This window comes from Salmo trutta, chromosome 3 (genome assembly GCF_901001165.1).
Source record: "Salmo trutta chromosome 3, fSalTru1.1, whole genome shotgun sequence".
Taxonomy (NCBI): domain Eukaryota; kingdom Metazoa; phylum Chordata; class Actinopteri; order Salmoniformes; family Salmonidae; genus Salmo; species Salmo trutta.
Window position 1 is genome coordinate 25,791,296 of NC_042959.1, and position 72,089 is coordinate 25,863,384.

The 72,089-nt window shown below is 41.8% G+C and overlaps 1 protein-coding gene across 1 annotated transcript; it reads left to right on the top strand.

Annotated features, from left to right (window-relative positions):
- The first annotated feature begins 19,264 nt into the window (after positions 1-19,264).
- LOC115171140 (AP-1 complex-associated regulatory protein) lies at positions 19,265-29,405 on the top strand. Its single transcript, XM_029727678.1, has 10 exons — positions 19,265-19,669; positions 24,264-24,312; positions 24,420-24,446; positions 24,603-24,628; positions 24,740-24,836; positions 25,134-25,232; positions 26,489-26,532; positions 26,650-26,723; positions 26,932-27,048; positions 27,249-29,405. The coding sequence occupies exons 1-10, from the start codon at positions 19,599-19,601 to the stop codon at positions 27,530-27,532; spliced, it is 888 nt and encodes a 295-aa protein (XP_029583538.1). The 5' UTR covers positions 19,265-19,598; the 3' UTR covers positions 27,533-29,405.
- The last annotated feature ends 42,684 nt before the right edge of the window (positions 29,406-72,089 follow it).

Consider the following 72,089-nt stretch of genomic DNA (forward strand, 5'->3'; position numbering starts at 1 on the left):
CTTGAAAGATCCAGCTAATTTTGCTTCTCTATTGAGGCGAGCAGTACTGTATAAATAGACTAGTTCACTGGAAATAGCCCTCGGATCTCAGAAGAGGCTCTCAGGAGATGGCTGGACCCATGGCCAGATTCCCAATTGCTACCCTCAACATAGAGTTATAGAGCTTACTGTAACAGTAAGACATTCAGATGTGAGACCCCTTTTACTTCATGAAGCTGTTTTTTTAATTACATATTTGAAGTGGGTGTTGATATCTTTCAGGAATTGAGACACCCTGTTTTGAATCATGCATAGCCTATATAGGGCATCTGGAATGAAGGGTAATTTATTCTAGCCTAGTTTGATGTCTTGAAGCTGGTGACAGAAATAGCCAAATGATGCATTGTTGTCCATTTGTGAATGAGTGTCTTTGCCAACTGTAAACCAAAAGGTAAGCTACATGTGCGTTTGGGTGTACGTGACATTTACTCTTGTCCATTTTAGGTTCTATGCCACTCTTCCAGCTAACAGGCACTCCTCTCTAACTTCCTCTCTTGAATATTGTTGCTGTGAGTATGTTGAGCATTAATTGAAGGGAAACGGGAACGGACATGTTTAACGTTCTCCCTCAAGCATTTCATCGGCCGCACAATCGGTAGGTGCTAATTAATGTTTATTTTCCCACTTTTATCGCAGGACACAATTTGCAGTCTTACTTTCGCCCCCTAATTCGCAATGACCACACAACACCCAGGGATAACGCGTGAAGACTCAAATCAAGCATCTTTTGTCCGCTGTCATTCTTGTCTTCGCTCACACACAGTGGTTCAGCTCATTCATTTGAGCAGGGCACACATGAGGAATGATTGGACGTGATGTCATTGATTTGCATGTGACGTGTGAAGTTTTCCACATGACTGCTGCCCCTGCAGGGGATGTGTTCGCTGACAGAGACGGGGGCTGTTGACACTCTGGGATGGCGACGACTTGGTGCATATTGACCTCATTTGATGCTGCTGAACTGGGGATGAGGCATGAGAACACAGTGTCTGTCAGTGGTGTCCTTCATCCGCTGTGACAGGTCAGTGGCATGCAAGTGTGCCCCCTAAATATTTTTTTTACTTCATTGAAAAAAAGTGTAGCTAAGTAGTCTAAAGCCATCGGGGTGTAATTCATATCGTTCTGCCTATGATAGTGGGCTGAAGCTGCAGGAACCTGAGTCAAGCGTAATGTAAAATCCCTCCTGTGAACTGACCGTCCAGCAGATCACAGCAGAACTGGATGAGCAATGACTTCTGATAATTGCCAGCCGGATGACTGAAAGCAGAACCAATCTTTCTGGAAAGCAAGGGACCACTGACTGGGCACTGACATCAGTTCTATGTCTACTTTTGACCACTATTTGATTTAAGTGCTCAACCAAAGGGGATATTTCAAAATCTGGAAAACCTTTAGACATTTCGTGTTCGTTAAAGTTTGTCAGAAAAAAATATGACAATTCTCTAAATGCATGTACGTCGATGACTTACAAATTCAATACGTTTTCCACATGAATACAACATTGTCTCATGGAAAATGACCAACTTATTCCCAGTGGGAGAAGTGTCAACGTTGGACAAGGGGGTTAAAGCTGAGTAGTCCAGTTCACTTCCTGACATTAGCATGTAACGCTGACATAAGACTCCTCAGTACCAACCATTTCAATCCTCTACCCCCCAAACAGTCATCTTGAGTAGAATACATTACCACTATCTATAATAACTCCATTACATAAATAAGGCATCCCGATGCTGTACTTACTTAATGGTGACTCATAGCTAACATTAGCACAATGGCTTTATGTGTGGGAAAAGAAAAATCAAGGAATTCCAAAGGACTAAAATGGCTGCGGAGTAGATCCAAGCTAAATCTCCCTCATTTACGGCTGGAGGACTTTTCAGCTCCACCCCAATACATCCAGAGCGACCGACGGTACAGTACAGCGGCAAAAGCTACACCGTGAACCCTGACCCTCTGCTTCAAAGCTGTGGTTCCTATAAAGTGACGATAGAGTGAGTGTTTGGGCTGATGTTTTGATTGGAGAACAGAAAGGAAAACGCCGCACACCGCTGCTCATGCTCCCTGGTGATATTTATTAACAACGTTTCGACCCTTGGGTCTGGATCAGGCATCTTCTGATTACCCAGCTATCACCACTCTATCATAAAGAATGATACATGGTTAGTTATATTCCAAAAGTAAGCTTTATGACACCATAAATGTGAAGGAATTGTCAATAACAGGCAGAGACCATTAAAATCATGCACTGAGCTTTTCATCATTGGGAAAAATGATAATTGAGTTGGTGTCCTCGGATATAGTTTTTTGAGGCCAAGGTGAAAAAGTACATTATTTTTAGTAATTTCTCTCTGAATGGTGGATTGCACAGTACTCACAGTAAGTCTCACTGGCAATTCATTTTGCAGTGGCATAGTATATAAATAGTTTCTTTCTTTATTTTGAAACCTGTTTTCTATGCTTCACATTACATTATTTTAGAGATTTTATTAGGTATAGTACATACTATGTATAAGCCATTTTCCAGACAGAAGAACACAGCACAATCCAACAATGACATACTGTATATAGTAGCCACATACTCCACTACTTAAAACTTGGCTTTCATATACCTTAAATCAATAAGAAAGGACAATATACGTTTGACATACTATACTGCTGAAACATTGGGGCAAATTTAGGGAATTATGTGCTTCATGGCAAGCCTGGGATTCTCTCACTCCCAGCAAATGTAATAATTATTGCCTGTTAATTTACATTAGCCATGGTTCTGAATAGACTATATTTAGCCTTTCTAAAAGAAACCTACATTTACTCCAATTCTTTCTGCGAAGCAGATTGCATAGACATATACTATGTACAGTTTATATAGTGGGACGTGCCTTTCAATTACTGTCCCTGAATACTAGTTTAGCCATATATGATCCAAATGTATGATACAAGTTGGCATAGTCTAGAAAACGTATTGCTTCTGTCTGAGGACCAATATGCCTACAGTCCACACTGCTATGTGAAAGACGCAGAATTGTTCATGTGCACAGACCGACACAGTTACCCACGGCTTGTGAATTTGCCACACATGCCTCTTAAAACCCCCTAGAGTTGATGTCTGCGTCCCCGGCGGAAATGTAATTAGCATCAAAGTCAGTTTACAGTAGAGATACCTGTTCTTTTGTATGGGCTGCATCTCAATCCACCGCATCGGCCAATGGCGGCCTTCTGCATCTGTGGTGGAAGGTGACCGAGCTACAGCGGTGTTTGTTAGACCATGAGACATCCCAAAAATTGCTCTTCTCACAAAAACGTCTGTAGCAGCCGAATGGTTTGGCTTACAATGGTTAGGCCTACTCTATGGAAAGAGGAAAATCTCACGAACACAATGCAATCTCCATAGACAAACATTGGCAGTAGAATGGACTTACTGAAGAGCTCAGTGACTTTCAACGTGGCACCGTCATAGGATGCCACCTTTCCAACAAGTCAGTTCATCAAATTTCTGCCCTGCTGGAGCTGCCCTGGTCAACTGTAAGTGCTGTTATTGTGAAGTGGAAACGTCTATGAGCAACAATGGCTCAGCTGCGAAGTGGTAGGCCACTCAAGCTCTCAGAACAGGACTGCCGAGTGCTGAAGCGCATAGCACATGCAAATCATCTGACCTCGGTTGCAACGCTCACTACCGAGTTCCAAACTGCCTCTGGAAGCAACGTCAGCACAAGAACTGTTCGAGCAGGTTTCCACATATTTTTGGTCATGTAGTGTATATTATATGGTACACTACATGTATAAGTACACTACATGGCCAAAGGTATGTGGACACCTGCTCATCGAACATATCATTCCAAAATCCTTGATCCTCCCTTTGCTGCTATAACAGCCTCCACTCTTCTGGAAAGGCTTTCCCCTAGATGTTGGAACATTCCTGGGGGGACTTGCTTCCATTCAGCCACAAGAGCATTAGTGAGGTCGGACACTGATGTTGAGCGATTAGGCCTGACTCGCAGTCGGCGTTCCAATTCATCCCAAAGGTGTTCGATGGGGTTGAGGTTAGGGCTCTGTGCAGGCCAGTCAAGTTCTTTCACACCACTCTCGACAAATCATTTCTGTATGGGCCTCGCTTTGTGCACGGGGGGATTGTAATGCTGAAACAGGAAAGGGCCTTCCCCAAACTGTTGACACAAAGTTTGAAGCACAGAGTCATCTAGAATGTCATTGTATGCTGTAGCGTTAAGATTTATCTTCACTGGAACTAAGGCGTCAGCCCAAACCATGATAAACAGCCCCAGACCATTATTCCTCTTCTACCAAACTTTAGTTGGCACTATGCATTCGGGCAGGTAGTGTTCTCCTGGCAGCCGTCAAACCCAAATTCGTCCATCGGACTACCAGATGGTGAAGCGTAAATCATCACTTCAGAGAACGCACTTCCACTGCTCCAGTGTCCAATGACGGCGAGCTTTACACCACTTGAGTCAACGCTTGGCATTGCACATGGTGATCTTAGGCTTGTGTGCGGGTGCTTGGCCATGGAACCACATTTCATGAAGCTCCCAGCGAACAGTTCCTCTGCTGATGTTGCTTCCAGAGGCAGTTTGGAACTCGGTAGTGAGTGTTGCAACCGAGGACAGACCGCATTCCCGCTCTGTGAGCAACTTCGAGGCTGAGCCGTTGTTGCTCCTAGACGTTTCCTCTTCACAATAACAGCGCTTACAGTTGACCGGGGCAGCTCTAGCAGGGCAGAAATTTGACGAACTGTTGGTGCCACGTTGAAAGTCACTGAGCTCTTCAGTACAGGCCATTCTACTGCCAATGTTTGTTTATGGAGATTGCAGGCTACCCAACTTGAATAAGTCGCACCGGACTGTGCGTGCGTATGGGCGAGATGTTTCGCGGAAGAGCGCACAATCTCGCCCTCCACTCCATACGCTCCTCCATATAATCACAGGTAGCTAACTTCTGGCTCTTCCTTGGCCTAGCCAAACTACTCGTGTGCCCCCCCCAAAAAGTTATTGGTGGTGCCTCTCGTGCTTTATCGGCGCGCACAAGGCCTCGTACCTCCGCCTCTCTGCCTTGGCTGCCTCAATTTCCTCCCGTGGGCGACGGTATTCCCCAGCCTGGTGCCAAGGTCCAGCCCCGTCCAGAACTTCCTCCCAGGTCCATTTCTTCCACCAGTCCATCTCGAAATCCCCTTGGTCCTTACTCTGCTGCTTGGTCCATTTGTGGTGGGAGATTCTGTCACGGTTGTCGTTGGGAAAGGAGGACCAAAATGCAGCAGGTATGTGGTTGCTCATCTTGCTTCAATTTTATACACCTTGGTTATCATTAACATACCTTGGGAGTGTACCATCTTGCCTGTGTTGTATGGAACAACCATGTCTATCGTGGAGTGCCTTGCAATTTAAAGGGAGAACCTTGCTGTTAGCTCAATACTTTCATGTAATGACGATAGACCTGGAGTGAGACGCTATCAAAACAGTAGACATAGCATCTTGGTTAACATGATGTCAGAGGTGGAGTGGTGCCATCCCACTTCTGACACCAAAGCAGCGACCATACAGTAGCGTTCTGCATGTTTTCGAGGTGCAGGCCAAAATCATTATTTAATGTACTGAATCAACAGCTTATGGGTCCATTTTCAGTCCATTCCCTTTTTTTCTAAACATTGCAACTTATTTTAGAACACAAGTATCAACTTGCTTCAACCTTTCCCTCCTTATGCAGCTAGCCCTCCATTTTCCTGCTGTGAGAGTTGACACTCCCCCATGTATGATATACAGTACGGTTTGGAATAATTGGCATCCTTGATAAAGATGAGCAAAAAAGACTATTGAGTAAATAACACAAATACTGATCTATATTGTATGCAACAAAAAAAATGGGGGAAATGATACTACTACTACAATTTCTTAGAGATTTTTTTTTTTTAACAACTAATATATTTGTTTTTCTTCTAAAAAGAGTTCAACATTATTGGCACCCCTGTTTTCAATAACCCACCTTGTGAGGATAACTGCACTGATACTTTTTCTAAAATGTTTTATGAGAATGAAACACATCCGGTATTTTAGACCATTCCTCCATACAGAATTTTTCCAGATCCTTGATATCCTTTGTCTGCGCTTATGGACTGCCCTCTTCAATTCAAACCACAGGTTTTTATTGGGGTTGAAGTCCTGAGACTGAGAAGTCCATTGCAAAATCTTAATTTTGTGGTCAACCATTTGTTTTTGGATTTTGATGTGTGCTTGGGGTTATTGTCTCACTGGAAGATCCACTTGCGGCTAAGTTTCAGCCTCCTGACAGAGGCAACCAGGTTTTTGACAAAAATGTCCTGGTACTTGGTAAAGTTCATGTTGCCGTAAACCTTATAACAAGGGCTCCAGGACCAGTGGAAGCAAAAAAGACCCATAACATCAAAGATCCACCTCCCTATTTTATAGTAGGTATGGGGATCTTTTCTGAATATGGATCTTTCTTTCAACGCCAAACCCACCACTTGTGTGCGTGGCCAAAGAGCTCTATTTTCATGTATTTGTTGCTCATCTTTTTCAAGGGTGTCAATAATTTCGGACCTGACTGTATGTGCGTTACACGAAGGCTCTTTGACCCATTGATATTGGGATTGCTCACAAGAGAGTGTGTGTGGGCTGTCTTGAAGATTTAAGATGTGCAGGGTCATATGTGGATGGGTGGGAGGAGATACATGGTTCTGAGCATTTTCAGCCTTACACAAAATGCAAGAGAGAGTGGGTGATTCAAATCAACTTAGACCAAATCACACTTTGTTATCATGGCATTGTACACATGCAAATTGGACTGATAAAATACCAATCAATACAAATGCTTCTGTGTCTTCCCAGAAAACCTCTTCTACCATTTACGGTTAGACCACTACATTATTGGACTACTGTATCTTATTGTTTTCTTGTAGAGAGATACTGACTTAACAGAAATTTGCAGAGCGTACCCGTATCTATTCCATCTGGTGGATCACTATGGATATGTGGCTGGGAGGCATTGCTGACCTGGGTTGAAGTACCAAGTTGCTGGGGTCCGGATTTCAGCATCTGGATGTAATGAAGACAGGAGGTAACGCTGAGAAGGTATCCATTTCCAAAACGTTGACGCAATAATAACATTTGATGATACCCGGCCGGATCTACTTACTTCTTATGAACAGCAGTCCAAAGTTTACACTCGGGTTATACACAGTAGAAGGGAACATGAAATTAGATCACATGGTTTGGATTAATGACACCACCCTCCCCTCCACAAACACACAGAGAGAGAGAGCATGTCCTAGTAGCAGGAAACTGGTTTGCACCCAGCACACTCCCAGAAAGTAGTGTATAACACCATTGGGAAACCAGGGTCTTTCCACCTCCATGTCCTCTGAATTGAAATGGGGTTTTCCTGTGTAGCCCAATGAACCTATTACTGAAGGGCACAACACAGTAGTTATCATCTCTGATCAGGGATTGGCTAAAAACAGATGTTGGATCAATGAAGCCATATTGTACATATCTATTACAGAGAGTGTTGAAAATGAAGATGAAGCAATTTACACCCATCACTCCCCATGGAGCTACAGAGGAGTCTGCCCTGCATAGGAAACTTTGCTAAATGACCTATATACAGAAGGAGTGGTGTCTGTCTTTGTCAACTTAGTGTACTGGGGCTTATAGGAAGTGCTAAAACTGAACACGGTTCCACAGGGGGCCACTCACACTCTGTCCCCCCACCAGACAGCTAAGGCAAATCGCTTAATTTGGACCTGCCACTAGAAAACCCACCAGCACCAGCCCAGTGTAGGTCAGACATTAACCATGGCAACCAGATTCTACTGACATGGCTACCGTACCGCTGTATATCTGTCTGTAATAAAGCCCTTTTGTTGGGAAAAACAAATTCCGATAGGCTGGGCCTGGCTCCCCCTTGCTCTCCAAGGCCCACTCATGGCTGTGCCCCTGCCCAGTCATGTGAGATCCACAGATTAGGACCTAATGAATGTTTTTCAATTGACTTATTTCTTTATATGAAATGTAACTCAGTAAAATCTTTTAAATTGTTGCATGTTGCGTTTATATTTTTGTTCAGTATATTTTAAAGGTTACTCTACAATGTCACTCCTCTGGGCTGCAGACAGAGTAATTTCTTTATGACACTATGAAGCCCTGCAGGCTCCAGCACGCATATGGTCGAGGTGACTCCAACGTCAGTGTGAGGAAATGGGAAATTAGCAAAGTACTCTAGAGACATGTTGAAGGGGAGCATTTATTAGATGTCAATTACTGCTACTATTTGTGGTGTAAAGTCACTTCCTGTAGTGTGTGTGTGTGTGTGTGTGTGTATGTGTGTGAGTTTTATCTCATTAACTATTGCTGACAAGATGGCCTACAAACAGCAGATTTCCTTTTAACCTCAACTTCACTATTTTCCATTTTAGTAACCCTAAGATAATGAAGGTCATTTGAGATGTGCTGTATAATCACCATAGCCATTTATCATAATATGTTCTTTATTTGACTTATTTGAATGGAGAACCACTCATTGGCAGTATCTCCTCTACAGGGTACTGTGTAGAAAATTGGGACAGCAGTGATATTTGTTTTGTTAACTCACTAGCATCATGGAAAATCTGTCTTGGCTCTGCTTTCAGTTTTCCATGATGATGTCAGACACCATTGTGAGAGGAAGGAGGGAAGCTGCGGAGGTAAGTCGGTGGATGGGGAGGATACTTGAGGATGTCCATGGGATTTTCTTGGATTTTCTGCATTGCTTTGAGAATTAAAAACACACACACACAAAAAAAAAAACAATAGGCCTATGCATACTGGACTCTGAGTGACTGAGGGGACACTGCTTTGCAGCATCATTCAATACCATGAGGGAGATAAATACAAGAAATAGCTTTAAGATAGAGGGAGATAGCTGGCTTTCATAATCTGTCATATTCAGAGAGGGAATGCTATAACAAGAGTGCTTTATACTAATTCCATTATCAGTAAATACATAGGTTGAGAATATGAAGTTATGAGAAAGGTAACTTTTGATTTGTAAAGGTAGAAAGGTAACTTTTGATTTGTAAAGGTAGAAAGGTAACTTTTGATTTGTAAAGGTAGAAAGGTAACTTTTGATTTGTAAAGGTAGAAAGGTAACTTTTGATTTGTAAAGGTAGAAAGGTAACTTTTGATTTGTAAAGGTAGAAAGGTAACTTTTGATTTGTAAAGGTAGAAAGGTAACTTTTGATTTGTAAAGGTAGAAAGGTAACTTTTGATTTGTAAAGGTAGAAAGGTAACTTTTGATTTGTAAAGGTAGAAAGTTACATCCTGGATCTGGATGTCTATTCCACCTAGCCATATCTCCTTCCATCCGTTCTATAACACAGCCATTCCTAGCCAGTTAGGACAGCAACACATCTCTAAATACCTGGCAGGATAAGAAGTAGTACTACTACTATACTCTTAGCACTTACCACCCATTTTCTACTTTGAGCTTTATACTTACGACCCCTGTAAAATAAATAAACCATGCCCTCTTGAGGACAGACGTGGTGGCTGCCTTAAAAGCCTACAGTTTAGACTCTACCCAGATTGTGTAGAGAACCCACAAAGAAGAGTGGGCTATTGACTATATATACAGTACCAATCAAATGTTTGGACATACCTACTCATTCAAGGGTTTTTCTTTGTTTTTACTATTTTCTACATTGTGGAATAGTAGTGAAGACATCAAAACTATGAAATAACACATATGGAATCATGTAGTGTTAAACAAATCAAAATATATTTTATATTTGAGAATCTTTAAAGTAGCCACCCTTTGCCTTGATGACAGCTTTGCACACTCTTGGCATTCTCTCAACCAGGTTCATGAGGTAGTCACCTGGAATGCATTTCAATTAACAGGTGTGCCTTGTTTAAAGTATATTTGTGGAATTTATTTCCTTCTTAATGCTTTTGAGCCAGTTGTGTTGTGACAAGGTAGGGGTGGTATACAGAGATAGCTCTATTTGGTAAAGATCAAGTCCAGATTATGGCAAGAACAGCTCAAATAAGCAAAGAGAAACGACAGTCCATCATTACTTTAAGACATGAAGGTCAGTCAATCTGGAACATGTCAAGAACTTCTTCTTCAAGTGTAGTCGCAAAAACCATCAAGCGCTATTATGAAACTGTCTCTCATGAGGACCGCCACATGAAAGGAAGATCCAGAGTTACCTCTGCTGCAGAGGATAAGTTCATTAGAGTTACCAGCCTCAGAAATTGCAGCCCAAATAAATGCTTCACAGAGTTCAAGTAACAGACACATCTCAACATCAACTGTTCAGAGGAGACTGCGTGAATCAGGGCTTCATGGTCGAATTGCTGCTAAGAAATCACTACTAAAGGACACAAATAAAAAGAAGAGGCTTGCTTGGGCCAAGAAACATGAGCAACGGGCATTAGACTGGTGGAAATCTGTCCTTTGGTCTGATGAGTCCAAATGTGTGATTTTTGGTTTCAACCGCCGTGTCTTTGTGAGACGAACGGATGTGGTTCCCACCGTGAAGCATGGAGGAGGAGGTGTGACGGTGCTTTGCTGGTGACACTGTCAGTGATGTATTTACAATTCAAGGCACACTTAACCAGCATGTCTACCACAGCATTCTGCAGTGATATGCCATTCCATCTGGTTTGCATTTAGTGGGACTATAATTTGTTTTTCAACACACCTCCAGGCTGTGTAAGGGCTATTTGACCATCAGATGACCTGGCCTCCACAATCAGTCGGTTCTCAATCCAATTGAGATGGTTTAGGATGAGTTGGATCGTAGAGTGAAGGAAAAGCAGCCAACAAGTGCTCAGCATATGTGGGAACTCCTTCAAGACTGTTGGAAAAGCATTCCAGGTGAAGATGGTTGAGAGAATGCCAAGCCAAGCAAAGCTGTCATCAAGGCAAAGCGTGGCTACTTTTAAGAATTTCAAATATAAAATATACAGTATTTTGATTTGTTTAACACTTTTTTGGTTACAAAAATGATTCCATATGTGTTATTTCATAATTTTGATGTCTTCACTATTATTCTACAATGGTGGTGGAAAACGCTCTCGGCGCCACTCCAGAATCTCCCATAAGTGTTCAGTTGGGTTGAGATTGGTGACAGATGAACATGGCATATGGTTTACATAATTTTCATGCTCATCAAATCATTCAGTGACCACTCGTGCCCTGTGGATGGGGGCATTGTTATCCTATGGGGTCATAGCCATGGTAGCCAAAATAATGGCCTGTCCAGCATTTTTATACATAACCCTAAGCATGATGGGATGTTCATTGATTAATTAACTCAGGAACCACACTTGTGTGGATGCACCTGCTTTCAATATACTTTGGATCACTCATTCACTCAAGTGTTTCCATTATTTTGGCAGTTACCTGTACCTAAAGATTACAGTTTTTCTCAATTGCTAAAACACAATTTCTGAAACCTTGCTCCATTTCATGAAAACATTAAACACAAAACCTCATCTTCAAGCACTATTTACATAACCTCTGACTCCTCTCGCAAAATGAAACATTCGCCTCAAAACAGTTTTACCTGTGTTCAAAATCAAACACTGCTCTCAAATCATAAACAAAGTGATCAAAATGATATACACTCTCAAGCAGTCAGTAAACAATACACCAAAAAATAGAAAACACATTGTTCAAAACATACAATTCTCAGGGAGAAGTACATTTTTAATAATCCAAAAAAATATTCATATTTTTCCGTCATTGTCTTTTGATGAACGAAAACATGTTCTATCATAGTAGCTCAAAATTGATCAGAAATTACTACTCTGCTTTGCTCTTTGCAATTTAGTTTTTTGTTCTTCCTCCTCCTTGTACCCCTATATTTACAGTACTGTACCCTGCATCTCACAAACTTGTCCTTTGTCTCTGTGATACTGTAATTCTTGTTCTTTGTTGATATGAACGTGCAACCAGTCAAAATCTATTGAGCAGTCAGTACTGTTAATAAATGGAAAGCACAATGTTCAGGGCCATACAATTTGTCCATTGTACAGTATACAGCCTACAATGCACTGTACTACAGTATACAATACTAAAAGGTACAAAAATCAAAGGAGTAAACATGTGATCAATGTGCTTCTTCTTGTCTTTGGGCTGGGTCAGGCCAGAGCACTTCGTCGACATCACAAGCAATATTGTCCCTCCTGAGGCAACGGGGGAAGAAGCCTCTTGTGTGCCGTATCCAGCCCTGACATGATTCCTCACCTATATCACCACAGGCTAAATGCATGGCTTGCAGCAGATTTACTCTGGTGTAGGGTTGTCTATCATACACTTTCCATCTCCAAGAGGAGAAAAACTCCTCAATCGGATTCAGGAAAGGCGAGTATGGAGGGAGGTACAAGTTCATAAACTGCCCATTGATGTTAAACCATTCCCTTACCTGAGCAGCTCGGTGGAAACTGACATTGTCCCACACTATCACATAGGTGGGAATGGGATTCTCATTTAGCTCTTGACCCTGCTGCTCTTGAACCTGCTGCTCAAATAAAATATCTCTTAGATTGGCAATAAATCTTAGAAGGTGCTGGGTGTTATATGGCCCGAGTGTAACATGGTGATGTAGAACACCATGGTTGCTGATAGCAGCACAGATTGTGACAGTGCCACCTCGTTGACCAGGGACTTCAACAATGGCCCGCTGTCCAATCATGTTTTGGCCTCTTCTTCTCCTCTTTGTTAGATTGAAGCCTGCTTCATCCACAAAGATGAACTCATGGGGTCTGTCCAAGGATTCCAAGTCAAATATTGTCTGTGTAGAAATACAATATACTATATGTAGGATTTTGTAAGTCGTACTGTCTGTGTAGAAATACAATATACTGTATGTAGGATTTTGTAAGTCGTACAGAGACAGTGCTATACTGTAGAGTACAATTAGGCCTACTGTATGCACTTCTGATTCACATACATTGTATGTACTGAAGAGTAATGTCATTCACATAGTATGTGTTAGTACTGTAGACAATCTGGATTATAGTAAATGTTTCTGAATGTACACTTACTTGCACATACTGAGCTCGCAGTTCTTTCACCCTTGGTGAGTTGCGCTCAAAAGATACTCTGTATACTTGTTTCATTCGCATCCTGTTACGATGGAGGACAATTGTGGAAATGCTCACACTGTCGATTCCCTAGAAGTGTGTGTTGTCTTGTATCACTCGTTCCTGGATTTCTCTGAGTCGTATTGCATTATCTTGAAGGACCATGCAACTATAACGGCCTCTTGCTCCCGAGTGAATATAGCTGTCCTTCCACCTGAATGTGGCAGCCCTGCAATTCTACAAAACGTAGTTGTGCAGTTACAAAACATATTCATGCAGTACAATACATACAGTGATTAACTTTACAAATGTCTATTGAAACAGCTGCATATAGTGTAGTACAGTAAATTTGCAATTACAAAAATACAGTAGTATACTGTACCTATTCTCTTCTCTGAATGTCCTTACTATGGTGGACACAGAAAATCGGCTCAAATTGGGTTGCACTCTAAGTCCTGCTTCCCTCATTGTCAGTCCATGGACAAGAACATGGTCTATAACTGTTGCTCGAATTTCATCAGATATTTCCACTCTTTGTCTTCCTCTTCCTCTTCGTACTCCTCTTCCTCTTTCTTGCCCTCCTCCTCCTCTTCGTCGCCCACCTCACATACGCACTCGTCCTCGTCCTCTCACATTGTTTCTTCTATCCATTCTCAGACTTTCTCCTTCCCACCTTCAACAACCTGTTTGCTCTCTGAACTGGCTTATATTTGTTGTGTCGCATCATTTGAAACAGGTTAAATCAATTTTGAGTGGTTGTGTTCAATCAATGACGTGTTCTCTATTTGTATTTGATTGTTGCCACTTGTGTTTACCAGTATGGATGACATGTGCATTAGAGTGCAGAATGTGTTTTGAGAATGAGAATGTGTTTCGAGTTTTGCTGAAAAGTCTAAGTGAGATCTGCAAATTGTGTTTTACCATATGAAATGGTTTAAGGTATTGACAACAGACTGCATAATTAGCTAAATGAGTCCAGGCAACTGAGAACTTTGTTCAGCCAATGGGTTTTAGTGTTTTAGCAATTGAGAAAAACTGTAATAGTGATGGGAAGAGCTCTATGGGAGAATCTCAATTGCATACTCCTCACATCCTCTCTCCTTCTCAAAACCCATTGGATGAAAAAGTCAGAGGTCCCTCCCCTCTGACCTCCACCAATGGGTGTTGACAAGGAGGTGAGGAAAAAGGACACAAGTATGCAATTGCGATTCTCCCAATGGCATACTCCTTATGTCCTCTTTCCTTGTCTCCTTCTCAAAACCCATTGGAGGAGGTCAGAGGCGCGGGACCTCCGGCTTTCTCATCCAATGGGTTTGAGAGAGGCGAGGAGAGAGGACTTGAGGAGTATGCAATTGAGATCTTCCCCATTGCTTATGACGTGCCTGTCCAATATGGACACATGAATGTCTTTCCATCCTTCCTGCCAGATACCTGGTTGTCTACCTTACAGCGAGGCCCACCTGTGAGTGCCTATGAGTCAAAGGAACAATAGCCACAGTCTCCAGGTAAAATCAACTTTCATTAAGAACCTAGTCACCCTGCTGTCTGGAGCAGGTGTGTGTGTTTATGTTTGTATAGTAGTGAACGGTAAGAGGGGAGGGGGGGATAAAGAAGTACCTCTACCTGGATCATAGTCTGGTGCGTCATACGCTCCATAGTGTGAAATGTGATTTGCTCCCCGTGAAATAAAGTGTTGCAGTAACTCGGATTATCAGATTTTAATCCACTTGACCTTAAGGGCTCGGCATAGTGTCAAGGGAGCCGTGCCAGTGAGGACATTCTTTTGCTGTCAAACATGATGATGGGATGAAAGGCTTAGTGAGTTATGTTTTTAAAAAGGAGAACTGGTTATTATGAAAGGAGTCCTCTTTCTGCTCAAGAGGGAGGTGCTTATCGCCCTCTTGTGGCGATTGAAGATGAATGATGTTTATGAATGGCAGCATGAAAAAAAAAGAAAGTAATGTTCCACTGTTTTATGGTCTGAGAGAAAGTTCTAGATTGGTAGGCTGAAGTATAAACTGCATGCTTTTATGGCCTTTTCAGAATCTGTCAGCTGTATGCCTAGTCCCTAGTGCAATAACGGAATAGGAAAAATTGCCTCAATAAACCTGAAACCACAATTCAACATGCAATATTGTCTTTGTAATAAGGTAATATCTTGCAAGTGTTTGCAGGCCATATGTATTGGAGGTGGTAATGATGTGTAAGCACCTGTGAATTTGTTCAATACTGTTTGGCTATGTAAAAACTATCACGTGTGATGAATATCACCTAATTACTGCTGCACTAATGCTAAGTCCATAACATCTCGTAAATTTGGAAAATCCACTTGAACGCCCCTCCATCTCGTAATTACTAGTGGTTAACTTGGCTATCATTCCGCGTTCACGTGCTAGTCAGAATTAACAAACTCTTAACATTTGACTTGCTAACTTGTTGTAGAACGATGACATGGGAGTTTCCCACTTCGGAAGTATCCAATCAACCAATAGGAAGCTTTACACAAAATCCTTACGTTGATAATGGTCATGTTGCCCTGCCCAGACTTTGACTAATGTCAGATCGCACAATGCCTGGATAGGTATTTTATTTATAAGCTAACCACATGTTATAGCAATCTGGTGCCCGACAGCACAGTCAACGACATGGCACGCAACCATGTAACGTCTGAGCAGGGGAACATGACCTTTAAACTCTGGTTCCAAGTTTACCACTTGCACCTCTCTGACGTAATTTGTCAACAAAAAAAGACAGCAAGCATGGCGACATCTTCATAAGTTGTTGTTAATGGTAAGAACAAATAGAAATTGTTGATACTAAATGTATTCTGTTCAAATTCCTTTTGATTTAGAAATTGAAGCAGATCTGGATATACTTTGTAATGAGAAAAAAAACTATCACAAGCCTTCTAATGACCTCCATGTTGGATGGTATTTTCTAGTTGAATGCACCCAACACTAATTTACGACTTCACAACTGGTAATTACCACCTTACCACTTGGCTATGAACGATAGCACTAGTCTAGGAAATCTTGGCTTCTCACACACAAGGTTTGGAAGGTCATGTGAGATGAGTACTGCTGCACTGCAGGGAACAGGTAGGTCTACCTACTCTTAATTAAAATCAACTTGATTTTTCAAGCTGCTACTTAAAAAGTCCACTATTGCTCGATACTTTAAAATATTTACATTCTTTAATGCTTACCGTGTACATATGTGTGTCTCGTGCAGTCCAGGCATTGTCAGTAGGCAGGTTTACATTTGGCACGTTTCCATTGGTTGTATTCATTATGGAATCAGTTTACCGTTTAAGAACCAAACGGAAGCAAACAGAGCAAAACAAGAGTCTCTATTGGATAAATTCAGGTACGGTAGGTCCCTCTCCTACTGTTTAAGAAATGTTTTGCAAAAGTAATGAATACACCTGTCACGTCCTGACCATAGTAAGATGTTATTTTCTATGGTAGAGTAGGTCAGGACGTGACAGGGGGTGTTTTGTGTTTTTCTATGTTTTCTATATCTATGTTTAGTTCTAGTTTTCTATTTCTATGTTGTTGTTTTTGGGATGATCTCCAATTAGAGGCAGGTGGTCCTCGTTGTCTCTAATTGGAGATCATACTTAAGTAGGGTTTTTTTTTTTCCACCTGTGTTTGTGGGTAGTTCTTTTCTGTTTAGTTATCTGTTACCTGACAGAACTGTTGGCTGTTCGTTTGTTATTTTGTCTTTAGTGTTCTGAGTTTAATAAATATTCATCATGATTAATCAACACGCTGTGCTTTGGTCCCCTCTCTACGACAGCCGTAACAACGCCCCAGCGTTTGGAGTAAACTGTTTCTGTTGCAGAATCAGATTTATATATATATATATATATATATATATACAGTGGGGAGAACAAGTATTTGATACACTGCCGATTTTGCAGGTTTTCCTACTAACAAAGCATGTAGAGGTCTGTAATTTTTATCATAGGTACACTTCAACTGTGAGAGACAGAATCTAAAACAAAAATCCAGAAAATCACATTGTATGATTTTTAAGTCATTATTTTGCATTTTATTGCATGACATAAGTATTTGATCACCTACCAACCAGTAAGAATTCCGGCTCTCACAGACCTGTTAGTTTTTCTTTAAGAAGCCCTCCTGTTCTCCACTCATTACCTGTATTAACTGCACCTGTTTGAACTCGTTACCTGTATAAAAGACACCTGTCCACAGACTCCAACCTCTCCACAATGGCCAAGACCAGAGAGCTGTGTAAGGACATCAGGGATAAAATTGTAGACCTGCACAAGGTTGGGATGGGCTACAGGACAATAGGCAAGCAGCTTTGTGAGAAGGCAACAACTGTTGGCGCAATTATTAGAAAATGGAAGAAGTTCAAGATGACGGTCAATCACCCTCGGTCTGGGGCTCCATGCAAGATCTCACCTCGTGGGGCATCAATGATCATGAGGAAGGTGAGGGATCAGCCCAGAACTACACGGCAGGACCTGGTCAATGACCTGAAGAGAGCTGGGACCACAGTCTCAAAGAAAACCGTTAGTAACACTACGCCGTCATGGATTAAAATCCTGCAGCGCACGCAAGGTCCCCCTGCTCAAGCCAGCGCATGTCCAGGCCCGTCTGAAGTTTGCCAATGACCATCTGGATGATCCAGAGGAGGAATGGGAGAAGGTCATGTGGTCTGATTAGACAAAAATAGAGCTTTTTGGTCTAAACTCCACTTGCCATGTTTGGAGTAAGAAGAAGGATGAGTACAACCCCAAGAACACCATCCCAACCGTGAAGCATGGAGGTGGAAACATCATTTTTTGGGGATGCTTTTCTGCAAAGGGGACAGGACGACTGCATCGTATTGAGGGGAGGATGAATAGGGCCATGTATCGCGAGATCTTGGCCAACAACCTCCTTCCCTCAGTAAGAGCATTGAAGATGGGTCATGGCTGGGTCTTCCAGTGCAAAATACAGTGAAAAGTCCAAAAATCACGTCCTCCATTTGCAGATTGCACTTTCTCTCTGAACTTTGTCACAACGCCTGCTTTTTTCCCGATCATTGAGGGCGCACCATCTGTAGCCAGGCTGACAGCGCGGGACCAGTCCACTCCGACCCTGTCCAGCGCGCCAACGAGTGCGGTGAAAATATCAGCTGCTGTCGTTGTATCTGTCATCGGCACCAACTCCACGAACTCCTCGGTGATGTGTCATCAACTCCGCGGATGAAAATGGCCAGTTGTGCAACATCTGTAATGTCCGTGCTTTCATCAATTGCAACTGAAAACCCAATAAATGACTTTACTTTTTGCTTCAACTGGCTGTCCAAATCCACTTAAAGAACGGAAATCCTGTCTGCAACTGTGTTTCTTGTCAGGCTGATATTTGCAAAAGCCTGGCGCTTTTCAGGGCACACAATCTCCGCTGCCTTCATCATGCATGTTTTTACAAATTCACCCTCACTCAATGGTTTTGAAGCCACTGCGATTTCATTAGCAATGAGGTAGCTAGCTTTCACTGCAGCGTCACTGATGTCTCGGCTGTGAGTAAACACAGACTGCTGTTTCTTCAGACCCGCCACTCTGCACTCTGCGTCCACTTTTCTCTTTTTTGACAGAGACATATTGGGGCAATGAGGGTGCCAAAGCACATAATGTTAAAAGTAGAAGCCGTAATAAATATCGCGGGCAAAACAAAGTAGCTCATCCGGACTGGCTGCACTTGATTGACCTACTTGCTCTGCTCCGGTATAAACAGTTTGCTTGCTTAACACAATTGCTATTGCGCCATCCAGTGGACGCAATTGGAACAGCAGTTTATTTTATTGAAAAATTGCAGCTCATTTTTATACTTTACAAAATCATCTCGCGGGCCGGATTAAACCCCTTTGGGGGCCTGATCCGGCCCGCGGGCCGGACGTTTGACACCTCTGTGTTAGATGGTAGGTTATTTGTTTTTTTATGTTTTCAAGCAAAGTATAAGGGCGTTGTACTCCAGTCTAGTAGGTGGCGGTAATGCAACATGTTTTGTATGTCAACCGCAGTTAAACCTAATCGAAGAAGATGATAATGTCTATTGTGTTTTTGCATCTGTTGCGTGCCCACGTCGTTTGAGCCAGATGAGTCTCCGTAGCTAAGTAAACATGAGTCACGTGCGAGGAAATATTGAATGAGAATTCTGAAAGACACAGCTGTCGCCATCTAGCCACATTTTTTTCTGATGAATATTGGTGTTGCAACAAGCGTATGTACATATAAATATACAATGCGTCTTTAAAGTCCATACTTTGATCGCTCATTAGCTGTCATGTCACCCTGTAATTGTAAGAGCTAGCTACTACCTGAGCCTACAGGCGACGGGTCGAAGAGCGTACACCTGTGCTAGCTATCAATCTAATTTGTGAAAATATCCAGTACGCCAGTAGCTTGTTAGCACCCAACCCAAGGAAGGTATATCTTGACAGAATGCGATGGGAAACTGTTGGGCTTATTGTTCTGGAATTTTCAGAAGAGAAGCAAACATTATACAACGAGGAGGCGGGTAAGTGATACGCCCTTTAAACCAACGTTAGCTAGCAAAGGTTAGCTAGGCACAAGTATACAGTATTATCAGCGTAAAAAGCTCCACGGTGTCAAGGCTTATGCCGTGTTCAAAACAACTGGGAAATCGGAAATCTCCGAGTTTCGAATTGTGTTAAGAACAACTGGGAACTCAACCGCAATCCGACTGGAAAAAAAATCGATTTGGACGGTCATGCATCTCGGAATTTCAACTCGGGAACTGACTTCCCGACCTAAAGATCACTGACGTTATGATTTGACCTCGTATTTTTCCGAGTTCCCAGTTGTTTTGAAAGCGGAATTATAGCTACGAGTTAGTCGCATGTCAAATAACGTTACCTTTCCCTGCGAACTAGCTAGGTTTTCCATACACCGACACACGGCTTTGTAAATGCATGGTGCATTTTATGCTGTATTCAATTACAATTGACTAATATAGAAAAACATTTTGTTGACAGACTCATTGCATCCAGCTTCCTTAAAGGAAAATTACATTTCTGAGTAGGTTATAAACTATAGGCTTGATGTTACAGTTGTGATGCCAGGCTGTATCTGAGCAATTCCATGGTAAGAATTATGCTGAGACTCAGATGTTTCACATTAAAATGTATGCCAAACAAAAACCAATGATTGCAAAGCTCAACAAACCATGCAACTCTCAGCACAAGGACAACTTAACAATTTCCACTGAACATTTGACAGAAACACATTTATTTGAACAATGCAGATGCAAAGTTTGGTAACAGCATGACTGCACTAACCACCATTCCGTGTCATTTCAGCAAGCCATGACACCCACCATCTAAGATTGTAAAGAAATTGTTTCTGTAGGTAAGAAACAGATATTAGCATTCCTGAAACATTATTTTGTTGAAATATAATTTGATCATTGAGAAATTAAGCTAATTGATTGTGCCCAAATTTGACCTTTTTTTTTTATTGATAGGATTCCCAAAATATTCAACACATAGTACCCAACATCCAATTTGGTCCAAACTTCTTCCTACCATTGAGTAAGACATGAGGAACCAATAAAAGGGTCAAGTCACCCACGGACCCCCCACTCCCCACCCCAAAAACCAGTATACATTTTTCTTCAATGAGGTTTAACAGAGGATGGCATCCAATAAATGTTGCATTACAGCCACCTACTAGACTGGAGTACAACGCCCTTATACTTTGCTTGAAAAAATATAAATAAATAAACAAATACACTAACAAAAAAATGTATACAAAAATAACACCACCCTACTCCACTATTTAAATCTATTTAGTCCAACCTCAGGCCAACAACCTGAAAGGATGGGACACCACCACTTAACACCCTGTAACTCTTCTGATGTAAAGTCTCGCACACCCAAATACTGTGGTACAGTTGATAACCATTACTATGAATGCTAAAAATTCAATCTTACTAAAACATAATATCACAACATAATTTCCCTCCCCCTTGACCCATCTTTCTCTACTTTCTTCACTGCCTCAGCATTTGACAACTTCTGCACTACTCTAACCCGGTAAACCTCAACCTGCCACTCTCGCATTAGTAATTTCTAATCCCCAGCCCCATGGGCACCCCTACATTTAACACATACCACTACTTTCCCCAATACTACACATTCCTTTGTCTCATGCCCTTCTGCACACTTCTCACACCTAGGAACCTCCCTCCTACACCCTGCTGCCACATGCCCATAAGCTTGACACCTGTAACAACGTAATGTATTCGGCACAAAGCTCGTACAGCATAACTTATATATCACTTTGTCGGGCAAAGGCTCAACATCAAAACTTAAAAGAACAGACAATCACTCTTCTGTTTCACCACTCACACCACCTTGTATGCGTCGCAACAAACGACGAGCATTACAAACACTGGGAATCTTCCGCTTGGGCAAAGAATCATTGGTCAACTTTTACATTTACTGCTACCCCAGTTATCACTCCTTTCAATGGCACCCTTTTCTTGAGCGCAAAACAATTCACATTTCTTGCCCCCATTCCTTTAATGCGGAGCGCCTTCTCCCTCAGACCAGCAGAAACACAAACAATTATCACAAGACCACTTCTGGTTACCCTCACCGATTCCACAGCACCCAACTCTATTTTCATCCACGGGATGGGCCGCAAAGCTAAGGGGCATTGCACTAATAATGGAGCTGACTAGGGAAACGTTTCTCGCTGTTCTTAGTGCCAGGCTGCACGTTCAAACTAGAACTAGAACAGATTAACTAATCTTTATGCATCTTTATGCTTTTGTTAATAAAATAATTATAAAAATACTATTTCAAAATGCGGACGTTTATTTAGTTATGGATCCATAAAGAATTACTATGGGAATAAATATCAATCCTCTATGTAATTATTGGCCGAGAGTCACGTCATATTTTTCGATATACTGTAGGCCTACCGTAGGCGACATGAGTCTGGTGTCGGTCTTATTTTTTTGAAGAGCATATTGAAGTTAGAAGCAATAGGATTTGAAACAATAGCCTACAACTATTTTAGCACCATTTCACACTGCTCTGAGACAAGCATGGGGACTGGTCTAGATAAATCAATGAGATTGTTATTTTCAATGAATTTCCGTTTGTGTAGTGGTTAGACTACAATTAGGGTGTAGAAATGTTTTGCTCTTAGTGTAACATTTATTTAACTAGGCAATGCCGTTAAGAACAAATTCTTATTTACAAGGACAGCCTTCTCCTTCCTCCCCATCAGGGAATTGAACCCCGGTCTCCCTTGTGCCCGCACAATACGGTGGTTTATTTAGCTAAATAGCCCAGTACTGTAGCCTGCTCCTGAATGTCACGTTGTACAGCGCCATATTTTCCGTTCCAGCCCAACGGAAACCCAGAGGGTTTTTCATTTTTCTTGGAATAGAAACACCATAATATTAATCAAATGGATTAAGCAACATTTCTTAAAATCAGTCCCATGTACTGTCTTCTTACAAAAAAGGTTTTAAATTCTCTAGTACAGCCACTATTGAAGGCTATCAATGCTTCTCAAAGATGCCCCCTTGTGGTCAAACTAGCACTAACTAGCATCAATGGTACCAGTGGTTCACACTTAAATAACGTGCCATAGAATTCTGCGGCACCATGCAAGCTGCGCCGCAGTACGCTGCAACTTTAAAGGATGAACAATTGTAGTATGGAGCTGCAGCTTGGAGTATTCCTTCATCTTTGTAATGTATTCCCTGTGAGTCAGGTGATTTTGTTCCCCCCCTCCGTTCAGCAAAATTAGCCATTGAATTTACTTGTAATATTTATATTGGTGTGAAAGTATCAGGCTTTGCCAACTAGATGCCACTGTTCCTGCTTGTGCCAACACCCATTTATCCATTTCACTGGTCTCATTTCTTTGCAACTTTGTGTAGAAAACTAATAGCTTTTGCTCTTGATAAATAAATTGTGTGGCCAAGCCAGTCCTCGATGAATGCATTTGTTTGTCTGATATTTAGACATCCTACAAGCCCAAAACTTTGATGGAGAAATTGGTTAGTGACTAAATGTTGTCACAACCCTAATAAAATAATACAATTATAAACCATTCATGGCAGTCTTTTTTTCAATAACATGTGATAAGTGACATTTACCATTAACCACAGCCCAACCCAATACCATTACAAAACACTATGCAATGTGTGTTTGGGACTTTTACCATTGGAGACCATAACATTGAAACCATTAGAACTGCTGTATCCTAATGGTTTGCTTGTTTGCCAGTAATGGTCTAACTAATCCAGACCTTAATGGAAATAAACCACACACGGAGGGTCCGTTTCCTAGACACCAATTAAGCCTAAGAGGAGGACAAACTGAATTGCTTTCCTGGGGGACTGGTTTGAATTGTGAGGGTGACCACAATTTGTTTTCCATCGTGAGCAAAAGTTTTTTGGTTTTCTACCCAAAGTTGCAAAGAAACAGATGTGATCCATTTAATACACACAAGAGACCAGCAAAATTGATTAAAGGGTGTGGTGACAGTAGCGGTAACAGCGGCATCTAGTGGGCAGAACGTGGTACTTTAACAATGTATGGTAAATAATGCAAGCGTCTTCAATGGCTAATTTCTCTGAACGTGGAAAAAACCCCACCAGATTCACAAGGAATAAATTACATAGGAGGAAGACGCAATACTCCAAGCAGCAGCTCCATACTACTTGTACTTGTCAGACATAATGGATACTGGTTGTCCGGGGTGGGATTGTGGGTAGCTTTGATAATTATATTGGATTCCTCATGTCTTAGTCGTTGTTAGGAAGAATTATGGTCCAAATCGGATATAAGGTACTATATTCATTGAAGATTTTATTAGTCCTATTAATTCAAATGGCCAATTTGCATGCAAACAAATGGCTTCATATCTCAAATCAAATTATAATTCAACAAATTCATGTTTCAGGAATGCTAAGAAACATAAGATAACTACAGAAACTATTTTATAACAATCTGAGTCTCAGCATCAATTGCCCATCTCTTCTGTTGAAAGAACTAGCAGCTATGACATGACAGTGACCGAAAGCATCCTAAATGGATGTTAATATTGTCAAATTTCTGTCCGTACAGGTCAAAATACTTTAGAAGCAGTACAACTGGGGAACATTATACAATAGAGGTATGATACTTACATTTTTCTGGAAGTAGACCTATGTCATGTTTCATCATGCATCACTTGGTTGGAAAAACATGACGTACTTACAGTGCAATTCTGTCTCCCCACAGTTTGAAAACCTTGTTGAGAGTGATGAGGTAAGTGTGTGAACATGTAGACCATATTTGTTAGAGTGAAACAATCCGAAAGTGTGCCATTGGCTGACGATACACAGAAGACACGACGATTGTGGGCCTGTTCTGTACGATTCTTTGCCCACTTTTGGTGTTTAAGTTGTCTTATTTTAATTTCAGGCAGAGAGCCCACAAAGCTTTCACAGGTACGTTTTTGAAACTTTTTGGGGGGACAGACGAATGCATATCAGAAGAATGTTAATCAGGGCTTGAACCAAGATGAGCTTGAGGTAATGTTTGTTTCATTTTGATACCAGGCCTATCAGTGAAGATGAGATCATCCACCTCAAAGAGCACCGGTATGCTGCTATTTCCGATCAGCAGACCTTGATAGACGAGAAGTTGCAAGCAGAGGTAGGCTTATACAAGAACAGTGTCTCTGAAAGGGCTGGAGAAATCATAGTACCTTTTTTTTTTTTGCTTACAGATAATGGAAGTTTCAATTCAAAGGTCATTACACTTGCTCATTTATGAACTTTGCACTGCCTTTCATGTAGCAAGATACATCATCTAAGATAAGTTTATGCTTAGCCTATGTGCTCATAGCAGCCTTATTTTGGTTGATTTTTATTTTGTTTGCTTTTCAGAATTGTTTTGCAATTTTGGTTTTCTGTTCCCAACTTTGTTCTTTGTTTTGTCATTTCTGCTCAGTTATTAGCACAAGAGGAGAAGTTAAGGCTAGAAGAGGAGGCTAGAAATGCTGCCCAGCGTGAGGCCGCCAGGCTGGCACGCGAGCGAAAGCTAAAGGAGGTGAGGCGGCCATTATTGAGTGCGCCTGTCATCCCTTCACTACCTTGTTTCGCCTCACCCACCTTTTCCTTGGCTCAACCCCTGCTTCTTTTGATTAGTGTGGCACAGTACACAAACTTCTGTACTTTTTCCATATTACAACATATCAAACGGTTCGGTACTAGAATTGTTCGGTTGGTCGTTCTATGTGTCTCACGTTTGGAAATCAACTAAATGTATTGCATTTATTACATTATTTAATTTGCCAAAGTTTAACATAAGACCTGAACAGAACGCATCAGGGATGTGTATACCCTGCCGCTTTCTGAAGAGGCAATGAGAATGCCCGTCTGTGTGTGGTAGCCACACGTGCGGTGCGCGTGTGTAGCCATTAGTGATACTAATAATGAGCGTCTTTGTGTAGATGGAAAGGCTTTCCCAAAAACCTTTCTAAATTAAAAGTTTATGCCTACCTGGCAGAATCATGATTATTTGCATCAATCCAGTGGCCGCTTGTTTTACAAACTCTTATCACGTGAGCTACAGAAACACCGCTAACCAAACAACCTAACCAAACAACCATGCTAACTGCATGAGCACTTAAAGGTTAACTACATTCAAATCTAAACGTCTTAAAAATTTTCCCAGACCTCAAAACTGGTCCCCTAATGTGGTTTAAGCATTGTTATGGACTTAGAAAAACAAAATTGGATGTTCTATTTCAAAAACTTGTGAGCACAGTCCTCCCCGCTTTCTTTTTTTTGCCGTGGTATCGAGTATCGTGATACTTAACCTGGTATCGAGATAGAAGCCATAATTCTGGTATCGCGAAAACACTAGTCTTTATAACCACTTCAAGTACATAATATCACAAATTGGTGGCCAATCCTTTGTCAATCTAAAGAACTTGTAAATCGTACTCCCAGGCAAGTGTCCTTTTGAAGTAGTAATTTGCCTCAGTTAATTCACACAAAAAAGGGAAAGGCATTTGTCTACACTTCATTTCTTAACCTCAAATTAGCCTATGCATCCATTCAATTCCATTCTTTTGATTTTTGAGTTGTTTCTCAATGCTGTGCTTTTTTATTATTCATTCCACAGTTTTTCCCTTGGTTAATTATTTTTTTTTCCATCTGTGTTTGCCTATCTGCCACCTTAATTTTAACACAGCCGGTAATGGCAGCAATGTAACTAACAAATCTTCAAGTGATCATTATTTACATTTACATTTTAGACCAAGTGTTTTTCTGAGGTATAATTATTTTTCAATGCAACAGCTTGCACAACGGAAAAAAAGCAAGGCAGCAGTCCATCCAAGAAAGTGAGTATATCAACCAAGTAAAAATGGCTCCGTCATGGTCCATGTGTGTCAGTGATGGTATGACCATGAATTTGAGTTGTTGACCGTTTCTCCTCCACTGGTTGGACTCTGTTATAGGCATGGCTCAGGTGAAGACTTTGATGTCTACCTACAGAATGTGAAAGTCATGTCAGAAGCCTTCAGGAGCAGCAGTGAGTCCGCTATTTCAGCACAACCATTTTCTGGAGCCTATATATTATATTCCGTGTTTGAAACGGTTCCTCTCAAATTGTGCATACAACATTCTATTTTAAGATAAAACAATTTCTGTATCCCTGAAAGTTAATCGTCATGCCTCATTGAGACTTCTTGCTCTTTGAAACCATCTGTGATTTGATAAGTCAGTGTTTGTGTAATCAGGGCTGTCCTCTGAGACTAATGTGATCACTCCCAACACGGAGAGCAGCTGGGACTTCAAGACCCGCTCCACCAACGATGACGGAACCTCACTGGACCTGGAGTGGGAGGACGAGGAAGGTGGGGGCTTGTGTAATTACTCATTGTCTTTTTGTTGTCCCCTTGGATGTTTTGTCACATGTCAAAAAAGACATTCCCTGAACTTACTGTGCAGTTTCATTGAACAACAACAGGGATTGTTGAATTCAACCCTCCCAAAACCACCAGTTGAATGGTCATGTGATGTTTAACTAGACGTATCAAATTGTCCTTGTCTTCAGGGATGAACCAGGTGGTCCCAGCGTGGGAGAGGTCTAAAACCGAGGAGGACATACTCCGAGCGGCACTCCGGCCGGGCAGGAAGCAGACGACCAGCGGTACGGCCTCCGCCTCTGAGGACTCCAACGCCCTGGAGTGGGAGAACGACTTTGTGAGCGCTCACGGCGAGGAGAATGCAGAGGACTCTGAATACGAGTGCTTTGTCAACCCCGTCATGGATATGCACACCCCATCTGAGGAAACACCACCGGTAGAGATAACTGCACCAGAGACTGAGAAGAGATAGGCCCCATTGCCTTGGGAACCAGAGTCAAATCTTAATGTTATACCACATTGTGAATGTTTGATTCTACACCTCAACTTAATGTGTTTGTTTGTCCCCATTGGCTGGTGGACCAGTTTTTGATTTGACAATCTTCTCTTGTGTTAATTAAGCCTTAGTTGGCAACGTTTTCATGTCATCCAGTGCATCTTTGAATCAAGTGCAATTTCCAGATCAAGTTTGGTGTGATAGTGATTGGGTTTTTATTTGTGAGAGGGCTATAGTGTTTTCACAGTTAAAATGAACTGAAAACAACATAGGGACACGTACAATAAAAGCAACAACAACCTTCTATCAGTGCCTGAATCACTAGGAAATTAAACTTTCATAAATTGTTCATAGGATAGTTAGCTGACAAGTGTTTTGTCTGTTACCAAATGAATATTTTAATCAGTGGTTCTCCAAGGATCATAGCTTGCCAGTTCTCTGGTATGAAACATGTAGAGAACCTCTAATGGAGTGGAGTATATCATGTAGCAACTTGTCTGTACACTCAATGTGTTTTTAATTGGAAAAATGCAAGTGCTAAGATTTGCTATTTTGTTTATCCTCTCAGTTCCAATTAACAAGTGACTCATCATGGACACATAGTACTACATTTTGTTATTTGTTAGTTTGAAACAAAATGTGTTTCAGTCAAATGCTGCTCAAGTTATGGACAGGTTTGTGTGGCCAACATTTTTATTTGTATTATGTACAGTGAAGGTTGGCTACATCACATTTGTAGAATTCCTGACTCCCCTATGTACACATATTTTACAGCGTCAGACTTTTTGTTTCTTTTTTAAAAGTTTAGGATTGATTTGTCATGGTGAGTAGCTCGTGAATTGTTTATTTTACGCTCAAGACCAGCTGATTACAAGAGAACATGGATAAACGTACATCTTGTCTCCAGTACTGCTCCTAACAATGGCACTGCCAATAGCGTACAACTTGGGCTCCAGCTCTTCAATCTCGCCTTTATTTCTGTTTTAGCACAATCATTGGACAGTTTTCAAGACCTTTTAAGAATGTAACCCTGATCACTGGAATTGGACATGGTTTTATTTTATTGAAATGGTTGATGTGAAGACATGGCTAGGAATAACAAGGAACTGTTTGGGGACTACAGTATGCTCTAGGAGGTTTCTAGAGATGCATCAATATGTGTATATATAATTTCTTTGTGTGCACTAGTAAATTCGTTTTTGTCTTCTCTCACTGCAAAAGGAGACCCTCACTACACCCTTACAATGTGGAGATGATGTGCCTACTTTGGAGGCTTTTGCTTTATTGTACAGAATAGTCTCACCTTGATTTTGCGATTGTTGTGACGTTTGTGACAACAGCGATTTCACCTGTAGTGCATCCCTACTGTACCTGGGGAATCCAAAGCGCCACCATTTAGGTTGTTTCACCGTATTGAGAGGGAATTTAACTTTCCTTTGTTTGTACTGCCTATAGCTTTACCATCCTAGAAACGCAAGCCATTTGATTTGACCAATTAAAGTGTAATCATAATTGGAGTGAAGAATTACCACAGCTGCACCATTGGCCCAACTCCAAATCACACTTCCCTCTATTTGTCTGGCATCAAACTCAATTCAGAATATTTTGTCCACAGAAAGTGTTCAACTGTAATAATGGGAGGGATTGTATTGCAGCTTATCTATGCACTGTTTGACTTACGGGAACTGGTGGGTCCAAACAATGGCTCGTTTGTAGTGTTTTCTAAGGATACTGTCCTTTTTTTACCTAAGTTAGCATGGTGTTAAGGGTTGGACACCGTACGTTACGGGTGCAATCACAAGGATTGATTAAACTGCTGTGTGCTTCATATCATTCCACTCTTTAGAAATATATTTGTTACTGAGAATAATGTAAAGGGATTTCTGAAGTGAACCAGTTTTATTTGGCTACTTTTAATGGGTCATAGCACAGATTATGACAACTTACCCTTTTCAATTAATCTGCTGATAAAGGACCTGAATCCTAATTTGAGATCCAAGCATGTTTTACACAGATTGCACACACAACTCTCATTGATATCAATGTCGGATTTTTGTTTCATTGTTCACAGGTTAGGATTACACCCATAGTCATGAGCCTTTAATTATTTGAATACTATTGCAAACAGAATGTGTCAACACCTGTGCTATTCTGTTAATAACATACAATTTTTTTTGTTAAATTTGACCAACTAAAATAAGTCCTACAAACCTTAATCTGTGATATTTAAGGTAATGTGGCAAAATGCACAATGCTGTATAAACAGTGTAGTTTTAGTATATTGTATAATTGTTACTTTTATTTACATGTTTGTCTTTTACGAAATTATCTAAATATCAATTTCTGATGCAATGGAACAAAAAAATGTATGGGTGGTTAAATCTCCAGCAGGTGGCAGTATTGCTACATGCATTCTTTGAGATTAAGTATATGTGTGTATGTATGTATGTATGTGTGTATATATATATATATATATATATATATATATATATATATATATATATAGTAAGTAATCTGAATTACAGTGCCTGATTGAAAGACGACTGTAGTCCATGGATCAACAACGTCCCAGTTACTCGCTCTACAAAATGTCCCAAGTGGCTAGAAGGAAGCTATTACTTATTACTGTTTGCCAACCAGATACTGTACATGTCAGACAAAATACTGTACCCCAGAAAATCTTGTAGCTGGAAGGAATTTTGAGCACTATCTTCCAGTCAGAACATGATGAAATAAAATGGTGTGTGTGTTTTACCCAGTGTGTTAAGGCAACACCTTGCCTATGACCAAATGTTGTTTCCTAACCTCCACCATGGAAATGTGAAGGTGAGCAAAATCAAGACAAACGGCAGACTAGAAACAATCAAAGCCTTGCACCCGAAAACCTAGTTTCCCCCAAAGGATTGTGGGAGCTGGCAGGAGATAAATGAAAGAAGAGAACAGCTCAGACAATAAGAGCTTGGCTTTACTGAATTACTTTGAAAGCTTCCTTTTCCTGGATAACAAAAGTACTGTACTGTCACAGTAAATGCTTTACCTTCTTGAACTGTTAATGATCATTACTTTGAGAGATTGTTCTTTATTTCAAATGTCATCTAAAAATAGCAATACAGTTTCTAGTAGAACATTTTCTTTCTGGCCAACAGCAGACGTGACTTATTGTAAAGTCATGTATTGAGTCCATACAGCAACAGCAGTTTTTTTCTTACTCTTTCAATGTTTTTGTGACCCTACAAGGTGCCGCATATGGGACAAAAATGGCATACAACTTTTTGATTGTTAACCATGTTACACTGTTTGGAGCCTTTTTTAAATAAATACAAAAGTTGAAGACTATCATTCCTGAAATGTCATAGGTGGCTTAAAAACTTTGGGATAGCCTCCTTTTTTTCAATTTTTGTCTAAATGACATTCCCAAATCTAACTGCCTGTAGCTCAGGCCCTGAAGCAAGGATATGCATATTCTTGTTACCATTTGAAAGAAAACACTTTGAAGTTTGTGGAAATGTGAATTGAATGTAGGAGAATATAACAATAGATCTGGTAGAAGAAAATACAAAGAAAAAAAATATCGTTTTTTTCTATCACCATCTTTGAAATGCAAGAGAAAGGTCACAGTTCAAGCCATCACTCTGGTTGTTATTCTGATAGTGTTCACAAGATGGCAGCAGTGTATGTGCAGAGTTTCAAATGGATAACTTGAAGTATGAGTGAACTACAAGACTTTTAGTGTGAAGTCCCCAGGTACATTTGGGCAAATCGTGGGATACATTCGCATTCACATTACATTTTTCTGCAAGAATATCGTCAAATCTGTATACTTTGACTTTGATTTAGCTTTTCAAGTATTAGTAGCCATATTATAAGTTCAACATTTGCCAAACAACCAGTTTTCATAACTTCATAACTGAATATCCTTAACATTTTTGTCCAAAATGAAAAGGCATGCTGTTGTACAAGGTTAGTAGCTACATTTTACGACATATACATGGTTTCCGGATACTCCCGTAAAGCCCAGCTCATTGGCTATCTAGCTTGCTTTGTTTGACCTTGATTGGTGCTTATTTGACAAAGATACAGTCGTTCAAGTGATGGCCGCCCGTGTCATCAGCATGCCATGAAGGCGTCGCTCTCTGACCAAATATGGTGTCCTATAGGATATACTACACCCTTAATGATATAGTGAAGTCTTGTTACCTTCTAGGATCTCTGAGGAATACATACAAATGTGATTTGACTCGTTGAAACAACGTTTAGGGTGAGATTTTCACAGATTCCTTTCTTTGCAAATTGAACGAGTGGAAATACAAAATTGATCGTGCATGCTATATGGACTTTTTTAGGATATGAAAAAGGATTTTATCTAACAAAACGACACTTCATGTTATCTCTGGGACCCTTTGGATGATAAATCAGAGCAAGATTTCAGAATGTAAGTACACATTTCACCTTCAGAGATGAATTTATCAAACCTATCGCGGTGAATAAAGTGTTTTGTAGTTAGGAGCTCTCCTCAAACAATAGCATGGCATTTCTTCGCAGTAATAGCTACTGTAAATTGGATAGTGCGGTTATATTAACAAGAATTTAAGCTTTCAGCTGATATAAGACACTTATGTGTACCAACATTTGTTGTTTCTCTAAAATCTGCGATCTTAACATAACGCGCTGCATGATTTACAACTGTCCCGTTGACGGGACGCCGATCCTTATTAATATTTCTTTCTCCAAGTGTAAGAGTATCCCTTGTGTACACAATGGTCTTCCACTCAATGTAAACATGGACCTCCATGGGGATCCAACCCTCAACCCTGTGCAACCCTTTAACCTCTCCCTTCACCCCTTCCACGATCGCTCTCACTTCTTTTCTCTCTTGTTCTCAACGATGTGCTCTGACAGCTCTGTATTATCGAAGCTTGAGGCTGGATGTAAACATGGTCCTCAATTACAGTGCCTTCAGAAAGTATTCATACCGCTTAACTTATTTGCCATTTTGTTGTGTTACAGCCTGAATTCAAAATAAAAAATACAACAACAACAAATAATCACCCTTCTGCACACAATACCCCATAATGACAAAGTGAAAACATGTTTGTAGAAATTTTGGCATATTTATTGAAAATTAAATACAGAAATATCTAATTTACATAAGTTTTCACACCCCTGAGTCAATACAGTACATGTTAGAATCACCTTTGACAGCGATTACAGCTTAAGAGCTTTGCACACCTGGATTGAACAGTATTTGCACATTATACTTTTTACAATTCTTCAAGCTTTGTCAACCAAGTTGGTTGTTGATCATTGATGGACAGCCATTTTCAAGTCCTGCCATAAATTGTCAAGCCGATTTAAGTCGGCTTGACAGAGAACTGGAAGGGGCTTTGGTGATAAAACGGATGGCACTGTGATAGACTGCATCCCATTTGCTGAGTAGAGTGTTGGGCGCTATTTTGTAAATGACATCGCCAAAGTCAAGGATCGGTAGGATTGTCAGTTTTACGGGGGTATGTTTGGCGGCATGAGTGAAGGAGGCTTTGTTGCGAAATAGGAAGCTGATTCTAGATTTAATTTTGGATTGGAGATGCTTAATGTGAGTCTGGAAGGAGAGTTTACAGTCTAACCAGATACCTAGGTATTTGTAGTTGTCCACATATTCTAGGTCAGAACCGTCCAGAGTAGTGATGCTAGATGGGCGGGAGGGTGCGGGCAGCAATCGGTTGAAGAGCATGCACTTAGTTTTACTAGCATTTAAAAGCAGTTGGAGGCCACGGAAGGAGTGTTGTATGGCTTTGAAGCTCGTCTGGAGGTTTGTTAGCACAGTGTCCAAAGAAGGGCCAGATGTATACAGAATGGTGTCATCTGCGTAGAGGTGGATCATTGAATCACCAGCAGCAAGAGCGACATCAGTGATATATACAGAGAAAAGAGCCAGCCCGAGAATTGAACCCTGTGGCATCCCCATAGAGACTTCCAGAGGTCCGGACAACAGGCCCTCCAATTTGACACACTGAACTCCGATTTGACACACTGAATCTGAGAAGTAGTTGGTGAACCAGGCGAAGCAGTCATTTGAGAAGCCAAGGCTATTGAGTCTGCCGATAAGAATGTGGTGATTGACAGAGTCAAGAGCCTTGGCCAGGTCGATGAAGATGGCTGCACAGTACTGTCTTTTATCGATGGCGGTTATGATATCGTTTAGGACCTTGAGCGTGGCTGAGGTGCACCCATGACCAGCTCGGAAATCAGATTGTATAGTGGAGAAGGTACGGTGGGATTCGAAATGGTCGGTGATCTGTTTATTAACTTGGCTTTCTAGGATTTTAGAAAGTCAGAGTAGGATGGATATACGTCTACAACAGTTTGGGTCTAGAGTGTCTCCCCCTTTGAAGAGGGGGATGATCACGGCAGCATTCCAATCTTTGGGTATCTCAGACGATACGAAAGAGAGGGTGAATAGGTTAGTAATAGGGGTTGCAACAATTTCAGCGGATCATTTTAGAAAGAGAGGGTCCAGATTGTCTAGCTGATTTGTAGGGATCCAGATTTTTCAGCTCTTTTAGAACATCAGCTGTCTGGATTTGGGTGAAGGAGAAGCGGGGGGTTGGGCAAGTTGCTGCAGGGGGAGCTGAGATGTTAGCCGGGGTAGGGGTAGCCAAGTGGAAAGCATGGTCAGCCGTGGAAAAATGCTTATTGAAATGATCGATTATCGTAGATTTATCGGTGGTGACAGTGTTTCCTATCCTCAGTGCAGTGGGCTGCTGGGAGGAGGTGCTCTTATTCTCCATGGACTTTATAGTGTCCCAAAACCTTTTGGAATTAGTGCTACAGGAAGCAAATTTCTGTTTGAAAAAGCTAGCCTTAGCTTTCCTAACTGACTGAGTATATTGGTTCCTGACTTCCCTGAAAAGTTGCAGATCGCGGGGGCTTTTCGATGCTAATGCAGAATGCCGCACAATGTTTTTGTGCTGGTCAAGGGCAGTCAAGTCTGGGGTGAACCAAGGGCTATATCTGTTCTTAGTTCTACATTTTTTCTACATGCTTATTTAAGATGGAGAGGAAAGCACTTTTGAAGAGCAACCAGGCATCCTCTACTGACGGGATGAGGTCAATATCCTTCCAGGATACCCGGGCCAGGTCGATTAGAAAGGCCTGCTCGCTGAAGTGTTTTAGGGAGTGTTTGACAGTGATGAGGGGTGGTCGTTTGACCGCAGACCCATTACGCACAGAGGCAATGAGGCAGTGATCGCTGAGATCCTGTTTGAAGACAGCAGAGGTGTATTTAGAGGGCAAGTTGGTCAGGATGATATCTAAGAGGGTGTCCATGGTTACAGATTTAGGGTTGTACCTGGTAGGTTCCTTGATAATTTGTGTGAGATTGAGGGCATCTAGCTTAGATTGTAGGATGACCAGCGTGTTAAGCAGGTCCCAGTTTAGGTCACCTAACAGTACGAACTCTGAAGATAGATAGTGGGCGATCAATTCACATATGGTGTCCAGGGCACAGCTGGGGGCTGAAGGGGGTCTATAACAAGCGGCAACGGTGAGAGACTAGTTTCTGGAAAGGTGGATTTTTAAAAGTAGAAGCTTGAATTGTTTGGACACAGACCTGGATAGTATGACAGAACTCTGCAGGCTATCTCTGCAGTAGATTGCAACTCCGCCCCTTTTGGCAGTTCTATCTTGTCGTAAAATGTTATAGTTAGGGATGGACATTTCAGGATTTTTGGCGGCCTTCCTAAGCCAGGATTCAGACACGGCTAGGACATCTGGGTTGGCGGAGTGTGCTAAAGCAGTGAATAAAGCAAACTTAGGGAGGAGGCTTCTAATGTTAACATGCTTGAAACCAAGGCTTTTACTGTTACAGAAGTAAAAAAATGAGAGCGCCTGGGGAATTGGAGTGATGCTGGGGGCTGCAGGGCCTGGGTTAACCTCTATATCACCAGAGGGACAGAAGAGGAGTAGGATAAGAGTATGGCTAAAGGCTAAAAGCGCTGGTTGTCTAGTGCGTTCAGAACAGAAAGTAAAAGGAGCAAGTTTCTGGGCGCAGAAGGATAGATTCAAGGCATAATGTACAGACAAGGGTATGGTAAGATGTGAGTACAGTGGAGGTAAGCCTAGGCATTGAGTGACGATGAGAGAGGTTTTGTCTCTAGAGGCACCATTTAAGCCAGGTGCGGTCACCCCATGTGTGGGGGGTAGAACAAATGGGCTAGCTAAGGCATATTGAGCAGGGCTGGAGACTCTACAGTGAAATAAGACACAATTACTAACCAAAACAGCAATAGACAAGGCATATTGACATTAGAGAGAGGCACATGTAGCCGAGTGATCATAGGGTCCAGTGAGTAGCTAGGTGAGCTGGAGGCACAGCGATTCAGACAGCTAGCAGGCCGGGGATAGCAGGCTAGGAGATGGGCCTCAGGGGGACATCATATCAAAGTAAACTTGGAGTGGTCCTCCCATTAAGAATGGATTTTATTAGGCTACAGATTAAATAAATTATAATGAACTTCACTGGTGATCTTGATGCTCCTTTCCAATAACCAATAAATATTGCGGGTCTGATTCTGGTGACATGATGATCGATGCTTGACTGCCATTTGACAAATATTCTCTCTCTTATCACTAATAATCTCATCATGTAGACTAGCCTACCTGAGTTGTTGGCTAGAGTGCATGTGCCAAGACCAGAGTAGGCACATTTGATATTTAACGCAAGAGTTTTTGTGACAAAACTATCGGTAGAGTTGAAAATGGAATGGAAACACATTGGAACACATTGAGCGAAAAAGTCCATTTGGTGGAAAATGTACGTATTTTCTTAATGCAGATTTTAGAATCGTTGCATAAAAATCTGTTGCGAATTGGATGTAAACCTACTGTAGCTACTGCTCTAATTTTGTCACGTTTTTAAAGTGCTAGTTTCATCAGCTGTTGAACAATATGATATAAAACACAGGAAAAAACAGAATTTTGACTGTATTGGACCTTTAAAAAGGCGTTGTCTATTCAAGTGATCTGTGATGTTGTAGGCTACTTCTCAATGTATTCCGAAATGAAAAGGTTGTCCACCATCTGGAACCTTGTGTGCAACACCTCCACAGGGAACATACTGTATCTATCTCAGCACATTTAGGTCTATGCATTTGGCTTGTTGTAAAATCAGATATCCCAACGAAAACCTATTTGTGGAGATGGCGATCCTGGCCTTCTGGAATGAGATTGGCTTTCTGGAATGAGATATGATGTAACATAACAGAAAGGGACACCCAATATCTGCTATTGGACAAACACACAAGAGGGATGTGGGATATGAAGGGTGAATTTGATAAGTGGCGAGGGACTTGCATTGGGAATTGTCATCCATTAAGTGTGAATGGCGTCTTTAGGAATAGAATTACCCCTCGGAGCGCTGTTCCCTTCGCCACACAAGCCACCTGTTCAATATTTATGCCTGCACACAGATGCATGCTTCTGCTAAGGGTGTTTTCTTTCCCAACCCCCATCTCCAATGCCAAGATGAGCACCACCACACTCCTATTCATGTCACCTTTCTCTAACATCTAAAACCCCACCATTTTCACCTGGATTGCCATGTTATGAGAGCATTTTTTTCTCCACCTACAAGCTACGGTATAATTCCCTGTAACAACTCTCACTCTTTCCTGTTAAATTGGTGGTAGCGGTAGGATTTGTCTCATATATCTCAGGGGCATTGGGGAAGAATTGACAGGTGAAGCTCTGTGCGCAAGGATGCTTCTCGAGAGAGTAACCAGTGTATGCGAGCCTTGTGTTTATTTTCATTCGACTGGTTGAGCAATGCCAGTCAACGCATCGGCATACTTAAATAACGAGACAGTAAGATAATATATGATTTTTTTCACAGTTTTGAGAGCATAATGTAATCAAACCAAACAAAGACAGTTGATGCAACATTTCATGGACTGTAAATGGAATTGTGCTCCTTTACAGTGCTGAAGCATAAAGGATGAAGTAGGAAGCTAAGGCATGGTCAGAAGAACACTGGACGTCTGTTCTGTTAATATCAGTGTTACACAATAATGAATAGACAGTGGTGGTGGGAGGGAGGCGGCAGGCTATTTCAACTCTCTGTTCCCTCAAGAGGCCATCAAGGGTCCCTTTTTTCTCAAGCCACTCATGACAACGAAGACAACACAAAAAGAGGGTCTCTCTTTTTCTTTGCTGGTAGGGGAGAAGGGGCAGGGGGGTTGGTTAAGGATGATGTGATGCCTGTGTGTGGGGGTCTTCTAGTTGCATCTGTGCTGAGCTTGGTGCAAATGAGTACGATTCTCTAAAGTTTCCCAAGGTCAGCTTGATACCTTACAGCTGTGGGAGGAAGAAGGAGTCCTCTATGGCACAAAGAGGACGGTTTGGGAAGTCTAATGATGAACTTATTAAACCCCTTTTCAAAACACTAAACTCAAAACCATAATTCTATCAGAGCAAAGTTTGCATGTCATTTTAGAGAGAGGTGTAAAATAAAGACAGACGAGAATGAACCGACAGAAAGCTCCAATTCTGTCATTTGCAGATAATGTAATAACAGTGAATTTTAAGCAATGGCATGGTTTTGTATCAATATCTAAATTAAACATCCACAGAAAGGAACAGCTTGCGCGTTGTGACGGTTTTAATGCAGTTAATTAAATCCTTAAGAGTCTATTGACGGACCTATGCGTCAATCTAAGTAACATAATAAAAATGTCAGACCATGAGACATCCTGGAAATCGCTCTTCTCACAAAAATGTCTGTAGCATCCAAACGGTTTGAAAAGATGAGACTCTCACAAACACGATGGTATTCTCCGTTTTGCCAAGGCAGCTACTCTTCCTGGGGTCCAAACACATAACACTACCATGACATATCAAACAAAATATAAAACAGTACATCATATAACATTATTACACCACTACTGTACATATCTACAATACAAAATGTATAATACCACCATACAGCAATATTACAATGTACTGTACATGTGTGTAGAGTGTGTGTGCTAGCGCTTGTGTGCGTATGCTTGTGTCTGTACCTGTGTGTGTGTGTCTCTTCACAATCCCCGTTGTTCCATAAGGTGTATTTTTACCTGTTTTTTAAATCTGATGGTAACATGGTCCACACACACCAACACAGTCGTGAAGAAGGCCCGACAACGTCTCTTCCCCCTCAGGAGGCTGAAAAGATTTGGCATGGGTCCTCAGATCCTCAAAAAGTTCTACAGCTGCACCATTGAGAGCATCTTGACTGGCTGCATCACCGCCTGGTACGGCAACTGCAAGGCATCCGACCGCACGGCGCAACAGAGTATGACCCAGTACATCACTGGGGCTGAGCTCTCTGCCATCCAGGGCCTCTATACCAGGCTGTGTAAGAGACACTCCCCAAAAATGGTCAAACACTACAGCCACCCAAGCCATAGACTTTTCTCTCTGCTACCACATGGCAAGCGGTACCAGTTCACCAAGTCTGGAATCAATAGGACCCTGAATAGCTTCTACCCCCAGCCATTAGACTGCTAAACAAGGCTGCTAAATAGTGAATCAAATGGCTACCCACTGCTGCTACAGTCTATTATCTATCCTGTTGCCTAGTCACTTTAACCCTACCTATATGTACATAGCTACCTCAATGACCTCGCACCATGCACATCGACTCCGTACTGGTACTCCCCAGTATTTTTATTTTTACTCGTTATTGTTATTCATTATTCATTGTGTATTTTTTTCCTTGTGCCACTAATTCAATAAAAAAAAATATATAATTATCTTCTTTAACTCTGAGTTGTTAAAAAAGGACCGGTAAAGTAAGCATTTCACTTTTAGTCTAAACCTGTGTTTACGAAGCATGTGACTAATAAAATGTTTTTAATTTAACTTCACCTTCATATCTGTGTCCTGCATCACATCATGCAACTGCAAAAACAAGATGACTGTCTCTTTTAATGGCTGTCTTTCATAATGGTAGAGGATGACAATAGTGCTGGCTCTATTAAAAAACATCCCTAAAGTGCCGTCCTTTAATCTTCAGGCAGGATTTGTAGAACGCGAAGTGTTCCTATTCCAGAAAGACACAGGGAAACTGGGCCTCTCTGCAAACCAAAGGTCTTAAGAGGGCTTTCTGCTTAATGGATTTGGAGGCAGCAACTTGTCTGCCACAGGATAAAGAGACCTCCCACATAATGATTCCCATTTTAGACCTTTGGTCTGACCAAGTGTGGAGCCAAGGGATGTGGTAAAAGAAAAATGTGTTTCATTTAGAAGAATACACTTGCACACTTCCTGTGCATTATAATTGTATTAATAATGATTTAGAAGCTATGCATCATAATGAAAGGTGGGTGTTTATAACTGCTCATAAACGTCTAGTAAAACTATATCCATAAAGTCCTCTGGCCAGGTTGTATAATGCATTATGAAGCACAATTATATAGTGCCCTATAAATAGAAGAAATTACAGATTTTTTTTGCTGTGGGTCTTTATTACCTCCAATAGGTCGACACTACCTTCTCAAGTTATGGTCACATGGTCAGGGAAAACCTCCTGGTCCAATACAGAACATGTATTTGAAAGTGTAGTTCCTTTTTATACCATAGGGTGCACTGTCATGTCAGACTACTGCTGTCAATAGAAATCACATCTGGTTCCAAAACAATACTAATGTCACCTTCAACAGTTATAGAAGATAGACCCAAATACCTCCCTCACTGCCTCGGTTTGCGGTATGCTGAATGTGTATAATGAAATCAGTTGTAGGCATTGGAGAGGGAGAGCGAGAGAGAGAGAGCGCATGGGGTGACAACAATAGGATAGCTTGGACTATTTTCCCCATGAAAGGTCAATTAATTGAATTTAGATACGGATGAGGGAGTTGACAAATATTGACATTACAACAAATTTCTATTTTTGACCTTTTACATGTTATCCAAGCGCCAGCTCAGGACAATGTGGAGGGGAAAAAGGCATTCAGGGGTAATTTTCCAAATCCATTTTTAGCCAGAAGCAATTGCCTCTATCGCTGGCTAGTGTGGATCGAAGCACACAGTTTTATTAAAGGTTCAGTTGTCTGCATGATGGGTTATCACGGCCCTGTGAGGGGAAGTCCAGTGTGGATTAAAAAGTGTGTATTCATAGATCCCATTGCCTCTGTTATTAGGCAAAAGGACCAAATTACTGCAATAATAATTATTTGTATACACACACATACTTGCAGGCACAAACATACACACAGACTTATCTCTGGATTTATTGAGGGAATGTATAGTGGAAAAGACAGTTACCAGTTGCAGACTGAACTAGGCTTAATTTTCTGTCCTTGTTTGTGTAAAGAGAAAAAAAGTAATTATCTTATTTCAATGATGGTGCAATTCTTGAGGGCTGCCACGGGTGCAACGGAAAAGGTTATGGGACTGCTGCTACAGAGATTATTTCCCTGGAGTCTATTATTGCTGGAGCAACCATAGATATATGAATGCCTCGAAGCACAATAGGTACCTCATCAGCTCTGGTGGCCTCCTTGGTAGACGGAGCCCCGCAGAAATGTTTGTCATCTCAAATGGTGTAGTTCTTTTGTTTCTGACAGGCACAGCTCCAATGGGGCCATCTGTAACAAGAAGTTAAATAAAAAATCCACAGAGGATTTTTTCTGTTGCCCATGCAGCCATGTGTTTTGAGTAAAAAATAATGCAATTTCTGTTTAGTCCACTGGGATTTGTAGAAAGGATTTGCGGTACGATTGCTGTTTTGGAACTCTTCAATGTGTATCAAAGGCCTTACAATTCACCAGAACCATATTATTGACATCATTGAGTAAAAACACAATAATTGACATTTGCTGAGTGAAAACCTCTGTTCTTATGTCACACCTTTGCCTTGAGGCATGGATAAAATTAGATAAATGTATTAAACCCATAGTATATTAAGTCATCTAATTTTGATGGATAAGGACCTACATTATGTGGAGCTCATATCACTCCAGTAAACCCAAAATCCAATATTAAAGGGCAGGAATGGGAGAAGAACTCTTCTTGGGACGGACTCAGAGCGTAGGAGGCGGCACTCAACGTCTCATTGAGAGTCCATTGAGACTTAAAGGAGTATTTCTTCCCCATTCAGCTTCATTGTTTTTTTCCTCCGACTGCGTCTCCCGGGAAACTGCCACTCAAATGCACGTCTCCCTGAATGGCCACATGGATCCTGTTTTGACAGGAGAGTGTCTTTCTTCTCTGGACTGTTCTAATGCCTGGAACTTCGTGATTAATTTAGAGAGAGCCCCCTTATCTCATGTGGAGCTCAATGGACACTGTGGCGCTCAAAGGACACTGTCCATCAAAATGGTGGTGCCCATCGTGGACATACTCATAGAGAAAACACTATAGGTTCCAAAGGAGGGGACGGGTGTCACGCCCTGACCTGTGAGAGCCTTTTTATGTCTCTATTTAGGTTTGGTCAGGGTGTGATTTGGGTGGGCATTCTATGTCCTTTTTTCTATGTTTTTGTATTTCTTTGTTTTGGCCTGGTATGGCTCTCAATCAGGGACAGCTGTACATCGTTGTCGTTGATTGGGAGTCATACTTAGGCAGCCTGTTTTCCTTTGGGGTTTTGTGGGTAGTTGTTTCCTGTCTTGTGTGTTCACCTGGCAGAACTGTTGACTTTTGTTTTCTTGTGTTATTTAAAGTGATTCATTAAAGTTAATATGAGCACTTACCACGCTGCATCTTGGTCCCCTCTGTCAGACGATCGTTACAACGGGGTCCAAAGAATGGAGACATCTCAATACCATTGCTCAGAAACATTTCAGTTAATGAGATGTGGGGTAATTTATGGCCCTATCATCCAGTTTATTAGATCAGTCTTGCCAACACTACGCTTGTATTATCCTGAAAGCATAAAGTGAAAATTAAATGAAACATTTTCCTTAAAATAAATAAAATGATAAAACTAGGAAAATAATGTGTTGATGTATGTACTTGGCCAAGACTACAGTATGTTAACAGCCTATATTGTGCAGATAATTGTATATTAGGTAGTACGCCTTTAAGGCTACAGGTATTAGTCCAATCAAAGGAAAATACCGATGGGTAGATGGCGGAAGCAGAAGTGTAATTTGAAGTTGAAAGCACGTAGAGTACAGTTAGCGAGAAAGATTAGTGGACAACAGTGAATTCCAAGAATGGAAATAAAAGGGCTAAAATTGTTGTGTAAAATGAGTCTGATTGTTGCTTGTTGGAGTATGTTTTTTGGATAAGGATGTTTATTTGGGAAACCCTTTTGACGTCACAAGGATGGTGAAGAGGCATTGGAATAAGTGGACGCAGTAAAAGTAACCAGGAGTGGTATGGTGTTGATATCGTGTGTATCTAAAGAGCAAAAAGAGCGTGCATTGTGGCTCCCGAAATTATCGACGCATGAAGTGGACATCTTTGATTTTCAGAGCAGGGCACCGGTGAAAGGTGTTCTCTGCTATCCTGTTGGACATTGATGATCAATATCTTAGACAGAACATGTCCAGGAGTAGTTAATACACGTCGCATGACCCAATTGGAGACTTAGAAAAAGGAGCAAAGTGTATCTGTATTATTTATGTTTGAGTATTTACCACCCTATGTAAAGCTGGGATATATAAGATACGCTGTAAGAGCGTTCGTGCAAAACACGATGCAATGCAAGAAGTGTAAAAAGTTTGGCCATGTGTCAAGTCTTTGCAGACGGAAGGAATATGTTATTGAAGAGTATGTGAATGTAAAATGTTGCAACTGTGGTGGGGATCATATTTCTGAATTGCCTGAGTGTTTTGTCAGGGTGATAGAGGTTGAGGTGTCAAGTATCAGGGCTGTGCAAAACAATCTCCTATGTGGAGGCGGTGAAGAGAGTTGAAGGGGCAAGAGGCCACAGTTCTGAAGAAGATATGGTGGTGGATACAAATGTTATACATCAATCAAGTGATCTGGATACACTTGTTGGGAAGAAGGTGGATTTTGTAGCATTTACAGTGCATTCGGAAAGTATTCAGACCCCTCGACTCTTTCCACATTTTGTTACATTACAGCCTTATTCTAAAATTGATTAAATATATGTTTTTCCTCATCAATCTACACAAAATAACCCATAATGGCAGGCTTTTAGAAATGGTTGCAAGTTTATAATTTTTTTTAAACAGAAATACTTTATTTACATAAGTATTCAGACCCCTTGCTATGAGACTCAAAATTGAGCTCAGGTGCTTCCTGTTTCCATTGATCATCCTTGAGATGTTTCTACAACTTGATTGGAGTCCACCTGTGGTAAACTCAATTGTTTGGACATGATTTGGAAAGGCACACACCTATCTATATAAGGTCCCACAGTTGACAGTGCATGTCAGAGCAAAAACCAAGCCATGAGGTTGAGGGAATTGTCCGAAGAGCTCCGAGGCAGGATTGTGTCGAGGCACAGATCTGGGGAAAGGTACCAAAAAATGTATGCAGCATTGAAAGGTCCCCAAGAACACAGTGGCCTCCATCATTCTTAAATGGAATAAGTTTGGAACCACCAAGACTTCATAGAGCTTGCCTCCCGGCCAAACTGAACAATCGGGGGAGAAGGGCCTTGGTCAGGGAGGTGACCAAGAACACGATGGTCACTCTGACAGAGCTCCAGAGTTCTTCTGTGGAGATGGGAGAACCTTCCAGAAGGACAACCATCTCTGCAGCACTCCACCAATCACGCCTTTATGGTAGAGTGGCCAGATGGAAGCCACTCCTCAGTAAAAGGCACATGACAGCTCGGTTGGAGTTTGCCAAAAGGCATCTAAAGGACTCTGACACAGAACCCAAACCGGCTGCGCGCGTGCGTCATCGTGCATAAATGTATTTTGTCCCCCTACACCAAACGCGATCACGACACGCAGGTTAAAATATCAAAACAAACTCTGAACCAATGACATTAATTTGGGGACAGGTCGAAAAGCATTAAACGTTTATGGCAATTTAGCTAGTTAGCTTGCAGTTGCTAGCTAATTTGTCCTGTTTAGCTAGCTTGCTGTTGCTAGCTAATTGGTCGTGGGATATAAACATTAGGTTGTTATTTTACCTGAAATGCACAAGGTCCTCTACTCCGACAATTAATCCACACATAAAAACGGTCAACCGAATCGTTTCTAGTCATCTCTCCTCCTTCCAGGCTTTTTCATCGTTTAACTTTTATGGTGATTGGCATCTAAACTTTCATAGTATTACCACGACAACTGGCAACAGTTCGTCTTTCAATCACCCACGTGGGTATAACCAATGAGGAGATGGCACGTGGGTACCTGCTTCTATAAACCAATGAGGAGATGGGAGAGGCAGGACTTGCAGCGCGATCTGCATCAGAAATAGGAATTACTTCTATTTTAGCCCTTGGCAACGCTCGTTGGCACGCGCGAGCAGTGTTGGTGCAATAATTGAATAACATAGATTTCTACAATTATTTTGCAACACTCGCGCACGCGACGCGAGCAGTGTGGTCAGCCTATAAGACCATGAGAAACAAGATTCTCTGGTTTGATAAAGCCAAGATTGAACTCTCTGGCCCGAATGCCAAGCGTCATGTCTGGAAGAAACCAGGCACCAAACTACGGTGACGCATGGTGGTGGCAGCATCATGCTGTGGGGATGTTTTCCAGCAGCAAGGACTGGGAGACTAGTCAGGATTGAGGGAACAATGAACAGAACAAAGTACAGAGAGATCCTTGATGAAAACCTGCTCCAGATCACTCAGGACCTCAGACTGTGGCGAAGGTTTACCTTCCAACAGGACAACGGCTCTAAGCACAAAGCCAAGACAATGCAGGAGTGGCTTCGTGACAAGTCTCTGAATGTCTTTGAGTGGCCCAGCCAGAGCCCGGACTTGAACCCGATCGAACATCTCTGGAGAGACCTTAAAATAACTGTGCCGCTGACAGAGCTGACAGAGCTTAAGAGGATCTGCAGAAAAGAATGTGAGAAACTCCCCAAATACAGGTGTGCCAAGCTTGAAGCGTTATACACAAGAACACTCTAGGCTGTAATCGCTGCCAAACGTGCTTCAATAAAGTACTGACTAAAGGGTCTGAATAATTTTGTAAATGTGATATTTCCAGGTTTTTTTATAGCTTTGCAAACATTCTATAAACTTCTTTTTGCTTTGTCATTATGGGGTATTGTGTATAGATTGATGAGGGAAAATAACTTTTTAATCAATTTTAGAATAAGGCTGTAACTAAACAAAATGTGGAAAAAGTCAAGGGGTCTGAATACTTTCCAAGTGCACTGTATAGCCAGAGTTATTAATTGTACTGCACAAGTGTCCAAGAAGTCCAAGAAGCTGGACATCATTATATCTGCAGCCAATAAGTTTTTGATTCTCCAAGACATAAAGGCAGAAGCACTGCAAGGAAAACTGTTGCCATCACAGGATGCTTCTGAGCCTGTGTAGGGACCTGATTAAAACAGAAAATCAGGCTGATTTAGTTTATTTAACATTTCGTTATTGATAGTTTGTATGGATTTTTAATTATTTTAATTTTTTACCCCGCATTTTTTCCTTTTCGGATCTTTGTTATCCACCTGTACAGTAGGTGGCGGAATGCGCATATAATGCCATTATACCGAAGAAGAAGAAGAAGGCGGCTACAGGTATGGGTGTAGTTGGAGGTGTGTCCAACCTACAGATGCCATCTTGAATTTAGGCTGCAGGTCCATTGTTTGGGGAGAGCATTGTTTTCTACTTGTTTGGGATTTTAGGCCTCTTTTCGCCTATGTTCCACTCTGCTTTGGGGGACATTTCCTTGGATTTGGACTTGAAGTTCCTTTCAAAACTCAAAGACCCAAACTGGAGGATCTGGTATGACTAAGGTTTTGTGGATTTGTTGTTTGTACTGTTGGCTCTGACAAAAATATAATTTTTTTTATGTTTGAATCATTAGTTTGTTGCTTACGTTGAACCTCTATGATATTCATACTGTTATAGCCAATATACTCTTATTTCACTGACTACATCCCCCAGTCTTTTATTTCTGTCAAGTTTATGGTTCATGCAAGTTTCCGCCAACCTGACACTAGAGACACCATAACGGTTATCTCAAATCACAATGAGGTTATTACAGATTAATATTCGGATGTACAGTGCCTATAGAACGTCTACACCCCTTTTTGTTGCGTTACAAAGTGGGATTGAAATAGATTTAAGTGTAATTTTTGTCATTGATCAACACAACATATTCCATCATTAAATGATTATTTTTTTTTACATTTTACCTTTATTTAACTAGGCAAGTCACTTAAGAACAAATTGTTATTTTCAATGACGCCTAGGAACAGGGGGATAACTGCCTTGTTCAGGGGCAGAACGATAGATTTTTACCTTGTCAGCTCAGGGATTCGATCTTGCAACCTTTAATATTGTCAAAGTGAAAAGAAAATTGTACTTATTTTAACAAATTAATAAAAATGTAATAACTAAAATATTGTCATTGCTCAAATATTCCCCCCCTTTGTTTAGGCAAGTTTAAATTAGTTCAGAAGTAAAATTTGTCATAGCAAATCACATAAATGATATGGACTCACTCCTGTGTGAAATAATAGGGGTTGACATTTTTTTTATGAAAACCCCTTCCTCTGTCCCCTACACACACACACACACACACACACACACACACACACACACACACACACACACACACACACACACACACACACACACACACACACAGTAAGTTCTCTCAGTCAAGTATTGCATTTCAAGCACAGATTCAACTACGAAGACCAGGGAGCTTTTAGAAAGCCTCAAAGAAGGGTAGTGAATATCTCTTTATTTTGCATGGTCTAGTTAATAATTATGTTGTGGATTATGTATTAAACTACCCAGACGCATAAAAGATACAGTCATTCTTCTGAACTGAGCTGCAGGACAGGAAGGAAACTGCTTAGGGATGTCAGCTACAGATTTTAATGGCTGTGATGGGAGAAAACTGGGGATGAATCAACAACATTGTAGTGACTCCACAATAATGACCTAAATTACAGAGCGAAAAGAAGAATACAAATATTCCAAAACATGTATCTTGTATGCAACTAGGCACTAAAGTAATAATGCAAAATAAAAAATGCTAAGGAATACATGTTTTGGTTTAAATGCAAAACCTAACATTTGGGGCAAATCAACACAACACATGACTAAGTAACTGCCTCCTTATTTTCAAGCATGGTGGTGGCTGCACCATGGTATGGGTAAGCTTGACATTGGCTGGGGCGGATGAAAATAAACAGAAGGGAGCTAAGCACAGGCAAAATCCTAGAGGAAAACCTGGTTCAGTCTGCTTTCCACCAGAAACTGGGAGATGAATTCACCTTTCAGCAGGACAATAATCTACAACACAAAGCCAAATCTACACTGGAGTTGCTTACCAATGTTCATGAGTGGTCAAGTTACAGTTTTGACTTAAATCTGCTTGAAAATCTATGGCAAGACTTGAAAACTGCTGTCTAGCCATGATCCCTATAACTAACACCTTGACAGAACGTGAAGAATTTTGAACAGAATAATGGGCAAAGGAGACAGGCAAGGGCAAAGAACAAAAATGTAACTTTTTCCTTTCTTCCTAAATTGATGTACCTTTACAATAAGGGAAAGTATAACAGTCTTCAATGTAAATGTATCATAGTGATATTTGTTTTTAACTCCTAAGGCTGCGTTTACACAGGCAGCCAAATTCATACATTTTGCCAATTATTTCCATATCTGATACCCATATTTTCCGTAATGTGTAAACAGCAATAACAAAAAATTATAGAATCTGATCTTTAGACTTCAGATTTATACCACCTACATATGTGGATCTGACTCCTGATACAAACCCCATCCTCCATATACGACCTCTGTCTGGATGCTCTGATCAGATTATTTCAACTCTGAAGTCGATATTTCTTGTTGCACATTACCTGCCGTAACCATGACAACCACCCCAACAGTGACAGGAAATTAGCATTGCATCCGTGTGCTACTTCAGAGGCTACTGTACATCAGTGTGAATGCGCAAGTCTTATATGGGTCACATGTAAAACTGAGTGTGCACAGTCAAGAAAAAATATTGGAATGTTGAAAGAAAATCAGATCTGGATTCTTAGGATGGATGTGTAACCACTGCATAAGTGAGACAATGATTCAACCAGTTTTTGTGGAAGTGCCAAAATGAGGTACTTTGGTGTTTTTTTTCCTGTCAGGTCCAGATTTGACAGGCCTCAGATCAGATGTGCACTGCAGCAATTCACAGCATCATTGCTAATAGGGAATGCATTACATGGCAGATATATCTTTGACAGCTTATATAGACGGGTTGGTTGTCTTCAAAATCCTAACACATGGCCATCTGCCACATTGATGCGCATGTGATGTCTATGGTTGGGGAAATCACCTGACTCCAAGAGCTTGCTGAGAAAAGCATCATATTCTATGGTTGAACATGGCACCTTCTTGACTTGTCAGTGCCTAATGAACATGGTAGATGTGCCAACTAGTGGCTGTCTTAACCTTCTCTGTTCTCTGTTCTATGGTCTCTGGAGAATTCCTGGGCTATCTCCTTTTCTCTTAGCATTTTGCTTTTTCTTAGATTTCCTATGATATGGGAATATTTTCTCTCTCTCTCGGTTGCAGAATTTCATCAAGGGAACCAATTTTCCCCTTTCTTGAAAGTCAAATGTAATCTGCCACAGCCATTTTAAAGCTGGGTGATTTGTTTCTCCCTAGTGTTCTGTCAGTACCCCTAGGATAATTAGGTGATTTGTTTAGCTTGCCTCTTAGGTGCTCATTTGATATAGCCGGTCACACATTGAGCGGTAGTACAAAATGAGCGCTTTGGGAAATACGTTTACACACCATTAACCACACACTTATAGAATTGGAGTCTGAGGAGCTGTTGAACATTCATGCTTTGTTTGGAATTGCATAACTCCATACTATCTCTATGGTCAGAGTTGGGTAGGTTAGTTTCTAAATGTAATCCGTTACAGTTACTAGTTACCTGTCCTAAATTGTAATCAGTAACGTAATTTTTGGATTACCCAAACTCAGTAACGTAATCTGATTACATTCCGTTACTTTTAGATTATTTTCCCCTTAAGAGACATTAGAAGAAGACAAAAATCTATGTTACCAATTTAATGGCATCTATTTCAGGATTAACCAATGTTAAAGTTTACATAGCTGGCCATATATGGATGCTAAATTGTACTTTATGGGTTGGTTATGTAGGCTTCTTCTAACCCATCGCTTTCGAATACATATAATAATACGATTAAATTATATCTTTACATTAAAAACTAAAGTCTATCAGAATTCCAGTTATTCCAATAAATGTTATACCCCTTGATCTTCAAGAATAGGACTTGGAAATATGGAAGTATAGATTATCCAAATTGTTTTACCTGAGCATGACCCCAAAACTAAGGACTTATTAGCCAGCCCTACTATGCTGTCTATGATTTTGTTGTCATTGAGGACTGATTGGGCTCATTGATTCGAGTTGAAAAATAAATGCTGTGCTCATGGAATGACATGCTTTGAACACTACTGAAAAATGCTATTTACATGTGAAAAATCAATGCCATATGCTGCCTATTGTTTACCTTTTTGTTGGTGACACTTTGATATCTTGATAATATGCAGCTGTTTGAAGGGCAAATACAAAGATGAAACAATTGCAAAACGGCACCCCGTCTCTGCTTTGGTGAAAAAGCTGAGGGATGGGCCTGGAGAAATGTAAAAACTCTCAGATTACTAAACAGAGCTATGGATGCAAGGACTAACCATCAATGATATACAAATGATTGTTTTAACCATGTTATGAGGCTATACAGTCTTTGTTAAAATTGTAAATTGGAGTTAAAACAAGCTTATATTTTGGGTCCTTGTTCTCGACAGTCGAACTAAGCTCATGAGGCATTTCTAAGTTCTATTCTTCAAGAATCAATGGATATATATATATATATATCATTTATAAGTCCAAAAATAGATGTAGCAACTACAGATTGCATCTTTTAAGTCTAACAAAAGTGTGGAAGTTTGATCATGTGTCCATTAGGCCTATGGATTTTTATTTATCAGGATGAATTAGATTGACCAATAAAAGCCCCACTGTTATTCCATAGGCTTGGATCCGCACTATGCAGCTGTTGCAAGAGCGCATTTTTCACTGGCAGTCCACTGGTTTCAAAAACAATGATTGATAGGCAGCTTAAACTTCTTGAATTCAACCATTATTGGGTTCAAATGCACATTTAGATTTGTGAACAGCCATCCACAACAACCACAATCCGTAAAACACAAATAGCTAAATGAGAGAGCAGCAGTGTGATTCACAACAATGCCCTATGTAGATATCAATAATACGTGATATCTGTATCGCCATAGACTACACCACTGCTGTCATCCTTACCGCTAAACCTTTATTCAACTTGGATAATCTTTGGATGCCGACAGCAGTCGCACCATTGGAAGACATAGCTTGGACTGTAGCCAACAAAAGCCTATTCCTGCTCTTTTCCCGCGATCCATCAAACACATTTGGTGTGTCATTATAGTGGTCTCTGACATGTGGTCAGACTCGCTCAGGTGGAACACACTTAAACCTTTTTTCAATGCTGATTTGATTGAAATTGAAAAACAGAGAAGTGTCAAAGATTTTTTTCGCAAACATCCTTTCTGAATTTAAAAGTAATCCTCAAAGTAATCATCTAGTTTTTCAAAAGTATCTGTAATCTGATTACAATATTTTTAATTGGTAACGTAATGGATTACAGTTACTGTTTTTTGTAATCCCTTACATGCCTATAGTATAATGAGTATGTGGTCGTTTTAGTATGTAGAATATGCATGTGGGGTAGTATGTTCATATTAGTACGATGGAAAGACTAGGATTTCATCCTGCATCAACTGATCGACTGTTTACATGGGGGACAGTTAACTACAGGAAAACAACTACAGTAAACTACTAACACAGTAAATTACTAACACAGTAAACTACTACAGTAACCTACTACTACAGTAAACTACTAACACAGTAAACTACTACAGTAAATTACTAACACAGTAAACTACTACAGTAACCTACTACTACAGTAAACTACTAACACAGTAAACTACTACAGTAAATTACTAACACAGTAAACTACTACAGTAACCTACTACTACAGTAAACTACTAACACAGTAAACTACTACAGTAACCTACTACTACAGTAAACTACTAACACAGTAAACTACTACAGTAAATTACTAACACAGTAAACTACTACAGTAACCTACTACTACAGTAAACTACTAACACAGTAAACTACTAATGAACTACTACAGTAAACTACTAGCACAGTGAGCTACTACTCTTGACTGCCAATGCTGCACTGGGCAAAAAGTTGAGAAAAGTACTGTGGGAATTTAAGAAAAAAATTCCAGGATGTAGATTTAGCTTTTTTTTTTTTTACTAAAAGTTCTTATAGAAGGACATCTTTGCCTGACATCCTCAACACTATACCCAGGGCAGTGAATAAGGCCACTGCTAAGCAAATTATGTAATGGGGACACCCTTTAGCCTCCAGGATTCCTGCAAAGTGCCAAGTTATCAATTTTAACCGCCTAGAGCTATCAACTAAGTACATTTGAACAACCTCCTACTTGTTTTTACCTACTGCCATCATACATCTTCTTATTCAGGACCCCTATGTGGTTTTTGGGATACAATTATCCTTCAAAATGTTACCGTGATTCTGGAAGATGTGTTTGTGTGTGGGAGTAGTGGGACTCTGAATAATACATACTTAATTGCATTCTCAAGAGTAATTCAAATGTTAAAATATACACTATATATACAAAAGTATGTGGATACCCCTTTGGGTATTTCAGCCACATTCGTTGCTGACAGGTGTAATCTCCATAGACAAACATTGGCAGTAGAATGGCCTTACTGAACAGTTCACAGACTTTCAACTTGGCACTGTCATAGGATGCCACCTTTCCAACAAGTTAGTTCATCCAATTTCTGCCCTGCTAGAGCTGCCCCCGTCAACTGTAAGTGCTGTTATTGTGAAGTATAAATGTCTAGGAGAAACAACGACCCAGACGCGAAGTGGTAGGACACACAAGCTCACAGAATGGGACCACCGAGTGCTGAAGCGTGTAGCGACTAAAAATCGTCTGTCCTCGTTTGCAACACTCACTACCGAGTGCCAAACTATCTCTGGAAGCAACATCACAAGAACTGTTTGTCGGGAGCTTTGTGAAATGGGTTTCCATGGCTGAGCAGCTGCACACAATGTTAATATCACCCTGAGCAATGCCAAGCATTGCTGGAGTGGTGTAAAACTCGCCGCCATTGGACTCTTGAGCAGTGGAAACGTGTTCTCTGGAGTGAAGAATTACACTTCACCATCTGGCAGTCTGACAGATGAATCTGGGTTTGGCGGATGCTAGGAGATAGCTACCTGCCCGAATACATAAAGGTTGGGGGAGGAGAAATAATGGTTTTGGCTAGACCCCTTAGTTCCAGAGAAAGGAAAATCTAACGTTACAGCCTACAGTGACATTCTAGACGATTCTGTGCTTCCAACTTTGTAGCAACAGTTTGGGGAAGGCCCTTTCCTGTTTCAGCATGACAAGGTCCACGTGCAGAAAGCGAGGTCCATACAGAAATGGTTTGTCGAGATCGGTGTGGAAGACCTTGACTGGCCTGCACTGAGCCCAGACCTGAGCACCATCGAAAACCTTTGGGATGAATTAGAACGCAGACTGCTAGCCAGACCTAATCGCCCAACATCAGTGCCCGACCTCACTAATGCCCCTGTGGCTTAATAGAAGCAAGTCCACGCAGCAATGTTCCGACATCTAGTGGAAAGCCTTCCCAGAAGAGTGGAAGCTATTATAGCAGCAAAGGGGGGACCAACTCCATATTAATGATTTTGGAATGAGATGTTGTCCACGAGCAGGTGTCCACATACTTTGGTCATGTAGTGTATCTGCAACATTGATTTAACGTTGAAATGTCCTCTTAACATTTTATCTTGACTGGGTTAATAGCATGTAATAATAACTTGCCTTTTGAATCAGTGCCACAGAGAAGTCCACGCATAATTAACCTCAACACTTCGTTAGACATTTTGTATTAGCATATATACATCTGATTAATTATACAGTAAAGTTTGGACACACCTACTAATTCAAGGGTTTTTCTTTATTTGTACTATTTTCTACATTGTACAATAATAGTGAAAACATCAAAACTATAAAATAACACATATGGAACCATGTAGTAACCAAAAAAGTGTTAAATAAATCTAAATATATTTTATATTTGAGATTCTTTGAAGTAGCCACCCTTTGCCTTGATGACAGCTTTGCACAATCTTGGCATTCTCTCAACCAGCTTCATGTGGTAGTCACCTGGAATGCATTTCAATTAACAGGTATGCCTTGTTAAAAGTTAATTTGTGGAAATTCTTTCCATCTTTATGAGTTTGAGCCAATCAGCTGTGTTGTGATAAGGTAGGGGTGATATACAGAAGATAGCTCTATTTGGTAAAATACCAAGTCCAACTTATGGCAAGAACAGCTCAAATAAGCAAAGAGAAACAACAGTCCGTCATTACTTTAAGGTCAGTCAATCCGGAACATTTAAAGAATTTAGAAAGTTTCTTCAAGTGCAGTCGCAAAAACCATCAAGTGCTATGATGAAACTGTCTCTCATGAGGAACGCCACAGGAAAGGAAGACCGAGAGTTACCTCTGCTGCACAAGATAAGTTCATTAGAATTACCAGCCTCAGAAATTGAAGCCCTAATAAATGCTTCACAGAGTTCAAGTGACAGACACATCTCAACATCAACTGTTCAGAGGAGACTGTGTGAATCAGGCCTTCATGGTCGAATTGCTGCAAGGAAACCACTACTAAAGGACACTAATAATAAGAAGAGACTTGCTTGGGCCAAGAAACAAGAGCAATGAACTTTAGACCATGGAAAATTTGTCCTTTTGTCTGATGAGTCCAAATTGGAGATTTCTGGTTCCAACCACCGTGTTTTTGTGGGACGCAGAGTAGGGATGATCTCCGCATGTGTGGTTCCCACCGTGAAGTATGGAGGAGGAGGTGTGATGGTGTGGGCTTGCTTTGCTGGTGACACTGTCTGTGACTTATTTAGATTTCAAGGCACACTTAACCAGCATGGCTACCACAGCAATCTGCAGCGATACGCCATCCCATCTGGTTTGGGCTTAGTGGGACTATCATTTATTTTTCAACAGGACAATGACCCAACACACCTCCAGGCTGTGCAAGGGCTATTTGACCAAGAAGGAGAGTGATGGAGTGCTGCATCAGATGACCTGGCCTCAACAATCTCCTGACCTCAACCCAATTGAGATGGTTTGGGATGAGTTGGACCGCACAGTGAAGGAAAAGCATGTTGAGCTCCATTACTGTTAAAGCTGGATTAATTGTTGACTGGCACGTTTGTGTGGCAGTGAGGGGTGTTGAATGAAGAGAGAAATAGATACTGTAGGGCTGCCCACTCCCAATGAGAGGTACCAGGATGTGTTAATTCAGGATTGTTTTGACAACTTACATGTTTTCATAACTGTAGCAGATCTTATTTGTGTGGATCAACACAATATTCTTCCTCGTCCTGCCAATATACTGCATGCGATCTGAAAAGTAATTTGTGTCTCTCCAGGAGCTTTGAACAGCAACAGGAATAATTATTACATTGGAATGAGTTTGATGAAAGCAAATGTTCAATTATGAAATTTGAATCGCTCTATAAAAAAAGCCATAACCTTGTGTGTGGGATGAATATCAACTAAAGAATCCTCCTGCACATCCACCAGTCACATACGCTATTAAATACTTATTGCATCTCAATTAGAATTCTCTGTGCAGAGTGAGCCCATTGCATTCTGCCATAATAGGAAGACTATAGGTCATGACCCCTCTTCTCATATCCTCCCTCATACTCTACAATAACATACTGTAAGTTATAGCAATATTCATTAAGATATGTTGAAGCTGGGAAGATGCTTAAATTAGACAAGTATATGCGGTGCCTTTTGCTGTTATGTCTGAATTTATGACACGTTGAATCATACCAATGTCAATTCCGAGGTGCCTAAAAAGCGTCTTTATGCTTGTGTTTTAATAAAGAAAGATCGCCCATCGCTGTTTCCCTGCATTAAATCTCCATAATGAATAAAAAAAGAAAAAATATACGCCATTAGTGGAAGGATTATCATTTTTATTTAACTCATTTGATTGTGTCTGTGGTGTTTTTTTATTTCGCTTAAACTGCCAAAGGGATGGGGTAGGTTGCCGCCAACAAACATAAACATCTGTGATAGCCATCTCAAGATGCAATACACTGATTGATACCTTTTAGTTAGAGTTAGGCACGTTTAAAGTGTACTGTACAGTCAAGAGGAGACATGCGAAATTGAATGTATTGTATTATGGTCTTTGTTTTACTATCTTGAGAAGCATGTACAGCAATGATCCATGGCATGCTTGTGTATGTGTGTGTTCCACTGCCTGCGTTTTATAGCATAATGTGCATTTCCATGTAAAAGGACCCAATACCAGTTCATAGGAACATGTCAAGTTGGGTGTCAAATGAAAGCTAAGAGTCTATGTTTTAGAAATTAAGGCATATATAAATGTTTTAACCATTTTCCATCCGAAAAATGTGGAATCAGCAAAGGCTTTGATTTCTAGTCTAGTCGTCTACCAGGAAAAGTCTTAAAAGGTATTATAAATACATAACAATGCAATACTACTGAAGTAAAGATCCCTGCTGACTAATATGAACACTTATATTTAGTTTTGGAGAAATGTTTATGAAAAATTGCTTATGCCTTGAAATTCCATTACCAAAACCACATATCTTTAAGATATTTTCTAATTTCTCTCCCTCATGAGAAGGGAGCATGATGAAAGTTCACAGAAGTAACAAGTAAAGGTAGACCTAACAATTAGTTTGGGTTTTTACTGATATCAAGTTAGTTTATTAATTATTAAGTGATTAAAACCGATCTGTAAGGGAATTTCTGCAACTGAATTGACAACAATGGGATATCATGGTAGTCAAATCAAATAAAATGTTATTGGGCACATACACGTGTTTAGCAGATGTTATTGCGGGTGTCGCAAAATGCTTGTGTTTCTATCCCGACAGTGCAGTAATATCAAACAATTACACAACATATAGCCAATACACACAAATCTAAGTAAAGTCATGGAATTAACAATATATAACTATAAATGGACGAGCAATGTCAGAGTGGCATAGACTAAGATACAGTAGAATAGGATGGAATACAGTATATACATATGAGATGAGTAATGCAAAATATGTAAACATTATTAAAGTGACTAGTGTTCCATTTATTAAAGTGGCCAGTGATTTCAAGTCTATGTATATAGGCAGCAGCCTCTAATGTGCTAGTGCTGGCTTTTTAACAGTCTGACGGCCTTGAGATAGAAGCTGTTTTTCAGTCTCTCAGTCCCAGCTTTGATGCACCTGTACTGAACTCGCCTTCTGGATGATAGAAATGTGAACAGGCAGTGGCTTGGGTGCTTGTTGTCCTTGATGATCTTTTTGGACTTCTTGTGATATCGGGTGCTGTAGGTGTCCTGGAGGGCAGGTAGTTTGTCCCCGGTGATGCGTTGGGCAGACCGCAACACCCTCTTGAGAGCCCTGTGGTTGCAGGCGGTGCAGTTGCCATACCAGGCGGTGATACAGCCTGACAGGATGCTCTCAATTGTGCATCTATTAAAGTTTGTGAGGGTTTTAGGTGCCAAGACAAATTTCTTCAGCCTCCTGAGGTTGAAGAGGTGCTGGTGCGCCTTCTTCACCATACTGTGTATGTGGGTGGACCATTTCAGTTTGTCAGTGATGTGTACACCAAGGATATTGAAGCTTTCCACCTTCTCCACTGATGTCCCATCGACGTGGATGGGGGGATGCTCCCTCTGCTGTTTCCTGAAGTCCACGATCATCTCCTTTTGTTTTGTTGACGTTGAGTGTGAGGTTATTTTCCTGATACCACACTCCCAGAGCCCTCACCTCCTTCCTGTAGGCTGTCTCATCATTGTTGGTAATCAAGCCTACTACTGTTGTGTCGTCTGCAAACTTGATGATTGAGGTGGAGGCGTGCTTGGCCACGCAGTCATCGGTGAACAGGGAGTACAGGAGGGGGCTGAGCACGCACCCTTGTGGGGCCCCAGTGTTGAGGATCAACGAAGTGGAGGTGTTGTTTCAGGAAGTCCAGGACCCAGTTGCACAGGGCGGGGTTCAGACCCAGGGCCTTGAACTTAATGATGAGCTTGGAGGGTACTATGGTGTTGACTGCTGAGCTATAGTTGATGAACAGCATTCTTACATAGGTATTCCGTTTGTCCAGATGGGATAAGGCAGTGCAGTGCAATGGTGATTGCATCGTCTGTGGGTCTATTGGGGCGGTAAGCAAATTAAAGTGGGTCTAGGGTGACAGGTAAGGTAGAGGTGATATGATCCTTAACTAGTCTCTCAAAGCACTTCATGATGACAGAAATGAGTGCTATGGGGTGATAGTAATTGAGTTCAGTTACCTTTGCTTTCTTGGTTTCAGGAACAATGGTGACCATCTTGATGCATGTGGGGATAGGGAGAGATTGAATATGTCCGTAAATACACCAGCCAGCTGGTCTGCGCATGCTCTGAGGACATGGCTAGGGATGCCGTCTGGGCTGGCAGCCTTGCGAGAGTTAGCACACTTAAATGTCTTACTCACGTCGGCCACGGAGGAGAGCCCACAGTCCTTGGTAGCGGGCCGCGTTGGTGGCACTGTGTTATCCTCAAAGCGGGCGAAGGTGTTTAGCTTGTCCGGACATGGCTGGTTTTCCTTTTGTAGTCCATGATTGTCTGTAGACCCTGCCACATATGTCTCGTGTCTGAGGCGTTGATTTGTGACTCCACTTTGTCTCTATATTGACATTTTGCCTGTTTGATTGCCTTGCGGAGGGAACAACTATACTGTTTGTATTCTGCCATATTCCCAGTCACCTTGCCATGGTTAAATGTGGTGGTTCAGGCTTTCAGTTTTGCGCGAAAGCTGCCATCTATCCACGGTTTCTGGTTAGGGTTGGTTTTAATAGTCAGTGGGTACAACATCTCCTATACACTTCTTGATAAACTCAGTAACTGAATCAGTATATTCAGCAATGTTATTTTCGGAAGCTACCCTGAACATTTCCCAGTTCGCGTGATCAAAACAATCTTGAAGCGTGGATTCTGATTTGTCAGACCAGCGTTGAATAGTCCTTAACACGGATACCTCCTGTTTGAGTTTCTGCCTATAGGAATGGAGGAGCAAAATGGAATTGTGGTCAGATTTTCCGAAAGGAGGGCGGAGGAGGGCATTATAGGCATCCTGGAAGTTGGAGTAGCAGTTGTCGAGTGTGTTAGCAGCGTGAGTACTACAGTTAATGTGCTGATCGAACTTCGGCAGCCTTTTTCTCACATTTGCTTTGTTAAAATCCCCAGCTACAATAAAAGCGGCCTCAGGATATGTGGTTTCTGGTTTGCATAAAGTCCAGTGAAGTTCTTTGAGGGCCGTCATGGTATCGGCTTGAGGAGGATATACACGGCTGTGACTATAACCAAAAATAATTATCTTGGGAGATAATATGGTCGGCATTTGACTGTGAGGTATTCTAGGTCGGGTGAACAAAAGGACTTGAGTTCCTGTACATTATCACAATCACACCATGAGTCGTTAATCATGATACACCACCGCCCTTCTTCTTCCCGGAGAGATATTTATTCCTGTCTGCGCGGGGAACTGAGAACCCAACTGGCTGGACCAACTCAGACAGTATATCCCGAGAGAGCCATGTTTCCGTGAAACAGAGTATGTTGCAATCCCTGATATCTCTCTGGAAAGAAACCCTCACCCTGAGCTCATCAACTTTATTATCCAGGGACTGAACATTAGTGAGTAATATACTTGGAAGCGGTGGGTGGTGTATGCGCCTCCTAAGACCACTCCGAGTACCTCTCCTCTGCCATCCGTGTTTTGGTTCGCCCTCTGGAATCAATTCCATTGCCCTGGGTGGTGGAAACAAAGGATCTGCTTTGGGAAAGTCGTATTGCTGGTCAAAATGCTGGTAGTGCTGGTGAGTTACTGCTGCTCTGATATCTAATAGTTCTTCCTGGCAGTATGCAATAACACAATAAAAATTCACGGCTAATAATGTAAGAAATAATACATAAAAAAACGAAATACTGCAAAGTTTCCTAAGAGCTAGAAACACGGCTGCCCTCTCTAAAATGGCGCCAACAGTTGTGTTTACAGTACAGTAAAAAAAAGGAGAGTAGAAGTAAAGAAAAATATAGTTCAGTACAGTAAAGAAAAGTAGAATATAGTCCAGTATTGTACAGTCCTGAATGCTACTGTACTCCACTGAACTCTACAGTACAGTACTGAACTCTACTTAGCTCTACTTTGATGTCCAAACTTGTGAAACATAGATGTCTGTGAATTGTTCAGATATGGTCTGGTCCGGGTGTAAATCTCCTTCACTTACCAATAACCAAAATAGATTTTTTTTAAGTCAATATGTCATGTCATAGCTGACACCCCATTCTTCTGCAGATATCGCTGAATCTTAATTAAGATATTTTTGTAAAATGTTCAGTGTAAATTGTTAAATTAGTCTTTGTGCATAGAGTTGTATGGTTTGTTAAACTTTGAAATCAATGATTTTTGTTTACATACATTTTAAGATAAATAACTGAGTCTCCATTACCTTGGAATTGCCCATATCAGTTTGTCCCTATCAGGAATAGCTGTCACCCTCCTTTAGAGATGCTGTGACGACTAGACTTGGTATTCGATGGTAGTGTGGGGGCTTGAATTATTTAATGCCAGATGGTGTCCTCTAACACTGGGATTAAATACTAAAGCAATTCCCATCACAAGAACCCATCCACACATCCGCCACGCTGGAAGGAATTGTAGCCGACAGTGAAAAGCTGCTCCCCCACATTTGATGTGTAAGCTCTAAGTCTATTTCAAAGTGGAATTATGCAAGATGTCAATGAACAGAACACTGATGTTCATAGTCATGCCCACCTTTGATGTCAGTCCTAACAAACTCAGAAGCCTGTCTGAGGGGAAAATGAGACACATCTCAAAGCCATTAGTGCCCTTTAATAAGATCACATTTGATTGCTGTGTTAGTGGCACATAATTTTTATACCACGGTGTTCTGGCCTTGTTATCTTGCTGGTACAGAATATATTTCATTTTTTTGTACCTCTGCTTAGTAAACGTTCCATTAAAAATGATTTCCCATAACTGCTACAAGCCTATCTTTACAACCAACTGGGTGTCAGGCTTGTCCTTTTGCCTAAAGACAGCAATAGCCTGAGCTAAAACCATGGCTCTGGGAGAAAATATTAGTCTTCAGGTCTCAAGCAAGATTACTCATCATGTGAGCGTAGCTTACCTAACCACCTATGCTACACAAACAAGCACCTTTATTCCTTCCTACTCAACAAGTTCCTTATTCTTCATAACTGATTTATAGTACTCATATGTCCCCCCCTCCCCTTACCCTCCCTCCCTTCACCAGCTGCATGTCTTCTCCCACCTCTCCCAGTAACAACATAGCCTGTCCTCAGACCATCAGGGTCAGCCCTCTTGATGGTACAGTACGCACAGAGAGGTAAGTGGTTCTATTTATACATGATGTGGGCAATGGCAGATCCCATGTGTATTTCTGTTGCTAATTGAGCCCCAATACCAATGACCTCTGTGTCTATCCGACCCTTTCATGTTTCCACCTACCACTCACACTGAGTAATTGGTATAGTGAAAGAGAGTATGACAGGTAAGACACTGGGGGCTGACGTCTGTATCAGTGTGTGAGGGCAGTGACTGACAGACCTCTGCTGAGGTAACGATGTAACTGTACGGTGTCATGGCTTGTTGTGTTGGTTATGAAGGCTGCATGTTTGACGGCCCACCCTGGCGTCATCATTTTCCAACACTCATGCATGTCCCCCTGTGCAAGAGTGCAGTCTGCAGATGAGGGTTGCCAACCTTCCCGGTTTGGCCTTGAGCGTTGTGGACTCATTGCAAGCCATTGCTCTTTTAGATTAAGCTAATGGTTATGAGTTTAACAAATTGGAATTTGGGTTCTGAAAGGTACAATTTAGATTTCTAAAGGAGATTCAATTTCTGTATGGACAATTTTTTTTATATATATCAAACATCTAATTTGATATTAAAATCTATGAGTATGGATGTTTTAATTTTTCATTTGTCTTAGAAAACTCTGGTTAAAGACCTTCATGTCCCGAATTTAACTATCTTTGCCCAACCTATTCAATTACAGCATAATTACAGTATATTGTCTTGCCATGCTGAGTGTGTGTCATTCAATCTGCTATAGTTCCGTGCTCATATTTTTCCCTTTCTTCCCATGCAGGATGAGAACACAATAACTCTAGGTCGTTTTTTTTCTTCCAGGGGATACGGCTTCCCGGGGGATGGCAGCTCAAATCTGGGGAAACAAAAACACATCCATACTCGGCAGTGCTTTTGTCTCTCCTGACAGCGCCAGGGTACCAAAGGGGCCCTCCATAATGAATTGTATTAAATGGGAAAGTAAGACGGTAAAGGCTCCCTCAAAGGAAAATGCTAATGCACAATGCAGGTACAGTTTGAACTTCAACCAGATCAAAGATTAATTGACAACAAAGATTAGTGATAAAAATGCTTTGTTGGAGGTGCTTTTTGGAAAATGGCTACGCTTGAGGGATAGTACTTAGTCATATGTTGTCTTAATATCAGCAACGTGGTATATTTACATTCTAAGGCCATATTTGCGTCTAAATATTAGAAAGAAAATAATTCACATGCGCTTTGCAGACATCGCATGATTTTTTGACACAGACTAAAGTATTTCATTATAAACCTTAGTTCATAGTAGGGGGATCATTTAATCAGCACTCATGCTTATTCATAGGTTGCACCTCCGTCACTCAGTCGCGTCATGCCATTGTTATGAACGTTCTCAAGACGCCCTCTACCGGCGGCGCCATAATGGTGCCCTAAATTGGTGATAAACCCAGTCATTCTGTTTTGTCTAAATTACACTATAGTGCCTGGAAATACAATTACATTGCTAAAGTAGTCAAATATTTAGTAGGAAACAACTTTGCCAGCATTATCATGTTGTCAAATTTACTTTAGACAGATGGCAATGTTGTGGCAAATTTTGTCAAAATTAGCTAGCAATGCTAACGTTAGCTAGCTAAAATCCGTTGGCCTCTCCTCAATATTAGCTAGCTAGCTAACGTTGTACTGAATTTAAAATCAATATAGAGACATCAAAATGATGACAAAAGGTTTTTCTACTAGTTATTTGCGTCCTTTTGAATGTCACTATATTTCCAAGCCATTGTAGTGCACTTTTGATGAAATCTTAATCCGCACTCTTTGACGATGCGTTGAGTGGAATGCTTAGTCAGGCATCAGTCCAAAACAAACACTCCAAAAAATATTGTGACAAAACATGCAAGAATACTTTTTTCGATTTCCCTCGATATGACCCTACGCATGAGAGAATGCCTTTTATGACTACATTTTAATGTATAAATTACATGTATTATACAGCGCCACTGTTTTGATTTACTTTTTTATCGAGGTTTAGATTTCGGCGGTATAATGAGATGGTGGCAGCAATAACACTATTAATCTCCTCACGAAGTGTCTCTCTCTCACTTTCTCTCTCTTTCTCTGTCTCTGTCTCTCTCTGTCTCTGTCTCTCTCTGTCTCGCTCTCTCTGTCTCTCTCAATTCAATTTCAATTTAAAAGGCTTTGTTGGCATGGGAAACATGTTTACATTACCAAAGCAAGTGAAATAGATAATAAACAAAAGTGAAATAAACAATAAAAATGAACAGTAAACATTACACTTACAAATGTTCCAAAGGAATAGACACATTTCAAATGGCATTATGGCTATATACAGTGTAGTAACTATGTGCAAACTGTTAAAGTAGTTAAATAGTTAAAGTAGAAAAGTGAAAATAAATAAGCATAAATATGGGTTGTATCTGTCTCTGTCTCTGTCTCTCTCTGTCTCTCTCTCTGTCTCTCTCTCTGTCTCTCTTTTTCTGTCTCTCTCTCTTTCTGTCTCTCTCTGTCTTTCTCTCTCTCTCTGTCTTTCTTTGTCGCTCTCTCTTTGTCTTTCTGTCTCGCTCTCTCACTCTCTCTCTCTCTCTCTCTCTCTCACTCTCTGTGTGTCACTGAGCTTTCTAGCTCTTCTTTCTGTTACAAATACTTATTTATTTTGTATCCATATGATTTCCAGTTATCCATATGATTTCCAGTTATCCATATTATTTCCAGTTATCCACATCTCATTAAGAGATGGGGTCTACCTGACATCACCTTGCTGTCTGAGGGATTGGATGTACAGTAGCAGACTAAATTAAACAAGCTCAGAGTCAGAGAATGCTAACGTAGATCATGATAGTACAGAAATCACAGATCCATTACATCTTCCTAGAAGAGGAGGGCATGCCCATTCCTGCGTAAGTAGCCATGGCTGAAATGATCTGACTGGCTGTGGGATCATATACGGTATGCTGTAGGAAGAAGTTGACAAATGGTTGGCAACGCTGTTACTACACAGTCTGAAGCCATGTGCCACAGCTTAAATGTAAAGTCTGATATTTTCGATTGGTCCAATGACAGAGATTCTAAACAGATTTTTGAGAGCTGTTTGTTTATCTATATTTATTGCATCAGTACTGTGTTTTTGTTCGCATTCATCAGTATTGTCCAGAAGGCTGTAATGCAAGGCAGATTTTGAGTACGGCTCCTCATAACATACAACAACATGTTTTTGTGCAACTTCCATAAAGGTAATACCAGAAATGGCAAATGTATGGCCCCCCTCAACGTTGTCAAATTATGCTCGGCTCGTGTTGTATTGCCCTCAGGCTTTGCCACTCTCAAGGGCCCCAGGAGTACTGCCACTCCGCTGTGAATTTTAAAGGTCACAACAGTCTGGCTCTCAGCAGAGAAAAAACATTAGCCTATGGCCTATTAAGAATATTGTTTTCCATCTATGCAGCCCCTTACATGCCTTTAAAGCAGCTCACAGTGGGGCAACAATAAACAACAAGCTGTTGTTGATGCCCTTGGTGCCTCTCAATACGCAGAGACCATAGATAATGGTATTCACTGATTCACCGCTCCATGTTTTTCCCTTTCTTTTCAATGGATCAACTATGCTTTACTTATACTTTAACCTTCACCTTAACCAATGAGAGCTGTATCAATAGCAGACACAGGGGCTATAGTCAGATCACGTGATGTCTTGGGGCACCATTACCTTAAAAGGGCCACAAACAAAGACTACAGTTCCCTGAGGCCCACACAATCTCTTTCTGAAATATGCCTTAGCTCATTGGGAGTGATTTAGAAATGCTTCATTAAGACTAGAAGAAATTGCAAAGCAACATGGGCATACTTTGTGTTATATTTCTAGGTGAAGAATAATGCAATTCTGTCCACATCCCAAAAAATGTATCTGATGTAAACACTTTTGACAATTTGTGTGCTGCAAGACTAACCCTCCTGTTGTGTTCGTTTCATGTTAATTAATTCTGTGTTCCCGGTCCAAAATGACCGCCCCATTATAGCTGATTATAAATCCATAATAATACATATATTATCACCTAATGTTGCTATAGATCATTCTAGCAACTTAAGTTATTGTGAACATTTGTCACGACTTCCGTCGAAGTCGGTTGCTCTCCTTGTTCGGGCGGTGCTCGGCGGTCAATGTCACCGGTCTTCTAGACATCGCCGCTCCACCTTTCATTTTCCATTTGTTTTGTCTTGTTTTCCCGCACACCTGGTTTACATTCCCTCATCAATCTACGTGTATATTATCCTCTGTTCCCCCTAGGTCTGTGTGTGCAATTGTTCGTTACATTTATTGTGTGACACGTCAGACTGGGTTTTCCGGGTATTGTTTCAACCCGTGGTATTTTATTGTTGTTTTTTATTTATTGTGACCAGTGCGCTATTTCACTTTTGCCTTTGTGAGTGTTGTGACGCTGTTGCGTCCAACTTTTGCTTCTGCCAATTAACCTCTCTAGGGGAGGTGGGACGAAATCTTCCCACACTATTCAACAGCCAGTGACAAATCAGAGTGACAAATTTAAAACCACAAAATGTCATAATTCAAAGTTCTCAAACATAGGACCATTTTACACCATTTTATAGATACACTTCTCCTGAATCGAACCACATTGTCCGATTTCCAAAAGGCTTTACAGCGAAAGCAAAACATTAGATTATGTTAGGAGAGTACATAGACACAAAAAACCACACAGCCATTTCCAAGCAACTAGCATGCATCACAAATACCCAAAACACAGCTAAATGCAGCACTAACCTTTGATGATCTTCATCAGATGACACTCCTAGGACATTATGTTATACAATACATGCATGTTTTGTTCAATCAAGTTCATATTTATATAAAAAAACAGCTTTTTTTACATTAGCATGTGATGTTCAGAACTAGCATACCCACCGCAAACTTCCAGTGAATTTACTAAATTACTCACGATAAACGTTCACAAAATACATAACAATCATTTTAAGAATTATAGATACAGAACTCCTTTATGCAATCTCTATGTCCGATTTTAAAATATATTTTCGGCGAAAGCACATTTTGCAATATTCTGAGTACATAGCTCGGCCATCACGGCTAACTAATTTGACACCCACCAAGTTTGGGACAACCTAAACTCAGAATTACTATTAGAAAAATTAGATTACCTTTGCTGTTCTTCATCAGAATGCACTCCCAGGACTTCTACTTCAACAACAAATGTTGTTTTGCTTCCAAATAATCCATAGTTATATCCAAATGCCGCCGTTTTGTTCATGCGTTCAGGTCACTATCCAAACGGTGACGCGCGAGCGCATTTCGTGACAAAAAAATTCAAAATATTCCATTACCGTACTTAGAAGCATGTCAAACGCTGTTTAAAATTAATTTTTATGCTACTTTTCTCGTAAAATAGCGATAATATTCCAACCGGGCAATTTGTATTCATTCAGAGAGAGAAAGAAAAACATGGAGAAGTCTCGTGAACGCGCATCTCAGTCTCACTGTCCCCAGGCTGACCACTTACAAATTATGCTGCTGTACTTTGCCCAGAGACAGCAGACACCCCATTCCACTTTCTGACGGCTTTAGAGAGCCAATGGAAGCCTTAGAAAATGTCACGTTACAGCACAGATGCTGTATTTTTGATAGAGATGCAACAGAAGGACAAGAAATTGTCAGACAGGGCACTTCCTGTATGGAATCTTCTCAGGTTTTGGCCTGCCATATGAGTTCTGTTATACTCACAGACACCATTCAAACAGTTTTAGAAACTTTAGAGTGTTTTCTATCCAAATCTACTATTATATGCATATTCTAGTTTCTGGGCAGGAGTAGTAACCAGATTAAATTGGGTACGTTTTTTTATCTGGCCGTGAAAATACTGCCCCCTATACCACAACAGGTTAAAGTGTGCCTGTTCACTCATCTCTGCTCTAGTTGACCAGTTGCACACACGTTCTGACAGAATTACACACCACCATGGAGTCAGCAGGAGCAGGTACCCCGGTTATAGGGGTAGAGGAGCACGTCAGAGAACACACGGCGATGCTACAACATCTCGGCGTCGCGATGGACCACGTCGCCCAGACCATGGACTGCTGGGAGAGTCCCCCCACCACCTGCACCAGCACAACAGGGGTTACCACTACTCGTCCCTCCTGTACCCGGTCCCAGTGGGATGCGTCTCGCCCTTCCCAGGTAGTATGATGGGACGGCGGCACAGTGCCAGGGTTTCCTACTACAGCTGGACCTTTACCTGGCCACCGTTTACCCGGCTCCTTCAGGAAGGGAGAGGGTGTCCGCCCTTGTTTCTTGCATCTCCGGGAGAGCTGTGGGCTAACGGCGTGTGGGGAGAAGGAGATGCGGTGTTGGATGACTTCGGTGAGTTCTCCCGCCGTTTCCGGGCGGTCTTCGACCACCCACCCGAGGGTAGAGCGGCGGGGGAACGTCTCTTCCACCTGAGGCAGGGGACGAGGAGCGCCCTGGAATTTCGTACCCTGGCCGCAGGAGCGGGCTGGAACGACAGGGCCCTCATCGACCACTACCGCTGCAGCCTGCGTGAGGATGTCTGTTGGGAGTTGGCCTGCAGGAATACCTCCCTCACCTTCGACCAGCTGGTGGACCTGTTCATTCGGTTGGATAACCTGCTGGTCACCCGCGGACGTCCAGAGAGTGCTCTGTCGGTTCCCTCTCCCAGCACCACTGCGCCGGTGCCTATGGAGCTGGGAGGTACTGCGCCCAGGGAAGCCGGAGGGGGGGCTTTCACGTGCACCATCTGTGGCCGCAGATGTCACACTGCCGGTCAGTGCCAGGTTGGCTCCTCTGGGAGTTGAGGCGGCAGGCAGGGCACTCTAGCGTCACCCGAGGTGAGTCGGAACCATTCTCACCCAGAACCCTCGTTTGCACACCTGTTTTTGCATGTCATGTTTCCTGAGTTTTCCCTGCATTCGCAGCATAAGATGCTCGTCGATTCAGGCGTGGCTAGGAATTTTATAGACAGAGCATTCGCTCATAGATTAGGGATCCCCATTGCTCCAGTGTCTGTGCCCTTCCCAGTTCACGCGTTAGACAGTCAACCATTGGGGTCAGGGTGGATCAGGGAGGCCAACGCTCCCCTGGGCATGGTGACGCAGGGGGGTCATAAGGAGAGAATCAGTCTCTTTCTCATTGACTCTCCTGCGTTTCCCATGGTGCTAGGCCTACCCTGGTTAGCCTGTCATGACCCCACTGTTTCATGGAAACAGAGGGCTCTCACGGGGTGGTCGAGGGAGTGCTTGGGGAGGTGTTTAGGGATTTCCGTTGGTGCGACTACGGTGGAAAGTCCAGACCAGGTCTCCACCGTGCACATTCCACCAGTATATGCCGATTTGGCTCTCGCCTTCTCTAAAAAGAAGGCGACTCAATTACCACCCCATCAATGGGGGGATTGTGCGATAAATCTCCTGGTAGACACCTCACTTCCCAGGAGTCACGTGTATCCCCTGTCACAGGCTATGGAAACATATGTCTCCGAATCCCTGCGTCAGGGGTACATTCGGTCCTCCACTTCACCCGTCTCCTCAAGTTTCTTTTTTGTGAAGAAGAAGGAGGGAGGTCTGCGCCCGTGTATTGACTATCGAGGCCTGAACCAGATCACTGTGATCACTGACAGTTACCCGCTACCTCTCATCGCCACAGCGATTGAGTCAATGCACGGGGCGCGCTTCTTCACCAAACTAGATCTCAGGAGCGCTTACAACCTGGTGCGTATCCGGGAGGGAGACGAGTGGAAGACGCCGTTCAGTACGACCTCAGGGCATTATTAGTACCTCGTCATGCCGTAGGTTTTTATTTATTTATTTATTTCACCTTTATTTAACCAGGTAGGCTAGTTGAGAACAAGTTCTCATTTGCAACTGCGACCTGGCCAAGATAAAGCATAGCAATTTGACACATACAACAACACAGGAACACATGGAATAAACAAAACATACAGTCAATAAAACAGTAGAAAAAAAGAAAACAAAAAGTCTATATACAGTTACATTTACATTTAAGTCATTTAGCAGACGCTCTTATCCAGAGCGACTTACAAATTGGTGCATTCACCTTATGATATCCAGTGGAACAACCACTTTACAATAGTGCATCTAAATCTTTTAAGGTGGGGGGGGGTTAGAAGGATTACTTTATCCTATCCTAGGTATTCCTTAAAGAGGTGGGGTTTCAGGTGTCTCCAGAAGGTGGTGATTGACTCCGCTGTCCTGGCGTCGTGAGGGAGTTTGTTCCACCATTGGGGTGCCAGAGCAGCGAACAGTTTTGACTGGGCTGAGCGGGAATTGTACTTCCTCAGAGGTTGGGAGGCGAGCAGGCCAGAGGTGGATGAACGCAGTGCCCCTGTTTGGGTGTAGGGCCTGATCAGAGCCTGAAGGTACGGAGGTGCCGTTCCCCTCACAGCTCCGTAGGCAAGTACCATGGTCTTGTAGCGGATGCGAGCTTCAACTGGAAGCCAGTGGAGAGAGCGGAGGAGCGGGGTGACGTGAGAGAACTTGGGAAGGTTGAACACCAGACGGGCTGCGGCGTTCTGGATGAGTTGTAGGGGTTTAATGGCACAGGCAGGGAGCCCAGCCAACAGCGAGTTGCAGTAATCCAGACGGGAGATGACAAGTGCCTGGATTAGGACCTGCGCCGCTTCCTGTGTGAGGCAGGGTCGTACTCTGCGAATGTTGTAGAGCATGAACCTACAGGAACGGGTCACCGCCTTGATGTTGGTTGAGAACGACAGGGTGTTGTCCAGGATCACGCCAAGGTTCTTAGCACTCTGGGAGGAGGACACAATGGAGTTGTCAACCGTGATGGCGAGATCATGGAACGGGCAGTCCTTCCCCGGGAGGAAGAGCAGCTCCGTCTTGCCGAGGTTCAGCTTGAGGTGGTGATCCGTCATCCACACTGATATGTCTGCCAGACATGCAGAGATGCAATTCGCCACCTGGTTATCAGAAGGGGGAAAGGAGAAGATTAATTGTGTGTCGTCTGCATAGCAATGATAGGAGAGACCATGTGAGGATATGAGACAGATTCTCGCCACGCCACCTGGTAGGAGCGACCTGTCAGGTAGGACGCAATACAAGCGTGGGCCGCGCAGGAGATGCACAACTCGGATAGGGTGGATAGGAGGATCTGATGGTTCACAGTATCAAAGGCAGCCGATAGGTCTAGAAGGATGAGAGCAGAGGAGAGAGAGTTAGCTTTAGCAGTGCGGAGCGCCTCCGTGACACAGAGAAGAGCAGTCTCAGTTGAATGACAAGTCTTGAAACCTGACTGATTTGGATCAAGAAGGTCATTCTGAGAGAGATAGCAGGAGAGCTGGCCAAGGACGGCACGTTCAAGAGTTTTGGAGAGAAAAGAAAGAAGGGATACTGGTCTGTAGTTGTTGACATCGGAGGGATCGAGTGTAGGTTTTTTCAGAAGGGGTGCAACTCTCGCTCTCTTGAAGACGGAAGGGACGTAGCCAGCGGTCAAGGATGAGTTGATGAGCGAGGTGAGGTAAGGGAGAAGGTCTCCGGAAATGGTCTGGAGAAGAGAGGAGGGGATAGGGTCAAGCGGGCAGGTTGTTGGGCGGCCGGTCGTCACAAGACGCGAGATTTCATCTGGAGAGAGAGGGGAGAAAGAGGTCAAAGCACAGGGTAGGGCAGTGTGAGCAGGACCAGCGGTGTCGTTTGACTTAGCAAACGAGGATCGGATGTCGTCGACCTTCTTTTCAAAATGGTTGACGAAGTCATCCGCAGAGAGGGAGGAGGGGGGGGGGAGGATTCAGGAGGGACGAGAAGGTGGCAAAGAGCTTCCTAGGGTTAGAGGCAGATGCTTGGAATTTAGAGTGGTAGAAAGTGGCTTTAGCAGCAGAGACAGAAGACTAAAATGTAGAGAGGAGGGAGTGAAAGGATGCCAGGTCCGCAGGGAGGCGAGTTTTCCTCCATTTCCGCTCGGCTGCCCGGAGCCCTGTTCTGTGAGCTCGCAATGAGTCGTCGAGCCACGGAGCAGGAGGGGAGGACCGAGCCGGCCTGGAGGATAGGGGACATAGAGAGTCAAAGGATGCAGAAAGGGAGGAGAGGAGGGTTGAGGAGGCAGAATCAGGAGATAGGTTGGAGAAGGTTTGAGCAGAGGGAAGAGATGATAGGATGGAAGAGGAGAGAGTAGCGGGGGAGAGAGAGCGAAGGTTGGGACGGCGCGATACCATCCGAGTAGGGGCAGAGTGAGAAGTGTTGGATGAGAGCGAGAGGGAAAAGGATACAAGGTAGTGGTCGGAGACTTGGAGGGGAGTTGCAATGAGATTAGTGGAAGAACAGCATCTAGTAAAGATCAAGCGTATTGCCTGCTTTGTGAGTAGGGGGGGAAGGTGAGAGGGTGAGGTCAAAAGAGGAGAGGAGTGGAAAGAAGGAGGCAGAGAGGAATGAGTCAAAGGTAGACGTGGGGAGGTTAAAGTCACCCAGAACTGTGAGAGGTGAGCCATCCTCAGGAAAGGAACTTGTCAAGCTCATTGATGAACTCTCCAAGGGAACCTGGAGGGCGATAAATGATAAGGATGTTAAGCTTGAAAGGGCTGGTAACTGTGACAGCATGGAATTCAAAGGAGGCGATAGACAGATGGGTCAGGGGAGAAAGAGAGAATGTCCACTTGGGAGAGATGAGGATCCCAGTGCCACCACCCCGCTGACCAGAAGCTCTCGGGGTGTGCGAGAACACGTGGGCAGACGAGGAGAGAGCAGTAGGAGTAGCAGTGTTATCTGTGGTAATCCATGTTTCCGTCAGTGCCAAG

Bases quoted from the DNA above. Each gene is read 5' to 3' on its own strand.
- LOC115171140 (XM_029727678.1), top strand. From the start codon at position 19,599: ATGGGAAACTGTTGGGCTTATTGTTCTGGAATTTTCAGAAGAGAAGCA. The intron at 24,837-25,133 runs GTAGGCTTATAC...ATTTCTGCTCAG, and splicing joins ACGAGAAGTTGCAAGCAGAG to TTATTAGCACAAGAGGAGAA. The intron at 27,049-27,248 runs GTGGGGGCTTGT...CCTTGTCTTCAG, and splicing joins GGAGTGGGAGGACGAGGAAG to GGATGAACCAGGTGGTCCCA.